The sequence below is a fragment of the Quercus lobata genome, chromosome 10 (genome assembly GCF_001633185.2).
Source record: "Quercus lobata isolate SW786 chromosome 10, ValleyOak3.0 Primary Assembly, whole genome shotgun sequence".
NCBI classification, from domain to species: domain Eukaryota; kingdom Viridiplantae; phylum Streptophyta; class Magnoliopsida; order Fagales; family Fagaceae; genus Quercus; species Quercus lobata.
This window is the reverse complement of record NC_044913.1, coordinates 14,496,902-14,566,647: the sequence shown is the minus strand read 5'-3', so window position 1 is coordinate 14,566,647 and position 69,746 is coordinate 14,496,902. Positions and strand designations below refer to the sequence as shown.

At 34.4% G+C, this 69,746-nt stretch overlaps 6 protein-coding genes and 1 non-coding gene across 8 annotated transcripts; 6 read left to right on the top strand and 1 right to left on the bottom strand.

Moving 5' to 3' along the window:
* The first annotated feature begins 85 nt into the window (after positions 1-85).
* LOC115965835 (germin-like protein subfamily T member 2) lies at positions 86-1,006 on the top strand. Its single transcript, XM_031085131.1, has one exon. The coding sequence runs from the start codon at positions 148-150 to the stop codon at positions 814-816; it is 669 nt and encodes a 222-aa protein (XP_030940991.1). The 5' UTR covers positions 86-147; the 3' UTR covers positions 817-1,006.
* A 14,145-nt stretch (positions 1,007-15,151) lies between these two features.
* On the top strand, positions 15,152-16,076 carry LOC115965737 (germin-like protein subfamily T member 2). The gene has a single exon (XM_031085033.1). It carries the CDS (start codon positions 15,238-15,240, stop codon positions 15,904-15,906), a length of 669 nt encoding a protein of 222 aa, XP_030940893.1. The 5' UTR covers positions 15,152-15,237; the 3' UTR covers positions 15,907-16,076.
* A 2,811-nt stretch (positions 16,077-18,887) lies between these two features.
* On the top strand, positions 18,888-25,131 carry LOC115965675 (germin-like protein subfamily T member 2). The gene is made up of 2 exons (XM_031084955.1): positions 18,888-19,269; positions 24,595-25,131. The coding sequence occupies exons 1-2, from the start codon at positions 18,977-18,979 to the stop codon at positions 24,968-24,970; spliced, it is 669 nt and encodes a 222-aa protein (XP_030940815.1). The 5' UTR covers positions 18,888-18,976; the 3' UTR covers positions 24,971-25,131.
* A 6,004-nt stretch (positions 25,132-31,135) lies between these two features.
* Positions 31,136-31,209, top strand: TRNAD-GUC. The gene has a single exon. It is a non-coding gene; the product is annotated as a tRNA-Asp (tRNA).
* A 2,763-nt stretch (positions 31,210-33,972) lies between these two features.
* LOC115965506 (germin-like protein subfamily T member 2) lies at positions 33,973-34,858 on the top strand. The gene has a single exon (XM_031084751.1). The coding sequence runs from the start codon at positions 34,034-34,036 to the stop codon at positions 34,700-34,702; it is 669 nt and encodes a 222-aa protein (XP_030940611.1). The 5' UTR covers positions 33,973-34,033; the 3' UTR covers positions 34,703-34,858.
* A 709-nt stretch (positions 34,859-35,567) lies between these two features.
* Positions 35,568-60,890, bottom strand: LOC115963610 (transcription factor bHLH79). Of its 2 annotated transcripts, none has more exons than XM_031082681.1 (6): positions 60,210-60,890; positions 59,347-59,550; positions 59,076-59,141; positions 58,357-58,425; positions 58,193-58,270; positions 35,568-35,809 (listed from the first exon to the last, which is right to left on the bottom strand). In XM_031082681.1, the coding sequence occupies exons 1-6, from the start codon at positions 60,516-60,518 to the stop codon at positions 35,684-35,686; spliced, it is 852 nt and encodes a 283-aa protein (XP_030938541.1). In that variant the 5' UTR covers positions 60,519-60,890; the 3' UTR covers positions 35,568-35,683. The 2 variants fall into 2 exon arrangements, with proteins under 2 accessions (XP_030938541.1, XP_030938540.1); XM_031082680.1 differs by lacking the exon at positions 35,568-35,809 and adding an exon at positions 55,049-55,557 and having other exon boundaries at positions 60,210-60,881.
* Positions 53,660-54,592, top strand: LOC115963611 (germin-like protein subfamily T member 2). The gene has a single exon (XM_031082682.1). It carries the CDS (start codon positions 53,768-53,770, stop codon positions 54,434-54,436), a length of 669 nt encoding a protein of 222 aa, XP_030938542.1. The 5' UTR covers positions 53,660-53,767; the 3' UTR covers positions 54,437-54,592.
* Positions 60,891-69,746: the final 8,856 nt, after the last annotated feature.

Sequence of the window (69,746 nt, the reverse complement as noted above, 5' to 3'; positions counted from 1 at the left end):
CAGCAAAACTAAGAAGACTATTGAGGTTTTCACATAGAAAGAGAGTTATATATAGAACCATGATCTTCATTCTTCAACCACAAAACCAACCAAAAACTTATCTTTTACAATCTTGTACTCTCTAAAAAACAGGAGTTTCTAGCAGCCATGATGAAATCATCAAACTCACCCCTCTACCTGCTATCTTGCCTTCTAATGTTACTGCTTCTCCCGGTGCCTTCCCTATCAGCTGACCCTGATTCGTTACAGGACTTTTGTGTTGCAGATTTGAATGCATCCATATCAATCAACGGATTTCCTTGCATACCTGCCTCAAAACTTAATGCAAGTGATTTTTTCTTTGATCTGAGCAAAGAGGGTGTCACTAACACATCAAACTTAAACTTCAGTGTCACTCCTGCAAACGTCCTTGCATTTCCTGCTGTTAACACTCTTGGGATTTCAATGAACCGTGTAGACTTTGGCCCTGGAGGACTTAATCCACCACACACTCACCCTCGTGCAGCTGAGATGGGTTTGGTTGTTGAAGGGAGCATACTTGTGGGGTTTGTGACAACTTCCAATGTGTATTACTCTAAGGTTTTGACTGCTGGAGAGGTCTTTGTCATTCCTACGGGACTTGTACACTTCCAAAAGAATGTTGGAAACGGGAAAGGTATTGTCTTCACTTCTTTCAATAGTCAAATGCCAGGGGTTGTGATTTCCTCAACAACTCTCTTTGGTTCACAACCCCCAATGCCTAATGAAGTGTTAACTCAGGCGTTCCAAGTAGACGATGCTGTTGTCAATAGCATAAAATCTAAATTTGGTTCTTAAGCCATGGCCTTCCTGATAAGGTCCCTCTGATTTGAAGATTGTGTAACAATACTTTTTGAGATTGCCTGCCTCCCTTTGTTGGGCTGTGTTATTCAGGTTATGTGTGTATGTTGTTTTGATTATTGATTGATTCTTTAAAATTAGTTGTTTTGATTATGCCTATGTTGTTATGTTTATTGACGAATTTTATGATAAAATTTTTCACCTAAGTTGAAGTATTGGCTTCTAAATAACACAATCGAATCTCCCTTACTGTAAAAAAATACCTTGAAGAATATACCTCTGCTCTGAATTCGGATACTATAATCTAAAAGTGTACTGTATCAAACCCCGCATACTGACAGCAAATTGTCATGGATTATTTATAACTCAAATTAATTTCCATTTGGTTTCATTTTAAGTGGAGAGTAATGATTCAAATTGGCTTTAATGGCTTCTCTCGAAAAAATAATAAATAAATAATCTCCTATGGCATTTGTCAATTGCTCATTTTGTAACATATAACATTAGTTCCATTTTAATGACTCCAAAATTTTTCCTTATTTGAATTTATTTCATTACCATTATTGAAACATGAATTTGTACTATTTAGTAACATACTTAACAACGAAAGAGAAACTTTGGAAAGCAAAATTCTCTCATTACACAGTTTGGCATGAAATTGTATCAATTAGTAACATATTGTAACAATGAATAAGAATTTGCAACTAAGTCCCTGAAAGCAGAGTCCTTTGCTTACACAGCTTAAGAATTAAATCAACCTAGGACTAGGAGATTCTTTCTGCCTACTAATACAATTAACTAAAGCATATCCAGTCAGATGATAAATAAAAAAATTAATGCATTTTCTACATATGATTTCATATTACAATTTTAGGACATTAGAAGAGACTAGGAAACACACTTCAGCATCAGACATGGAGAAACCTACAGCACAGTTGCCCTTTGATTATAAATGATTAAGTACTAATTCTTCTCTAATCTTCTAACGCACTCAAAATTATGTTGCTCTTTCAAAACTACCACCAACATGCATATGCAGTCATTCAGGTTGTGAGCTTTGAGCATACTCCCTCATTGCTTGTGATCCAAATATCATTCTAGAAGCATCAAATGACTGTGCACGAATCTGAAAGACCAAATCAATTCGTTACAAAAGTCATACAGCATATAATTCCAAAAGTCTTCTTTTTGGATCTTTGATACAATAATAATAAAAAGATATTCTCTTCACAAGAGGATAACATAATATTCAAAGCAAATTCTTAAGAGCCTATCCACCAAAAGACTAATGAGTAAGAAAAAACTGACAAGGATGATTTGGTCCTAGGGAATAAAATACAAGCCAACATTACAAATTGAAAGGGATAAATGAATTTTGGGTGGTAGAGTGCACCCATGTCGAAGGGTGGCACCAAATGGTGAGAGGAGTTGGCATAATCATGCATAACAAAAGCCAATGGTTGCACACAGAAGCTCACATACATGTTGGAAGCTCTTGAAAGAACTAGTAAAGCAGAAAAAGAAGAATAAAGTGAAGGGGGAAAAATTGAAAATAGGCCAAACAAACTATATTGGTCCTGAACCATGTGAGAACGTTCAATTTCATCGTTAAACTACTGATTGTGTCAATTTAGTTGCTAAAGTTCTAACGAAGTTCAAAGTTACCTTGTTCCCCACTGCTTGTCAACATTAACTGCAGGAAGTTGTACTAATTTCCCCCACTTCAAACTCTTTATTCTTTGTATTAATAAGGATCAAAGTAAATTCACTCAATTTGAAAAGAATTTCACAGAAATCAATCAATTTCTCTGAGGGAAGTGGGAGCAAGTGTAACATGCAACCATTTTCAAAATGTTGGAACGAAATTGGAACAATTAAAAGTTGATGGACGAAATTGAACTCTTAATATATCTAGGGATAAAAATGGTAGCTTGCCAAAAAAAAGGGGGGGGGGGGTTAAATCATAGAATGGCTTTATTGTAGATGTGAACGAATGCGTATGTGTGTAGTTCTTGTAGTCAAGCCAATTATTTAGAAATAGCCACACTTTAGATCCATATCAACATATCAGAAATCTAAAAAATTAATAACACAGTGAAGGGCAGCTTCAAGCTGCGCCGTGCAAAACTTTGGTTTAGAAAGTCAATTTATCACTTTTTATAAAACTTCTATGAATTTATTAGAAACACACACCTATTGAGGTTGCAAAGAAACGATGACAGGCATAAGAAAGTAAAACAGATTAAGGTGTGAGTGTAAATTATGATTCAACAAAATTAATAGGTTACTATAGCTTCTCTCATTCTTAAAATCATTTCTTCAACTTTTGGCAGACCAATAACTTTATCTTAGAATTATAAAAGCACAAGTCGTAGACCTATGCGATGTGCAGGAATAGATAATTATATTTTAGTTATGGTATAATATATATTTTGTTCTCTAAATTTTGTGGAAAATGATTTGTTCTCTCCAAAAATTAAACAATTTCTAAAATTATTTTTCATTTATCTATCTCAAAAAATATATTATCATTTTATTATTTGGATTTGTTTGATTGATATTATTCATTTTTTAGGCGGTCCATATTTTGATAAATTATGTTATTGTGCGTTATAGTTTCCTAATTTGTTTTTCTTGTACAACTAAACTGTTTGAGTTTCAAATATATTATTCAAAATTGTTAGGAATATATTTATGTAATTGGCTAATTCTTTGACAAAACACATTTTACTTGTAATTGAGTAGATCTAGGATGAGTTTAGTACTTCAAGAAACAAGTGTTCAAGTTTAGTATTTAAGCCATGCAAATCTGACCATGAAATAAGTGAAGAAAGTGTTGTTCATTAAAACTCGACAGAAGTCTTGACAGAATCCTTTATATCGAGAATTACTGCTGAAGCTCGACAGAAACTCGACACAAGCTGTATCTGTCGAGAATTAAGAAATTAGGTTTTCCAGATCTGATTACACGCATATCCTTGAGTATTTGTGTAGGGTTTCTTTTCTCACAACCCTAGACATATATAAGGATTATTTTAAGAGCCGTCACAAAGTGATGCAAGGTGTTGCAAAAGAATAATCCATACATATTGTGATCGGAGACAGAATTTGCTCTAGTTCATCATATTCTCTATAGAAGCTACTGCATCTTTACGTCAAGAGTTTTGTGACCAAGGAGCTTCCTGATCTTCATTGTTGATGAACTGAAGAACTTTTCAGCCAACATCTTCCTCAAGTTGGTGTATTAGTCACGTACTAGGATCCGTGCATCATTGGTTTGTGACATACTGGGATTCGTGTATTGAACGGAGAGATTGCCGCTACAACACAAGTCCAATTGGGTATTGGGGTAAGGGTTCAACTATAAGTTGGTATTGGGTACTGGGATTCCTTTTATTTGTAACCACTTGTGATTGATAATAGTGGATTCTTAGGAGTGGTGATCTAAAATTTAGCCAGTGGGGTTTTGCCTTTGTCGTTTTCTCCATTCGTAAACAAATCACTTTTGTCATATTTAATTTTCGCTGCATTTAGTTATTTGGTGATTTGTTTGTGCTACCACACTATTGCATATAATTTGACTAATTAGGTTTAATCTTTGCTATGTGATCCACTGACCCCTGTTTGTCATGGATAGAGGACAATCTCTTGTTATATCTCATTTATTTGATGGCACTAACTATGCATACTAGAAAGTACGCATGAGAGATTTCTTGCAGTCTTTAGATGAGAAGGTGTGGCAAGCTATGGAGATTGGCTAGACTAAGCCAAAGGAAGTACCGACTGATTAGGATGAGGCCAAGATTAAAGCGGCAAACTTCAACAGTAGAGCATTGAATGCCCTATTCAGTGTAGTGACCAATGAGGAGTTCAAGAAAATATCATCAACTGAAATTGCTAAAGAAGCGTGGACCATTATTCAAACTACCTATGAAGGAACTAAAGCCGTCAAGGATTCTAAGCTCCAAAGGCTTACTACAAGCTTTGAAGAGATTAAGATAGAGGAGGATGAGTCATTTGATGAGTTTTATGCCAAGCTGAAGGACATAGTCAACTCAACATTTAATCTTGGAGAATAGATTCTCGAACCCAAGATTGTGATAAAGGTGCTCAGATCTCTGCCTGAGAGATTCCATGCCAAGATCACTGCCATTGAAGAATCAAAGGATATTGTCAAAATTCCTTTGACAGAGTTGGTTGGAAACTTGCAAACCTATGAATTGGGTTTGACTAGAATTGGGAAAGGAAACAAAAGTAAGAGTATGGCACTAAAGGCCAAAAGTAACGAAACTGATGAGTCTTTAAATGATGAAGATTCCAAGATGAAGTTCTACATTACTAGGCAATTCAAGAAGTTCATGAAGAATTCCAATGCGAAAGGATTTGATAAGGAGTGCAAGCAATCAAATTCTTCTCAATTCAAAAGCCAAGACAGAGGAAAGAAGGATGCTAAGGATGGTGATCAATACACTATTCCCTCCGAACCAAAGTGCTTCGGATGTCAAGGTTTTGGACACATGAAACAAGAATGTCCAACATATTTCAAGTCAATTGGGAAAAGCAAGGCTTTTGCTGCTACCTTGAGTGACACTAAGCCTGAGATTGAGTCAGATGACAGTGATGACGAGGGAATCTTAACTGCCTTTACTGCCACAGTGGATCCTATTGAAGGGATCGTAGAAGCAGTAGATGATGAAGAGGACTTGGTGGAATCAAAATTTGAGGAAATTGACGATCAAGATGACATCCATACAGCCTATGCTAAGTTGTACAAGGTTTCCAAGAAGCATGAGAAATTGTATAGGCTAGCTACCAAGAAGCTGAGTGATGTGGAGCTAGATCAAAAGGAGCTCTCTATAAAGGTTGATGAAGCAAATCAAACCATTGGAGTTTTGTGGTTCGAGAACAACTTCCTTGCTGAAAGGACAAAGAAGCTTGAAGCGGAACTGTTTCAGGTTAGAGCTCAATTGGAGAGGACTTCCAGTGCAAAGCTCGATGAGATGCTAAGCTTTCAGAAAGCTGCTTCTGATAAAACCGGTTTGGGATATGATTTCTCTTCTCCTAATATTGCCTTATCTAGTACAACTGTGTTTATCTCACCTGCTAATAATGTTAATTCTAAGAATGATGAAGCTAAAACAGAAATAGCTAGTGAGAACTTAGATAAAGGCAAATCTATTTTAGGAGCACCCCTTAAGGTTGAAAAGAAAGAGGCTAGAAACCCTAGGACAAAAAGGGAAAACAACAAAAAGTCTTAACAAAAGAAGCCGTATTTCTGTCATCACTGTGGAGCTTTAGGGCATACTCGTCCAAATTACTACAAGTGGTTAGCTACTCAACAAAGCAATATTATGCTCTCATCTTGAAACCAGAATCAGTTTCCATCATCTTTTGCTCCTCTTGTAGATCTTTTCAAGGCCCTCATGTTCCTTTCGAACTTGAACGATTTCAATTCTTCCCCCTTACCTCTGGATCATAGGTTCATGCAAAGGAAATGTTCTTCCAAGGTTTGGAAAGAAAAAAGGCTCAAAGTGATTCAGTCACTTTTTCTCTCTCCCCTTATGGTTATGCATTACTTGTGTGTTTTGCTTTCTTGTCTTGAGTCAGTCTAGTTTTATGCTTTGTGTGCTTTTTCCTTCTTGTTTTGTTTTGGTTGTTTTCAGTTTTTGCTTTATTTATTTTTCATAAAAAAAATTGAAAAATTGAAAAAAAAATACAAAAACACTGTGTGTATGTGTATATTGGTACTTGTGTACCTTGAATGGCCATTGAAACAAAGTTTTCTAAACTTTGTATCTTTTGTAGCTTAGATGAGCATCTCAATGCGCAACTAAGCAAGTGAGCTTTGTGGCTTGTGTTTGTGATGAGTATAATTAAGTAATCTTCTATATTTAACACTTATATCACTCTTTTTGATAGGAATGATTAGAAAATCCTAAGAGAAAGGCATAAATAACCATCTCACCACTAAAGCCTGCCAATCATGTATAAAATCTGTGTGCTTCGGCATAGCAAAATTGTGATGATTTGGCTTACATAATTGGGTATTTCTTTTCTCTCTTATATGCCCATGCATGATTTGTTCAAAAAGAAAATATGCAAAGAAAAATAAAAGCAAAAAGAATCAAAATGCTTTTAAATATGGTTGCAAGCACATTTTTAGGAAATGTGGGAGTTATAGGATGTATCTCGAAGGTGATAGTCCCTATCAAGCAGTTATGATTGTGTATGAGTGTATTTGATTCTCTCTAGTCTCAAATCTTCATAATATGAGGCACTTATGCAGTCTTGCTATTTTTCACATATAACACGCAAACTCTTTGCTACTTTTGATACATGTGCAGGTATAATGTGATTTGGCCATCACAAGGAATACAAGCGTTAATATATGCTTACTAAACTGTCCTAACTTATTTTTGAAATATAAAATTGGTTAGACTTGTTTAGTGCGTGTGTGTGTTTTGGATCTATGAATGCTTTGCATATATGTTGAGAGATGTTTTGACAGCTTATTATATTGATTGGATCTTTGGTTGAGTTGTTGTTTGTTGCTTTCATCACTATGTGTTTTTCCCTTCTTTGAAAAACCTTCTTTCTTCAAGCTCAACAGCTTCTTGACAGATTCACTTCTATCGAGCCCTTCTTTCTCCTTTTCTTGATGGATCTTGACGAAATCTCGATCCATTGAGACTTTTGGGTTTCTCCTCGATAGATTCTTGACAACTTCTTCAATCCATCGAGCCAATTTTCTGAGCTCTTTGTCTAATCGATAACATCTCGACAGATTCTTAATCCATCGAGGTGATTTTGCCGTCGACAGATTCTCGATAGCACCTCGACAGATTTATTTCTGTCGAGATTTAATGCTCGACAAATCTCGATAGATATCTCGATCCATCAAGCTGTGTTTTATATTTAAAGCAGAGGTGCATATCAAATCTCATTTTTTCACTTCTCTCTCGACAGAATCTTTTCTCTCTCGCCCAAGACACTCTTTTCTCACTAAAATCTCTCTACCCATGTGATTTTCGGCCTTGTTCAAGCCTTAATCACTTGGTAAGTGTTCTTAAACACTCATTTTACATGCATTCATGCATTTTAGACCTAGGTTTTGGGTTTTTCACAAATTTTTAAGGTTTTTGAGATTTTCATGAAATTTTTAGGTTGGGTTGTGTTGTTTTAATGTTATATGTTCATGCATTGCATTCTCGTTGCATTATAACAATGTTTCATGCATTTTAGATATGTGTTTGATTATTGTTGATTATGTGTTGGTAGGTTTGGATTGGATTCTGCCCATGATGCTTTAAATTTTGCACATCACATGTTCATGCATATTTCATGCATACGTATCTTTTCTTTCCTTTCTTAGTTTCTGTTTGTGATTGTGCTTTGGTCTTTTTCTTCTCTCTCTATTTCTCTCTCTCTCTCTCTCTCTCTCTCTCTCTCTCTCTCTCGCGGATAGACTGCATCATGGCACCCAAAGCGTGTAAATCCACTCCGCCTCAGAATCCTCTTGGTTTCGGGTCTTCTTCTTCTGATCCTATCCCTCCTCTCCATGTTCGGTTCCATGATGAGAAGGCCTAAAAGGACTTCTTGGAGAACTTTCAAAAACGTGGCGTTCATCCGGAGCGCCATGTTATTTTGTCGGAATTTTTCGACACTCTTCTCCCCTCTGTCATTTGGACTCGGGGCTAGGAATCTCTACTTGAGAGACCCATGAGGTGTCCCATCGTGTTTATACAGGAATTTTACTCCAATATACACGGTATCGATACCTCTGTACCTCGTTTTGCCACGACATTTCGATGTACACGTATCGTTGCCACTAGATCTTATATTCAAGGTACTTCACGTTCCACAAGTAGCGCATCTTAACTACCCCGGTTGTGAGTGTCTTTGGATTGTATCCAGAGATGAGCTTCTGTCTCACGTTTGTGAGACACCTTCCATATGGGGTGGTAAGCAAAACACCTTATGCTTGGGTTTTGCCAAAGGCTCGAGGTTCCTTAACTTGGTGATGACATTTTCTCTTACTCCTTTGTCTCACTATAACTCTATCACTGAGCCTTGTGCTCGCTTTCTTTCTTCTCTTCTTAAGGACCTCTCTATTGACTTCCCTTCTTATTTCATCACATCTATCCTCGATGTGTATCAGGATATGGCTACACGTGATAAGCTCATCTTTCCTTCGACTATCACGCGTATCCTTCGACACTTCTCCATTCCTATTTCTGATTCTCCTTACTTCACCACCATGGGTATCATCAGCGTCAGTTATGTTCGGTGGAGCAAGGCCCAGCTTCGATTGAAGCGGCCACGAGTGGAAACAACCGATCCTGCAGCTTTTGTTGTTCCTCCCTCTTCTTCAGCTCCTTCCACCTCTGCTCCTTCTTCTTCGGCAGCTGGTGTGACCCTGGAAGCCATCATGGCACAAATTCAGCAGATGGAGGCTGACTTTGGTGGACATCTTGACTATCTCACAAATGAGATGTGTCAGATTAACACCCGAGTCAGTCGCATTGAGCGTCAACACGCTCGCCTTGGTGGTTTTGCTACTTCTCCATGTCCTTCTCCAGAGGCTTTAGCTGATGAGGATGACGATGTTGGTGATGATGTGGATGAGGATGCTAGCTTTTCCGGTAATGACTAGATGACGACCTCTCAGCGACTTACCCTTTGTCACTCGTGACAAAAAGGCGGAGTAGTTTTAGGTTTGAGAGTAGTCTTGTACTTAGGGGTAGAGTTAGTATAAGACTTTTTTTTTGTTAGGGGGAGTGTGTATATATTTTGAGGGATGTAGTTAGGTTTACATGTATTTTTTCTTTTCTTTCTTTACATTAGCCTCTTGTATATTGGTCTTGTGACCATTTATTTATGACATACATTATACTTCTCTTTTCATATATATGATGATGTATGTTTTTCTTCACTTATCTCTACATGTGTTGTTTTTTTTCTCTCTTTATACACATGTTTATTTATGTATGCAATTTGTATTTCTGTTTCACACATGATGCCTTGATGAGTTTTGTTTAAGCGTTTCAGAAAAACAAATTGTGAAAGTCTACCATGCCATGAACTCTCTTCTTGCAAAGTTTTTCAAGAGTTTATGTAAGGGTTAGATTTATTTTGTATTTCAACAAGTGATTATGAGTTTAGTGATTTAAGACTCCTCTCATGGTTCATTTGTTTGTTGTGGTTTTGTTACGGATTGCCAAAGGGGGAGATTGTTAGGGACATATTTTTGTAATTGGATAATCCTTTGACAAAACGCACTTTACTTGTAATTGGGTAGATTTAGGATGGGTTTAGTACTTCAAGAAACAAGTGTTTAAGTTTAGTATTGAAGTCATGCAAATCTGACCAAGAAATAAGTGAAGGAAGTGTTGTTCATTAAAGCTCGACAAAAGTCTCAACAGAATCCTTTCTATCGAGAATTACTTCTGAAGCTCGACAGAAGCTTGAGACAAGCTGTATCTGTCAAGAATTATGAAATCAGGATTTCCAGATCTGATTACACACATATCCTTGAGTATTTGTGTAGGGTTTTTTTTCTCATAACCCTAGACATATATAAAGATTATTTTAAAAGACGTCACAAAGTGATGCAAGGTGTTGCAAAAGAATAATCCATGCATATTGTGACTGGAGATAGAGTTTGCTTTAGTTCATCATATTCTCTGTAGAAGCTATTGCGTCTTTATGCTAAGGGTTTTGTGGCCTAAGAGCTTCCTAATCTTCATTGTTGATGAGCTGAAGAACTTTACAGCCAACATCTTCCTTAAGTTGGTGTGTTAGTCACATATTGGGATTCGTGCATCATTGGTTAGTCACGTACTGGGATTCGTGCATTGAATGAAGAGATTGCTGCAACAATATAAGTCCAATTGGGTATTAGGGTAAGGGTTCAACTATAGGTTGGTATTGGGTACTGAGATTCCTTTTACTTGTAACCGCTTGTGATTGATAATAGTGGATTCTCGGGAGTGGTGACTTTAAATTCACTCGGTGGGGTTTTGTTTCGGTAGTTTTCTCCATTCGTAAACAAATCACCTGTATCAAATTAAATTTCCGCTGCATTTAGTTATTTGGTAATTTGTTTGTGCTACCACACTATTGCATGTAATTTGACTAATTAATTAACTTGGGTAATTAATTAATTTGCCAAAGGGGTCAATTCATTTTAATTCAACAAAAAAATTTCATTCTCTTGAAAAGAGATTATTATATTTATAATTTCTCTTATCGTAGAAGTAGTTTCGAACTATTAATTGAATTTTGTTTACTAATATAGATACATGAGATTGAAATTACATATTTTTAAGACATTCCTAGGAGACTATATCATATTATAAATTTAATATTTAAAATAATATGTAGGAAAAAAGTAGAATTTATGTCTAAAATTGAACACTTCACCTATTGAATGAAAGAAAATAATTTGTCTAACAACATAAAGAGAATGTGATCAAACAATTATTTATTTATTTATTTTTACTATAGAACCTTTCATTTATTAAGATCTAATTGTCTTTAACTGGATCTTCATATCGCATTTTTGGTTCTACACTCATGTTGAGCATTCTCATTCGCTACATCATTATTCTTTTTATTATTTATTTTTTACTTTTAATTTTTTGATAATACTAAATATATAAATATATTAGCTTTACAAATTCATCTCAAGCAGTTTTAACTTTACATATTCATCTACTTTAGTTTTAATGTTATAACTAAATAATAAATTAATGAAAAATTAAAACAAAAATATTGTCTAAACATATTCATCTAGGGCGATTTTAATAGTTGATAGACACATTCAAATACATAGCCATAATTTTATTTTGATATAAAATCAAAATCTCACTTCCAAAATAACTAAGTATTATGTTAAAATAAAAAATTATAATGATCATATGTCTATAATGCATTGTATATCCCATAATAGGTCTCATTCTTCTACCCTTTCCCAAGAGTTGATGACTATTCATAACTATTACTTGACACCAAAGAAGCGTTCGACCCAATACTTTATTTCTCTCCTAGTTGATCCCGCTTTGACATTAGAAGTATATTGATTTTTACCCAATAATCGAATATTTTTGTTTTTAAATATTGCATATTTGATTCCATTTATAAATCTATTTTCTTTTCTATGAGAATTAGTCTCAATAAGAATGCTAGTTCTTTATATATGTGTGTGTGTATATATATATATATATATATATATAGAGAGAGAGAGAGAGAGAGAGAGAGAGAGAGAGAGAGAGAGAGAGAAGCGTCAAAATAAAAAAATATAGTCATAAGTCAAACACCAAATTATCCAAGTCATGCTATATAATAGAATAACATTATATTCTTGTAAACTATCTTTATATGTAATACAATAACATTTAACAATCACAAAAAAGAGAGAAGATAATAACTTAAAAACACAAAAACCAAATTGCATCAACCCAAAGTAAAATTCTAAAGAACACATAAATTCTTAAATCAAAAGTAGAGATATAAAAAAAAAAATTCACACAAAAATAAAACATGAGAGAGAGAGAGAGAGTATTAACCTTTTTCGTGTGGGAAAATATGTATAGAAATGGAGAGAGGATGACATACTTATAATAATAGAATGGGGATAAGAAGAGCCAAGCGAAAATAAAAGGAAGATGAATGGATAAATGAAGAGTGACATTAATGTTGAGAGTAGTGGAGAGATGAAAAGGTAAAAGAGAAATAATTGTTGGAAGTAGTGAAGAGAAATGAGAAATAAGTAGATGATGTGGCCACTAATATGGTTCAACAGGAGCATAGCAATAATAAATGATACGCTTTAGCTTTTAGAGAGAGAGATATATATATATATATATATATAAATTACAAGAGATTTTCTCTTATTGAGTTGAATATTGACTAGAGCAAAGACAAATGAGATTCTTTTCACCTAATGCTTTCAAGAATTCACCTGCATAATTCATCACCATTATCGCAACATGCACTTTACCATCTAACAAGAAGCATCAACATTTGCTTTCCAACAAGAGTAAGGTGCTCTTTCCCACTAGACTTGTCTAGAAATTTGCATGCAAAGTTGGGGATTAGGGGTCTTGGCTTCGAATCTCTGATAGTCCAAATGAATTTATTGAATCAAACCATCAAGATTGAGAGGCTCACTTGTTAGCATCAATTTATTTCTGAAGTTCCAAATCGTGTTCATGGTCACAGACTCACAGCCACTATAAGAAGAGTTTGATTTTTGGAAAGCCCTCCTTGTGATAACACACTATCTGGGATACAGAAGCCTTAATCAGACCAAGACTTGAGTCTACACCAACCTTGTTTATCTTTGGCCCAAAACTGATCTAAACCACACTAATCTTACCACATCATTTTTTCATTTTTTTTTTTTTGGGAGAATAACATCACAACTTAAAAACAAATGAACCTCAATTCTGCCTTTCTACCACATGAATACCACGTGCTGATGTGTCTTCTTCCCTCCCGATCTTTTCACTAATCCTGCTTTTAGGGGTAACAAGAAGCATCAACATTTTTAACCTTTTATGGAATATGCTTTGCCATAAGGATTTCCAAACGATGGTATGACAATTATTGAATCTGTGTTGTTTATCAGCCCAATATATGGACTTGACAAAAAAGAGTGGAGATCTCTCTCCGACCAAATCACATTTTCTTGTGTAAGGGAAGTTGGAAGAGGATTCTTGTAGGCACAGGATCCAAGGATCATTCCAAACTTTTATACTATGGCCTTGCCCTACAAGAAAACATCTAGGCCTAATAGAATTTCTTGTAGTAACCGATATCAGGAAAATGACATATTCAATGCTTGAGGTTCTCACTTTTCTGAGGCCTAAGAGAGGTGATTGGTAGAGAGCCGCATCCTCAATTTTAGAGAAACTGATTCTCATGCTCGAACCGACAACATTTTAGTTGGGCAAATAGCACTTGCCATTGCACCAAAATCTAGCCCCTTTTATTACTAATTCACAGGGAAACAAGAAATTCTTTTTAGAGAGTAAAAACTAAAATGAATGAGCAAAGTATATTTTGATAATAATTTACTTTATAGTGTGATGGGAAAATGTATTGCATACATTATAGAGATTCTTTTTAACAAAATATTGTTTTCAGTCTAAAAATTGACATGAAGTTCAGTTTTCATTCTTAAACTATCCAAAGTTGTTTCCCCCTAAACTATATTGATAACATTATACTTTATGTCATTAGTAGATTCCGTTAATTTTTTTATCCTATGTATCTAACTAAATGCTTGGGTGAAATTACTTAATTTGATGTGTAGCACTAATAAATAAATAGTTATTTCTCAAAAATAAATAAATAAAAAGTTATTTTAGAATCACAACTTTTGTTTCATAACTTTTTGTCACAACTTTGATGTTATCAATTGTAAATGATTGTCTATCACTTTCGCATAGATGCCCTGTTTTTTATCTATCACTTACAATCAACCACATTTGTGGCACAAACATTGTCCACAAATTTTCTCATAAACAAAACATTATTCAATGTGATCCATAGTCTGAAAGTAAATATGGCATGTGTTGAAATTGGATTACACATGATTGAAGAATCAACTGCCTTCTGGCATGAATTTTCACGCAATGGACGCTGCTACCAAACCTTGAAATATTTGGACCTTCGCAAGTCAAAATAAACAACGGATAATCGCATTGATTTGTTCAACTGAGCTACGCAGCTCCAAGGGGTATGGTTTAAGCCTAATAAATGGAAAACCGTAGTTGTTTAGGGAAAGTTGGTAACTTTCACAGATGACAAACCATGATGTATCTGCATAGTACTTCTTAGGAAACACACAATCGTGTAGTTACTGCTCACTGAAAAGAGGCTCAAGGTTGAAGGAGTCAATGAAATGAGACTGCAAAAGAACTAGGGCCCCATTCACATTCATGTCATAATAAAACCCTTTCCATTAAGTTATTGAATTGTTCCTTTACAGCCATCTACTTTAAGATTAGTTTAAAAGACTCTATTTTAAATTATTGTGATATTCATCTGACACTGTCAAAAATAGACAAATGTTCTAGACCATGAAAAAGATTTAGAAAATAACAAAGATTTTCCATTTTGCTATCTCTATCAAAGCTAATTGGTCCTTAACAGTGTCCAAGAGGGACACGATTTGCTAATAAATTTAAAAGATATTTTGACGACAGCCCGCCATCTTCAGTGGACTTTGTTGCTGCTTGTGTCACTTCCTATGTCTCTGCATCAGCAAAACTAAGAAGGCTATGGAGGTTTTCACATAGAAAGAGAGCTATATATAGAACCATGATCTTCATTCTTCAACCACAAAACCAACCTAAAAACTTATCTTTTGCAAATCTTGTACTGTCTAAAAAACAGGCGTTTCTAGCAGCCATGATGAAATCATCAAACTCACCCCTCTACCTGCTATCTTGCCTTCTAATGTTACTGCTTCTCCCGGTGCCTTCCCTATCAGCTGACCCTGATTCGTTACAGGACTTTTGTGTTGCAGATTTGAATGCATCCATATCAATCAACGGATTTCCTTGCATACCTGCCTCAAAAGTTAATGCAAGTGATTTTTTCTTTGATCTGAGCAAAGAGGGTGTCACTAACACATCAAACTTAAACTTCAGTGTCACTCCTGCAAACGTCCTTGCATTTCCTGCTGTTAACACTCTTGGGATTTCAATGAACCGTGTAGACTTTGGCCCTGGAGGACTTAATCCACCACACACTCACCCTCGTGCAGCTGAGATGGGTTTGGTTGTTGAAGGGAGCATACTTGTGGGGTTTGTGACAACTTCCAATGTGTATTACTCTAAGGTTTTGACTGCTGGAGAGGTCTTTGTCATTCCTACGGGACTTGTACACTTCCAAAAGAATGTTGGAAACGGGAAAGGTATTGTCTTCACTTCTTTCAATAGTCAAATGCCAGGGGTTGTGATTTCCTCAATAACTCTCTTTGGTTCACAACCCCCAATGCCTAATGAAGTGTTAACTCAGGCGTTCCAAGTAGACGATGCTGTTGTCAATAGCATTAAATCCAAATTTGGTTCTTAAGCCATGGCCTTCCTGATAAGGTCCCTTTGATTTGAAGATTGTGTAATAATACTTTTGAGATTACCTGCCTCCCTTTGTTGGGCTGTATTATTCAGGTTATCAGTGTATGTTGTTTTGATTATTGATTGATTTTATAAAAAATTGTATCGTTATTGATTGATTTTGTGATACCTATGTTGTAATGTTTATTGATGAATTTTATCATAAATGTTTCACTTGTGAGTTGAAGTACTGAGTTCTAAATAACACAATTGAATCTCCCTTACTGTAAAAAAATACCTTGAAGAATATACCTCTAAATTTGGATACAATAATCGAAAAGTGTCCTGTATCAAACCCCACGAACAATGACAGCAAATTGTCACGGAATATTTGTAGCTCAAGTTAATTTCCATTTAGTTTCATTTTAAGTGGAAAGTAATGATTCAAATTGGCTTTAATGGGTTCTCTCAAAAAAATAAAAATAAAAATAAATTGTCTCCTAAGGCATTTGTTAATTGCTCATTCAGTACTTCAACATTAGTTCTATTTTAACCAGTATGTAATTAGTAGTGGTGCTAATGATGTTAGTTTGAATTATTATATATAAAATATAGTTCGGCTAGGACATTGGAGATACTAAAATAGTTTTTCTTTGCAATTTTCATGATATTGGTTATGCCAAGTTTCTCATCATATTGCTATAACATATATAATTTTGAAAATCAGTATTGGATACTATATAGATAATATCAATTCACAATTATTGTTTGTGAACTTCTACTAAATATAACACAAAATAAAATAATACATTGGTCAAATAGAATCTCCTAAATTGAATGGGGATAGGTGCACGGGATCGTTCGGCTTAATTACAGTTTGTTACGTTCAATATTTTCGCATAGAAAATATTTGAATAGAAACAATATAAAAAATATGCTCATTAGTTCAGAGAAAAAATAACAATAAAAATCTAAACAATTTAATTTGTATGGAAAGCTAACAAAAGAAAAATCTAATTTTGATTCTAATTGAATTTTCTCTAAACTTTGGTTTAAAAAAGCAATATATATATATATATTACCTAATTAATGATGGACCGTACATAGTCATGGTATATTATATAAATGACTTATAAATTTGAATTGTTTTTAGTTATACAAAAAAAAAAAGGCTCATAAATATAAAATCATTCAAAATCTCTCTTCCTCTAATTTTATATATAGAGTTTGATATATGAATATGTTTTTTATGATTTATTTATATTGGACTCCTCATTTTCTATACTAAATTAACTTATTTGACACACAACTTAAAAAAACTTAGATAAGAAGGGAAATGTGGTGCAAAATTAAACTCTAATTGAAATTCAATGTTTACACTAAATCAACTCACTTAATATAATAATTTAAAAACTTAAATTAGATGGGACACATAGCGCAAAATTAGATTCTAATTGAATTCTAATTTGAAATCTAATTTAATTTTCTCTCAGCTTTGCCTATATATATGTAAGGACACGATTCCTGCGCGGCCCAGTGACATTTTCGGGTTCACGCGGGAGAGATCCCTCACAATACGATTTGTAGAGAGTGGGCTTGAAAAGCTTGGGCTTGGTCACGGGGGGATGGTCCGGTCTGGATTTCAGAAAGATCCCTGTGGAAAATGGACTGGGCCTAAACGTTTAAAGCCCCGCCATACTGCCACCTCTGAGAATGGGATCCTCGGACTTGATCTGAGGACCCTTGTGGTCCTTTCCGGCTGTCCAACGGAGGACTTTCTCTGTTCTGTGCATGGATCGTTCCGGCGATCTTCCTCATGAAGTCTCCTTTTTTCCTCCTCCTTGCTAGATTCACTTACTTCTCTTTTTATACTAGTGTGCGTTCGATGTCCTTCGTCCACGTGTAGGGTCAGTCTTTACAAATACTGACATTGGTCCCATCAGTCTAATCCCGGAATTGTTGGGGATGACTTGATAAAGCTGTAGAGTACGGTTCTGCCAGGCATTGGGCCTTATCCAGAAGGGTATTTAGGGTAATCGCCCCAAGGTATTTTGGATTTCCTTACGAATTTATCCCTTTATTCTGGGCGGATTATGGGCCTGCCGAGGACTAGACTGTCCTCGGCTGCCTCCCAAAAATTGGTCCGTGCTCGGCGTCATGGAGCTTGGGCCACAGTTCTCCTCGGATTGGGCCCTCGGACTTTCTAAGGGCAAATGGGCCTGGTCCACGAATTGCTGGGCCCCACAATATTTTTAAGGGGACAAAAGAGTAATTTTATAAAACAAAATTACTAAAATGAGTACCCATATATATAATAATATTTTAAAAAAATATATTTGGGGGGCCATTGCCCCCAAGTCCAACCATGGCTCCATCCATGCATGTAGTTACTGCTCATTAAAATAATCAATAATATTTTTAAGAGGACAAAAGTGTAATTTTATAAAACAAAATTATTAAAATTAATACTCATATATATATAATAATATATTTTTTTTTAAATATTTGGGGCACAAGTTCAACAATGGCTCCGTCCATGCATGTAGTTACTGCTCATTAAAAAGAAGCTCAAGGTTGAAGGAGTCAATGAATTGAAACTGCAAAAGAACCAGGGCCCCATTCACATTCATGTCAAAATAAAACCCTTTCCATTAAGTTATTGAATTGTTCCTATACAGCCATCTACTTCAAGATTAGTTCAGAAGACTATTTTAAATTATTGTTTTATTCATCTGACACTGTCAAAAATAGACATTTATTAAAAAGCTTTAGAAAATAACTAAGACATTCCATTTTGCTCTCTATCAAAGCTAATTGATCCTTTGACAGTTTCAAAGAGGGACACGATTTGCTAATACAAAATTTAAAAGATAATTTGACCAAAACACGCCATCTTCAGTGGACTCTGTTGCTGCTTGTGTCACTACCTATGTCTCAGCATCAGCAAAACTAAGAAGTCATTGGGGTTTTCACATAGAAAGAGATTTATATATAGAACCACGATATTCATTCTTCAACCACAAAACCAGCCAAAAACTCATCTTTTTTACAATCTTGTACTCTCTAAAAAACAGGAGTCTCTAGCAGCCATGATGAAATCATCAAACTCACCCCTCTACCTGCTATCTTGCCTTCTAATGTTACTGCTTCTCCCGGTGCCTTCCCTATCGGCTGACCCCAATTCGTTACAGGACTTTTGTGTTGCAGATTTGAATGCATCCATATCAATCAATGGATTTCCTTGCATACCTGCCTCAAAAGTTGGTGCAAGTGATTTTTTCTTTGATCTGAGCAAAGAGGGTATCACTAACACATCAAACTTAAACTTCAGTCTCACTCCTGCAAATGTCCTTTCATTTCCTGCTGTCAACACTCTTGGGATATAACGAAATGAAGAATTGAAAAACTGTATTTTCATTAATGAATTGAATGGATTACATAAACTATATATACTGATCTGTACAGGTGTGAACACACCAGCTAACAAACTAATAGAAATAACAAACTAACACACGTGCAAGCTACAGGACTAACTAACATTCTCACGTACCAACACTTAAGTAAATACCCATACACATTAAGCTACAAGTCGTATGTGCATTATACTTCTCTTGCATTGACCTGCCGTTTATGCTCTGCTTCAGAATCAACATCTTTATGTTCAGTGTTTTGATCCTCTGTATCCTTGACTTCTCTTCTGCTCTTGCTACTGATCTTGACTCTGTCACTTGAACTCTGATACTCCCCCTCAAGAGCAGCAGGGGTATGTATATTAAGCATTCCCATTCTACAAGTAAGAGTTGAAAATTGATTGTAATTCAGAGCTTTAGTAAGCAGGTCAGCTAACTGGCAGTTTGATCTAACATGATTCAACTTAATCACCTTTTCTAACACCTTATCCCTAACCACATGACAATCTATTTCTATGTGTTTTGTCCTCTCATGGAAGATTGGATTGGAGCCAATATGCAACGCAGCTTGACTGTCACAAAACAGCAGAGCCTCCTTTTCATGATTCACTCCAATGTCCTTGAGAAAGTATAAAATCCATACTATCTCACATGTTGTTACTGCCATGGATCTATACTCAGCTTCAGCTGAGGATCTTGATACTGTGGATTGTTTCTTGGACTTCCAAGATACTAGAGAATCACCAATGAAGATACTATAGCCAGTCACTGATCTTCGAGTGTCAGGACATGCAGCCCAATCTGCATCAGCAAATCCTTTCAGGTGCAGGTCTGTGCTAGAAGAGAACATGAGTCCTTTGCCTGGTTCACCTTTCAAATACTGCAACACTCTTTGTGCTGCACTCAGATGTGGTCTTCTTGGCTTGGACATAAACTGACTGAGTTTATGGACAGCAAAAGTGATGTCAGGTCTTGTGATTGTTAAGTACAAGAGCCTGCCCACAAGCCTTCTATAATGACTAGGATCCTTAAGTTCTTCTCCTTCAAACTTGCTCAGCTTTAAGTTGTGCTCCATGGGAGTCTTAGCACACTTACAGCCAAGCAATCTAGCATCACTGATTAGTTCAAGGGTGTACTTCCTTTGACAGAGAGCAATTCCTTTGTCTGATCTTGCAACCTCCAAACCAAGGAAATATTTCAAATCACCCAAATCCTTAAGCTTGAACTTATCATCCAGCATGACTTTAAATTTGTCCACTTCAGCCTTGTTATTGCAAGCTATTAAAACATCATCTACATAGACCAAAAGGATCATGAAAATGTCATCATGTCTTCTGGTAAACAAGGAGTAATCAGCTTTGGATTGGATGAAACCAAGCTGAATCAAGGTGCTTGAGAATTTGGCAAACCATTGCCTAGAAGCTTGCTTGAGGCCATAGATGGACTTATTGAGCTTACAAACAACCTCCCCCTGGCTGTGAAACCCCTGTGGAAGAGCCATATACACTTCTTCATCCAAGTCACCATGAAGAAATGCATTATTTACATCCAATTGGCTAAGAAACCAACCCTTAATGGCAGCAACAACAAGAACAATCTTGACAGATACCATTTTAGCCACGGGAGAAAAGGTTTCAAAGTAATCAATGCCCTCTTTCTGTGTGAAACCCTTAGCCACTAATCTGGCTTTATATCTCTCAATAGAGCCATCAGCCTTATACTTGATTTTGTAGACCCATTTGTAGCCAATGGAGCTCTTACCAGCAGGCAAGGGTGCCAAGGTCCAGGTGTTATTAGCTTCAAGAGCTGCTATTTCAGCAGCCATGGCAGCTTGCCATTGGGGATCAGACACGGCTTGATGGTAAAATTGAGGCTCAACAAGAGATGAAATGGCACAGCAATAGGCTTTATATGAGGGAGAAAGATGGTGATATGAGACATGAGAAGAAAGGGGATGTGCAGTACCTAATTGGGAAGAAGATAAAGGCTGGACAGAAGTAGCATAATTGCAATGAAAGTCCTGTAAATAAGAAGGTCTTGTAACAGATCTAGTGGACCTTCTAAGAGGGACAGGAGCTGCAATAGGATCAAAGGATGTTTCTGGAACTTCATCAAGTAGATCATCATCAATAGTATGATGCACTTGAATAATAGAATGAGGAGTGAGGGCAAGAGTTTTGGACAAAAGAGGATCATCATGTAAGTGAGAAACAGGAGAGACACATGGTAAAGGTAATGAAGTGAAAGGAATAGAGTGATTGGAAGAATGAACATAAGGGAAAATAGACTCATGGAAAACAACATCCCTAGAGACAAAAACAGCATGATTAGCAAGATCATAGAGCTTATAACCTTTGACATTACATGGGTAGCCAAGGAAAATACATTTTCTTGCCCTTGGTGAGAATTTGCTTCTATGATGAGCAATAGTAGAGGCAAAACACAGGCAGCCAAAGAATTTGAGGTGAGCATACTCAGGAGGCTTATGAAATAGAAGTTCAAAGGGTGTTTTGTCATTCAACAAGGGAGAAGGAAGTCTATTGATTAGATAGGCAGCAGTTAAGACACAATCACCCCAAAATTGCAAAGGAACTTGAGATTGAATTTGTAAAGCCCTAGCAATGGAAAGTAAGTGCTGGTGTTTTCTCTCCACAACAGAGTTTTGTTGTGGAGTATAAACACAGCTAGTTTGATGGATAATCCCATGGGAATTAAGAAAATTAGACATGGCAAATTCTTTGGCATTGTCAGTCCTAATGGATTTAATTTGTTGACCAAATTGTGTAGCAACCATAGTATAAAAGGATTGAAAAAGGGGCCTAACATCAGATTTGGATTTCATTAGGAAAAGCCAAGTGGCTCGGGTAGCATCATCCACAATGGTCAAAAAATATTTATAGCCATCCAAAGTAGGGATAGAATAAGGTCTCCAAACATCCATATGAACTAAATCAAAAGGACAAGCACAAATGTTATTATTGAAAGGAAAAGGTAATCTTTTAAGCTTGGCCATAGGACAAACTTGACAAGTCTTATTACAAAAGGATTGCAAAGATGGAATTTTGGAACCTAAAACTTTAAGTTTCATATCTGAAGGATGTCCTAGTCTTGCATGCCAAAGAAAAGAAGATGCAGAACTTGCAGTGGTGGTTGCAGAGAAAGGGAGGAAAGAAGCATTGAACTTGTGATTGCTTAAGTAATTAGCAAGTGAAGAGTGAGGAATGTGTTGTAGACTATCACACTGCAGCAAGTACAGCCCATCAACAGCCTTGCCCATCCCAATCGTTTTCCAAGGTAAAAGGTCCTGGATAAAACAATAATTTGAAAGGAAAACAAGGCAATAAGGCTGGGATAATGTGAGTGTACTGACAGAGAGCAGATTGAAGCTAAATGAGGGAACACAAAGAACATTAGTGAGGGTGAGTGAAGGGGAAAGGACAACAGTGCCTATATGAGTGACTTGAGCTGATTCCCCATTAGGCAAGTGAACCAAAGACTGTATTGTAGCAGTAATTGAAGTTAATAGATCAACTGAACAAACAAAATGGTCTGTAGCTCTAGTATCCAAAACCCATGTCCACTTATCATAAACTCTTCTATTTACTACTTGTGCAGAGAAAACACTGTGAGAGAAGTCAATACCTGACATTGGAGCACTAGCAGGTGTAGAAGATGATGCTATATTGACCATTGAAGCTTCTTTGACTGGAGCAGGGGGTGTAATGGATGAACCAGAAGCTCCAAATAGTGCAAAAAGCTGTTGGTACTGTTCTGGTGTAAAGGCAGTCTGATGGTGCATTGGTGAAGCAGCAATGGGTAATGCATCTGAAGACACTTGATGAGCCATAAATGGCTTATTCTTGAACTTAAAGCCTAGTGGAAAACCATGCTTTTTATAGCACTTCTCCACTGTGTGACCAGTTTTGCCACAATGTGTGCAAGTTGGTCTTTCCTTCCCTTTACCAGCATTACCAAGAAATGAACCAAGATGTTCATTGGACGACTTAGCAGCCAAAGCAGTAGAATCAACCTTAGCAAAGGATGTGTTAGGTACTGATCTTTGTGTCTCTTCTTGAATTAGCAATGAGTAAACTTTGCTAAGAGATGGAATAGGATCCATAAGCAAGACTTGAGATCGGACTTGGGAGAAAGAATCATTCAATCCCATTAAAAATTTCATGACAGATTCTCTTACTTGCAGATCAGTAAGCCTCTTGTTAATATTGCAAATACATTTACCACAGGTGCAAGAGGGAAATGGACTAAGGTTTTGTAATTGATCCCAAAATACCTTCAACTGAGTGAAGAAGTCAGTGATAGACATTTCTCCTTGATGAAGCTCTGCTATGTCCTTTTGAAGATTGAAAACTCTAGGTCCATTTGTTTGGGCAAAACGATTCTTCAAGTCATTCCAGATTTCTAAGGCAGTATCTTCATAAATGATGCTTGCTTCGAGCTTTGGTGAGACTGAATTGGTTAACCATGTCCCAACCATGTTGTCACATCTTATCCAGGCCTGCACATTCGAAGGAGTTGATACCAATGGTGATGAGAGAGTCAAAGTTCCATCAATGAACCCTAGCTTATTCTTGGTGAGTAAGGCTTTTCTTACTGCACGAGCCCAGGTTGAGTAGTTTTCACCACCTATCAATGGCTGTGTGACAAGAACTAAGCTTGGATTCTCTGCGTGATGTAAGAACAGAGGGTCATCCATTGGAGATTCTTGTGAAAATGAAGAAGATGGATTCACAGATGTGGAAGCATCTGTTGAACCATTTGCATTCGTAGCAGAAGCCATAGATGACGACAATGAAGAATAAGATTTCCTAAGAACTAAATTTCTCAAGAACAGAGAGATTTTCTTAGGAAAATTTGAGAAAGAAAGAAAATGCAAAAACCCTACAGGAATTTGGGAATTTGCTCTGATACCATATAACGAAATGAAGAATTGAAAAACTATATTTTCATTAATGAATTGAATGGATTACATAAACTATATATACTGATCTGTACAGGTGTGAACACACCAGATAACAAACTAACAGAAATAACAAACTAACACACGTGCAAGCTACAGGACTAACTAACATTCTCACGTACCAACACTTAAGTAAATACCCATACACATTAAGCTACAAGTCGTATGTGCATTATACTTCTCTTGCATTGACCTGCCGTTTATGCTCTGCTTCAGAATCAACATCTTTATGTTCAGTGTTTTGATCCTCTGTATCCTTGACTTCTCTTCTGCTCTTGCTACTGATCTTGACTCTGTCACTTGAACTCTGATATGGGATTGCAATGAACCGCCTAGACTATGGCCCTGGAGGACTTAATCCACCACACTCTCACCCTCGTGCAACTGAGATGGGTTTGGTCATTAAAGGGAGGATACCTGTGGGGTTTGTGACAACTTCCAATGTGTATTACTCTAAGGTTTTAACTCCTGGAGAGATCTTTGTCATTCCTAGGGGACTTGTACACTTCCAAAAGAATGTTGGAAAAGGGAAAGGTATTGTCTTCACTTCTTTCAATAGTCACATGCCAGGGGCTGTGATTCTCTCAACAACTCTCTTTGGTTCACAACCCCCAATGCCTAATGAAGTGTTAACTCAGGCCTTCCGAGTAGACAATTCTGTTATCAATACCATAAAATCTAAATTTGGTTCTTAAGCCAAGGCCTTCCTGTTAAGGTCCCCATGATTTGAAGATTGTGTGATAAGATGTTTGAGATTGCCTGCCCCCCATTTGTTGGGCTGTGTAATTCAGGTTATCAGTGTATGTTGTATTGATTATTGATTGATTTATAGAACTTTGTTATTTTTATTGATTGATTTTATGATACCTATGTTGTTATCTTTATAGATGAATTTTATGATAAATGTTTTCACCTGTGAGTTGAAGTATTGAGTTCTAAATAACACAACTGAATCTCCCTCGCTGTAAAAAAAATACCTTGAAGAATATACCTCTGCTCTGAATTCAAATACAATAATCTAAAAGTGTCCTGTATCAAACCCCACAAACAATAACGGCAAATTTCCATTTGGTTTCATTTTAAGTTGAGTAATTATTCAAATTGGCTTTAATGGCTTCTCTCAAAAAAATAAAAAATAAAAATAAATCGTCTCTTATGGCATTTGTCTATTGCTCATTCTGTACTTCAACATTAGTTCTATTTTAATGACTCCAAAATTTTGCATTATTTGAATTTATTTCATTACCATTATTGAAACATGTATTTGTACCAATTAGTAACATATTTAACAATGAAAAAGAAACTTTGGAAAGCAAAATTCTCTCATTACATAGTTTGGCATGAAATTGTATCAATTAGTAACTGTAACAATGAATTAGAATTTGTAACTAAGTTCCAGAAAGCAGAGTCCTTTGCTTACACGGCTTAAGAACTAATTCAACCTAGGAGATTCTATCTATGTACTAATACAATTAACTAAAATGTATCCATTAAGATGATACATAAAAGGATTAATGCATTTTCTACATATGATTTCATATTAAAATTTTAGGACATTAAAAGAGACTAGGAAACACACTTCAGCATCAAACGTGGAGAACCTAACAGCACAGCTGCCCTTTGATTATAAATGATTAAGTACCAATTCTTCTCTAATCTTCTTGCGCACTCAAGATTATGTTGCTCTTTCAAAACTACCACCAACCTGCATATGCATCCATTTAGGTTGTGCGCTTTGAGCGTATTCCCTCATTGCTTGTGATCCAAACATCATTCCAGAAGCATCAAATGACAGTGCACCAAGCTGAAACAGCAGATCAATTAGTTAGAAAAGTCCTACAGCATATAATTCCAAAATTCTTCTTTTTGGATCTGTGATACAATTAAAAAAGTGATATTCTGTTCACAAGAGGATAACTTAATATTCAAAGAAGATTCCCAAGAGTCTATCCACAGAAAAACTAATGAGCAAGAAAAAACGGACAAGCGTGATTTGGCCCTTGGGAATAAAATACAAGCCGACATGACAAATTGAACCTAAAGATATAGAAGCGTGATTTGTCCATGTACTTAGAGTATTTGATTTAAAGCACTGAAAGGGATTAATGAATTTGGGGTGGAAGAGTGCACCGATGTCCAAGAGTGGCACCAAATGGTGAGATGAGTTGGCATAATCATGCACACAGAAGCTCACATACATTTTGGAAGCTCTTGAAAGAACAAGTAAAGCAGAAAAAGAAGAATAATGTGAAGGGGAAAAATATATATTAAATAGGCCAAACAAACTATATTGGTCCTGAACCATGTGAGAACATTCAATTTCATCGTTAAACTACTGATTGTGTCAATTTAGTTGCTAAAGTTCTAACGAAGTTCAATGTTCCCACTTCTTGTCAACATTAACTACAGGAAGTTGTACTAATTTTTCCCCCTTCAAACTCTTTGTTCTTTGTATTAACAAGGATCAAAGCAAATTCACTCAATGTGAAAAGAATTTCACAGAAATCAATCAATTGCAAAATGTTGGAACTAAATTGAAACAATTAAAAGTTGATGGATGAAATTGAACTCTTAATATATCTAGGGACAAAAAAAGTAGCTTGCCAAAAAGAGAAAGGGGGGGGTGGGGGGGTTAAATCAGGGATGGCTTTATTGTAGATGTGAACGAATGTGTGGGTGCGGTTCTTTTAATCAACCCAGTTATTTAGAAATAGCCACACTTTAGATCAATATCAACATATCAGAAATTCATATATTCATTTTTCCTGTAACAAAGTATGAAGTAGTTAAGGTGCCACTATATGTTATTCAGAGAGCCAAACTAAGGCCGACTTACACAGCAACAAAAAAAAAAATTCTGAAGGCATTAACAGTCCAATGGAATATATAAGGAAATAGGATATGAGAGTGGTGGCATAAATCTAAAAATTTAATAACACATTGAAGGGCAGCTTCAAGCTGCGCCATAAAAAACTTTGGTTAGAAATTCAATTTTTCACTTTTTATAAAAATTTTGTGAAATAGAAACACCTATTGAAGTTGCAAAGAAACAATGACTGGCATAAGAAAGTAAAACAGACATATGACTATTTAGCAGTCAGATTAAGGTGTGAGTGTAAATTATGATTCAACAAAATTAATAGGTTACTATAGTTTCTCTCATTCTTAAAATCATATCTTTAACTTTTGGCAGAACAATAACTTTATCTTAGAATTATAGAAGCATTAAAAGAGATTTTCTGTTATTGAGTTGAAAATTGACTGGAGCAGAGACAAATGAGATTCTTTTCACCCAATGCTTTCAAGAATTCACCTGCGTAATTCATCGCCATTATCGCAACATGCACTTTACCCATCTAACAAGAGGCATCAACATTTGCTTTCCACCAATAGCAAGGTAATCTTTCCCACTAGACTTGTATCGAAATTTGCATGCAAAGTTGGGGTTTAGGGGTCTTGGCTTCGAATCTCTGATAGTCCAAATGAATTTATTGATTCAAACCATCAAGATTGAGAGGCTTACTTGTTAGAATCACTTTATTTCTTAATTTCCAAATCATGTACATGGTCACAGCTACAATAAGAAGAGTTTGATCTTTGGAAAGCCCTCCTTGCAATGACTCACTATCTAGGATTCAAAAGCCTTAATCAGAACAAGACTTAAGTCTACACTAGCCTTGTTTGTCTCTCAAAACTGATATAAACCACACTAATCTTACCACATCACTTTTTTCTTTTTCTTTTTTTGGAGAAGAACATCACAACTTAAAAACAAGTGAACGTCAATTCTGCCTTTCTACCACATAGATACCATGTGCTGATGTGTATTCTTCCCTCCCAATCTTTTCACTAATCTTGCTTTTAGGGGTAAAAAGAAGCATCAACATTTTTAACCATTCATGGAATATGCTTTACCATAAAGATTTCCAAAAGGAGGTATGAGAATTATTGAATCTGTGCTCTTTATCAGCCCAATATTATGCGGACCTGACCAAAAAGAGTGGAGATCTCTCTCCGACCAAATCACGTTGTCTTGTGTAAGGGAAGTAGGAATAGGATTCCTGTAGCCACAGGATCCAAGGATCATCCCAAACGTTTATACTGAGGCCTTGCCCCAGAAGAAAGCATCTACCCCTAATAGAATTTCATGTAGTAACCAACGCCACGAAAATGACATATTCAATACTCGAGGTTCTCACTTTTATGAGACTCAAGAAAGGTGATTGGCAGACAGCCGTATCCTAAATTTTAGAAAAATCAATTCTCGTGCTAGAACCCACAACATATCAATTAGGCTAATAACACTTGCCATTGCACCAAAATCTGGCTCCTTTTATTACTAACACACTGGAAATAAGAAATTCTATTTAGAAATTAAAATGTAAAAATGAATGAGCAAAGTATATTTTGATAATAATTTTACTTTATAGTGTGAAGGAAAAATGTATTGCATATTTGCATACATTGTAGAGATTATTTTTAACAAAATATTGTTTTCAGCTTTAAAATTGACATGAAGTTCAATTTTCTTCCTTAGACTATCATTAGATTTTCCACCCTAAACTATTAAAAACATTATCATTTATGTCATTAGCACATTCCGTTAATTTTTTTATCCTATGTATCTAACAAAATGCTTGGGTGAAATTACTTAATTTGACATGCAACACTATTAAATAAAGAATTTCTCTAGGATCACAAATTTTGTGCCCTAATTTTTTGTCACAACTCTCATCAACTGTAAATAATTGTCTATCATTTTCACGTGGACCTCCCACATTTATCTATCACTAGTCGCATACCCACGCATTGCGCAAAATAATTTTTTTAGGATAGTCTCATTAAATATTTTATTAATACTATAATTTTAGTTATTAACCATTAGTTTATAAGTTAATAAAAACCTTAAATATACCTTTTTTTACCTTTATACACACATATATATAGTGAATCTTTACACATACCTTTAAGAAAACTTTATATATTCCATTTTTTTGGGTGCGTAAAATTATAGACTATTACTCTATAATGATAGTGACTAATTAAAATTTTTTTTTTAGTGATCTCATTTGTAGCACTTCTTACCATTATTATATATTTACTAACTGATGATTTGCATAACAAAGACAATAAATAAGAGGTAGCATTTTTCATTAGATTTTCGAAAGTAATAGTTTATGAAAATTATATATATATATATATAATAAATAAGGTTAAATGAAATGTCAAAAAATGGATTTTTAAATTTTCTATCTTTATTTCTTATGTAATTTCTACTACTATCAGAGAACATCTCTTTTTTAGTTATGATTAATATGGTTTCCATAGTTAGAGTTTGATTAGTTTTAAATTTAAATTTGGTACTATGATTGTATTTAATTGTTGATTGTTGATTTAATTTTTTAAGTGAATTTAATGGTTTATGTTACTACACTGTAAAGTTTTTAATGTTTTCCACATGGTAATCTCTATTTTATTTTTTTACTTCTCCATACAACCTCTTTGTTTTCCAATCAACGATTACTAATTGACGTTTGGTTTTTTTTCTTTATCTACTCTTTATTACTTTGTATTGGTTTTTTTCTATACCAACTCTCTCTCTCTCTCTCTATCTCTCTCTCCATTGGCAACCTATCATTTTCCAAAATTTGATGATGATTCTATAACATTAAATATGAATTATTAGTTTTTTTTTTTTAATTTAGTGATTCTAACTTGATTTTTTTTTTTTCCTTCCTTTGATGCATTGGCTGTGAGAATAAGTGTTTCCCTAGCATTACTCCACTTAATGTGGACAATTTTATTTATTTAATTTAAGCAAAATATTTTTTTTTTAATTTTTTTTTTTAAAAATGAGTGGAAATATAAATAATTTAATGATATATATGGGGGATGTGGCTGAATTTAAATGTTAAATAAAATTATATGAGAAAAAAATAAAAATAAAATACATAAAAATAAACATTAACTTATCCAAATAATTCTATGTAATATAATAATAGTACATTCTTATATACTATTTTTAATTATTTATAATGCAATATGATAATATTTAACAATCAAAGTCATAAAAAAATAAAATAAAAACTTAAAACACAAAACTAAATCCCATCAACCAAAATAGAGTTCTAAAGAATACAAAACTTTATCAAGCAAAAATAGAGATGCAAGAAAAATAAAAATAAAAATCCACCAAAAAATTGAGGGAGAAAGAGTGGAAAATAACCACCTTTTTGTGAGAGAAAATTATGTAAAGAATGGAAGAGTGAATGACAAATTTATACTAAGAGGATGATAATAAAAAGAAGAAAGAAATAAAGGAAGATAAAAGGAAAGAGGAAGAGTGATATCAAGGTAGAATGTTTGGAGAGATGAAAAGATAAAGAGAAGGAGAAAGGTTGGAGAAAGTGTAAATGTTAAAAAAAAAATAGTACAATTTGATGAGCACAATTTTCTTTTATTTGAATTTAAGTAAAATATTACAGTTTTTATTTTTTAAAACAAAAAGAGAGAGAAAATATAAATAATTTAATGATAAAGAGGATGTGGTTGAATTTCAATATTGACTGGGCACCCCCCCCCCCTTTTTTCTTTTGATATCCCCGAGCGGCTTAAAGGCATTTTTCCAAATCCAATTTGGAAAAAAAAAAAATTAGAATTTCGGATTATACAGAGGAAAATAAAAAGGAAAGTGAGAAAACAGAGGAGGACAAAAGAGAAAAATACAACAGAGATGAGAAAACTCGTATAGAAATATATCATGCGGATTTATGTTACAATACGACTATTCTAATCTAAATAAAATAGAAAGGGTTTGAATGAAATCATAAGAATATGTATGATGTATACTTTATTTGCTTGGGATTGTAGTTCAATTGGTCAGAGCACCGCCCTGTCAAGGCGGAAGCTGCGGGTTCGAGCCCCGTCAGTCCCGACGGATCCAAATACAATAAAAAAAATACATCAATTGAGTAAAATAGAAGAGAAGAAACAAATAAGAAAAATTAAAAGATATAACAATAAACACTAAATTATCCAAATTATGCTATGTAATGGAATGCTATTTAGTTTTATCCACTATCTTTAATTTTTTATTATGTAATCGGATAAAATTTAACAATCAAAGAGAAAAATAATAATAATAATAATAATAATAACATAAAATACAAAACTAAATCGTATCAACCTAAATTAGAATTCTTAAAAACACAAAAATTTATCAAACTAAAGCGGAGATGCAATAAAAAAAAAATCCACCAAAACATTGAGGGGAAAAAGAAAAAAAAAACCCTTTTTGTGAGAGAAAACTATACAAAGAATGAAAAAGAGTGACAAATTTATAGTAGGAGGGAAGGGATAAGAAGAGACAAATAAAGGAAGATGAAGAGAAAGATGAATAGAAATATTAAAGTAGAAGGTAGTGGGGAGATGAAAAGGTGAGGGAAGAAGAAAAGTTGAAGAAAGTGTAAATATTTAAAAAAATAAGTGAATGTAAAAAAAATTATAGGAAAATTGGAAATAAAAAAGAAATATATATAGATGTTAAAACCGACAAAGATGAATATGTAAAGTCAATAATCTATTTATATTTTTTTTTGTAAAAAAAAAGGAATAAATAATAATTATTTGGCAAATGACGTGACGATGAGGTGGCGCAGCAGGAGTTTAGCAGCAATAAATACCACATTTCAGCTTTTAGTAATATATAGATTTACAATCAATCACATTAAAGATATGACAAAAGTAAGTTGTGGCACAAAAATTGTCCACAAATTTTCTAATAAATAAATAAAACATTCATCACTGCGATCTATAGTCTGAAAGTAAATATGGCGTGTGATGAAATTGGATTACACATGATTGAATTCATGACTCAGTCTTTTTGCTGATTTTTCTGCCATGAATTTTGCTGGAAGCTGATACCGAATCTTGAATAATTTGGACCTTTACAAGTCAAAATAAACAATTGATAATTGCATTGATTTGTTCAAATGAGCTATGCAGCTCCATGGGGTATGGATTAAGATTAATAATTGGAAAACCGTAATTGTTCAAGGAAAGCTGGTAACTTTCACAGATGACAGACCATGATGTATCTGCAGTCATGTATCATCATAGAACTTCTTTGAAAACACAGTCATGTAGTGATAGTGTGATACTGCTCATTGAAGAGAGGTTCCCGGGACCACCATATGGAAATTTTGTTAACTTTTAAATTATGTAGCTAATCAGCCTCTTTTTTTTAATTATCTAGTAAAATCCTACTCTTTTGAAACTCAACATTGTTGATGTTTAGTTTTAATTGGAACTTAAGTTCTATATATATTTTTAAGTGGAACTATTGAGTTTTGCGCAAAACTTTCAAAGAAAATAATTTAGTAACAAAATATGCAGAGAACACGATATTCGAGTTAAAAAAACAAAAAAAAAAAAAAAAAAAAAGAGGTATTTTACTGTATAATTTGAAAAATTGGTTGTTTGACTACATTAATTAAAAATTAAGTATATTTGGCCATTTTTGCCTAAATATAGATATGGACTAGGTCTCTTCCCACATACCCGACCACTATAACGAGTAAAGACTCCTAAAAAAAAAAAAAAAGACTACAGTTCTCCATAAAGAGCCAAAATTTCCAAGGTTGAAGGAGTCAATGAATTGAAATTGCAATAAGTACCAGACCCAGTCAAATTCATGTCATAAAATGACAAAACCCTTTCCATTTAGTCATTGAATTATTAATTTACAGCCATTTACTCCAAGATTAGTCAAAAATCGCCTCTCTTTTAAATTATTGAATTGTCCATCTGACAAAGTGTCAAAAAAAAACTAATGATCTAGAAAATAATTAAGGGTCCGTTTGGTTGGAGGGGTGAAAAAGTGAGAGAATAGAAAAAAATTTATTTTCTCTCATTTTTGTTTGGTTGAGAGTAGAAAAGTGAAAGAATAAAAAAAAAAATGAGTTTGAATAAATTTACTCATATAGCCCTGTTAAAAAATGATGTCAAATTATTATTAAAAAAAAAAAAAAGTGATAAATAACCACACAAAAAAGAGCAATCACCCAAAATTTTTTATAAAAATAAAAACATGTTAAAAAAAATCACATCCAGTAAAAATATAAACTATCACGCCCAAGACCTGAAAAAAAAAAAAAAAAAATGATGCAACTGGCAAAGTGATTGCCAAAAAAAGATAAAAAATTAAAGTGAGGATATTTGTGTAAATTATATCATTCATCATTTTTTTCCTCGCAATTTTCCTTTTAAATTAGGAGGATAAAAAAATGTGGGCTCAGAGGGATTATTTTCCTTTCTATTTTCTTTCTTATTTTCTCTCATAAACCAAACAGTAAAAAATTGTCATTTTTCACCTTATTTTTCTCTACCTATTTTTCATCCACTTTGTTTTCACATAAACCAAACATACTCTCAGATTTTTCCATCTTGCTATCTTTATCAAAGACAACTGATCCTTCAACAGTTTCCAAGCTGAACACCATTTGCGAATACAAAATTAAATGATATTTTGACGACTGGTCACCTTTTTCAGTTGACTTTGTTAATTGCTACTTGTGTGACTTCCTATGTCTGCATCAGCAAAACTAGCAAGGAAGACTATTGGGATTGTTTTCACATAGAAAGAGTGTTATATATAGAACCATTATCATCATTCTTCAACCACAAAACCAACCCAAGACTTTTATCTTTTACAATTTTGTATACTCTCTAATAAACAGGAGCTTGTAGCACTAGCAGCCATGATAAAATCATCAAACTCAGCCCTCTACTTGCTATCTTGCCTTACAGTGTTGCTGCTTCTCCCGGTGCCTTCCCTATCGGCTGACCCTGATCAATTACAGGACTTTTGTGTTGCAGATTTGAAAGCATCCATGTCGATCAATGGCTTCCCATGCAAACCAGCCTCAAAAGTCAGTGCAAGTGATTTTTTCTTTGATCTGAGCAAAGAGGGTGTCACTAACACATCAAATTTAAACTTCAGTATCACTTCTGCAAATGTCCTTACATTCCCTGCTGTCAACACTCTTGGGATCGCAATGAACCGTGTAGACTACGGCCCAGGAGGACTCAATCCACCACACTCTCACCCTCGTGCATCTGAGTCTGGTGTGATCATTAAAGGGAGAGTACTTGTGGGGTTTGTGACAACTCAGAATGTGTATTACTCCAAGGTTTTGAAACCTGGTGAGATTTTTGTCATTCCTAGGGGACTTGTACACTTCCAAAAGAATGTTGGAAAAGGGAAAGCTCTTGCATACACCTCTTTCAACAGTCACTTGCCAGGGGCTGTGACTCTCGCAACAACTCTCTTTGGTTCACAACCATCAATGCCTAATGAAGTGTTAACTCAGGCCTTCCGAGTAGAAGATTCTGTTATCAATACCATAAAATCTAAATTTGGTTCTTAAGCCAAGGCCTTCCTGTTAAGGTCCCTTCGATTTGAAGATTTTGTAATTAGATGTTTGAGATTGCCTGCCTCCCATTTGTTGGGCTGTGTAATTCAGGTTATCAGTGTATGTTGTTTTAATTATTGATTGATTCTATAAAATTTGTTGCTTTGATTATGCCTTGTTATGTTTATTGATGAATTTTATGATAAATGTTTTCACCTGTGAGTACAAGTATTGAGTTCTAAATAAAACAACCGAATCTCCCTCGCTGTTAAATAAGATACCTTGAAGAATATACCTCTGAATTCTGATACAATAATCCAAGTGTCCTCTGTCAAACCCCCACATACAATGCCAGCAAATTGTCACAAAGTACTTACAACTCAAATTAATTTTCATCTGGCTTCATTTTTAAGTAGAAAGTAATGATTTAAATTGTCTTTAATGGCTTCTCTTAAAAATAATAAATAAATAAAAATCTTCCATGGCATTTGTCAATTGTTCATTCTGCACTTCAACATTAGTTGCAGTTTAATGACTCCAAAATTTTGCATTTTATTTGAATTTATTTCATTACCATTATTGAAACATGAATTTGTACCAATTAGTAACATATTTAACAATGAAAATGAAACTTTGGAAAGCGCAATTCTCTCATTACACAGTTTGGCATGAATTGTATCAATTAGTAACATACTGTAACAATGAATAAGAATTTGTAACTAGTTCCAGAAAGCAGAGTGTAAGCACTTAAGAACTAAATCAACCTAAGAGATTCTGTCTGCGTACTAATACAATTGACGAAAGTGTATCCAGTAAGATGATACATAAAAAGATTAATGCATTTCTACATATGATTTCATATTACGATTTTAGGACAATAAAAGAGACTAGGAAACACACTTCAGCATTAGACATGGAGAAACCTACAACACAGCTGCCCTTTGATTAGAAATGATTAAGTACTAATTCTTCTCTAATCTGCTTACATGCACGAGACTATGTCGCTCTTTCAAAACTACCACCAACCTGCATGTGCAGCCATTCAGGTTGTGAGCTTTGAGCATATTCCCCCATTTGTGATCCAAATATCATTCCAGAAGCATCAAATGGCTGTGCACCAAGCTGAAACACCACATTAATTCGTTAGAAAAGTCCTACAGCATCTAATTCCAAAAGTCTTCTTTTTGGATCTGTGATACAATTAAAAAAATGATATTCTCTTCACAAGAGGATAACTTAATATTCAAAGCAAATTCCTAAGAGCCTATCCACCAAAAAACTAGTGAGTAAGAAAAAACTGAAAAGTATGATTTGGCCCTTGGGAATAAAGTACAAGCCAGCATTACAAATTGAACCTAAAGATATAGATATTATAGATGTCCATGTACTAAGGGTATTTGATTTAAAGTACTGAAAGGGATAAATGAATTTAGGTGGAAGAGTGGACCGATGTCCAAGGGTGACACCAAATGGAGAGAGGAGTTGGCATAATCGTGCTCAACAAAAGCCAATGATTGCACACAGAAGCTCACATATATGTTGGAAGCTATTGAAAGAACAAGTAGAGCAGAAAAAGAAGAATAAAGTGAAGGAAAAAAAAAAAAGAAAAAAAAAGCCAAACAACTATATTGGTCCTGAACCACGTGAGAACGTTCAATTTCATTGTTAAACTACTGGTTGTGTCAATTTAGTTGCTTAAGTTCTAATGATAGTTCAATGTTTACCTTGTTCCCACTGAATATTAACCACAGGAAGTAGTACAAATTTTGCCTCTTTCAAAATCTTTGTTCCTCGTAATAGTAAGGATCAAAGTAAACTCACTCAATTTGAAAAGAAATTCACAAAAATGAATCAATTTCTAAAAGGGAAGTGGGTGCAAGTGTAACATACAACCATTTCCATAGTATTGGAATTAAATTGACACAATTAAAAGTTAATGGACGAAATTGAACTCTAACATACCAATATAATCTAGGGACAAAAATAGCAGCTTGCCCAAATAAAATAGGTAAATCAGAGGATGGCTTCATCGTAGATGTGAGCTAATATATATAGAGTTCTTGTAGTCAGCCCAATTATTTGGTAATAGCCATACTTGAGATCCACATCAATTATCAACATCATATCAGAAATATTCACATATTCACTCTTTCTTTGACAAAGTTTGAAGCAGTTAAGGTGTTGGCCAATGGTCCATAAATTCATAGCTTAAACACAACAGTTTCCATTGCCACTAAATGTTCTTCAGAGCACCCAATAAGGCCATGACTTCTAGAGCAAAAAAAAAAAATCTGAAGGCATTAACAGACCAATGGAATGTAAAAAGAAATAGGATATGGGAGTGGTGGCATAAATCTAAGAAGGTAATGACACAGTGAAGGGCGGCTTCAAGCTGAGCCGTACAAAACTTTGGTTAGAAAGTCAATTTTTCACTTTTAATGAAAATTTTGCAAATGTATTAGAAACACCTACTGAATTTGCAATGAAACAATTACAGGCATAACGCATAAGAAAGTAAAACATACATGGCTATTTAGCGGGCAAATTAAGTTGTGTGTAAATTATGATTCATCAAAATATAATAGGTTACTATAGCTTTTCTCATTCTTAAAATCATTACTTCGACTTTTGGCAGACCAAGAACTTCATCTTAGAATTAGAGAAGCATTGCAAGAGATTTCTGTTATTCAGTTGAATGTTGATATATAGTAATGTTCTCTTGACTCCTTGAATTGTTGATACATTGCAATATACACAAAAAACAAAAAACAAAAATAAAATAAAATTGTACCAGACTTCAGAGATGATTTCAGCATAAGACCTCAAACAGAAAATAATCAAGATTAAAAGCCAATTACTTGAGATTTTGTCTTATCTTATCCTAGACTTTACAACCGAAGAAAAAAAAAAGAGAAAGAAAGAAGAAGAATGATGAAATGAAATGCCTTTTTTAACTTTAAAACATTGTAAATTCACTCATGCTGGTGTTAAGTCTAGAGACAATAAGTATGTATATCTGGTAATACAACAACAGGCCACTTAAACCATTTCTAAACCCTGATTATCATTGTCTTCTCACTCCCTTGAAGAAAAATCTTGACAAATTACTGATTGGAATATCCGTAGGAGCCAGTTATATATCTGATGAACTAATTGACAAATCTTTCCAAACAAGCCAGGTACTGCATTGAATACTAAAAATAGCCGTGTAGCAAAGAAGTTGATAAATTTGTTTGCACAAACACAGAACCCCTACGATCAGGATTAACCATAAATTTACGATGAATAGCCAACGGGGAGGAATGATTGTTGAGACAAGTAGCTCAATAGCAATGATTCCAAAACTAGACAGATGAACCTGAATGTATGGCACGGTACTCAGAGTCTGGAGGATGTAGTGTTATCAACACATATGCTGACATGCAATGCTGTAGACGATTGTAGCCACAATGAAAACCAAGATGGTACCAAAATGTGTTTCAAGTGGAGAGATGTGAAAGGGTTGAAAACGTAAAGTAATTAAGCCACCCAGAACTGGGAAGAGGAAGACAAGAACTGTCTGAAATGCTTCGAAGAAACCGAGAGCTGCATCACTGGCACATACACAAACAAGAAATCCTTCAGCTTTAATATTACTTTTTCTTGCAAACATAAGAAAATCAAAATGCCACAAAATCCACTTAAATTTAAAAATAAAAAAATAAAAAATAAATTAAAGGAAATCACCTCAGCTTTATTAGGTTTCTCTTTCAAACCTACCAAAATGATTGCAATACAACTTGAAGAGATGAACAAACCACTAACAATAGTATTTCATTCACCCTTACTCCAAGAAATAATATCTGAAAATTTATCTTATCAAGAATTCTAAAAATTCACTCTTTATATGTGCGTGACTGCAATGCTGAGTTTGTAATAATTAAAGTCATTCAATAAGCTACAGGTTTGATATAAGACTTATTGTTCCTCAGTCATGCAGAAGTATTGATCATGCATCCAACTTGAGGAGCTACAGGAGGTAGTACTCTCAAGATGGGAGTAATAAGTTTCTCTGGTGCTACAGGAACACGCTTCCTAGAGCTCAGTAGAAGTCATGTCCCTTCTTTTGGAAGGAGTTGTGTGTTCGTGTCCCTTCTTTTGGAAGGAGTTGTGTGTTTCCTTGGAATAACAAGTTTTTCCAAGGCAAGTGGGTTTTGTTTTTTCTGGGGTTTGGGAAACAGATATCAATTAGAGCTTCGCCTTTTGTTCCTTCAAGAAAAGCAGTGCTTTCCGTTCAAAGTTTTTACAAGACGAAGTTGGGAGTATCTTCGAAGTCAGGTGTTCATGAAGTTGGGAGTATCTTCGAAGTCAGGTGTTCATGAAGATGGGAGTAGGACTGAATCGGTGAAGGTGAACCACAAAGCACAGGTAACGGCGCACGGTCCAGCGGCAGCGCTCAACACTGTGAATCCGAAGGACACTATGAGTGAGCAATTAATGGATGAAGCCGTTAATTTGGATGCTCCAGAAGTAATGCATACAGTAGGGAAACGTACAAAGGGTGTAATCAATGTCTTATTATCAACCCCACAATTTTCGGGTAATCATAATATTGAGAATCAAGGGGCAGTTTTTTCAGCCAAAGAATTTGATGCCAGAATAAATGAGATTGATTCAGAGATGGGAAAATTTGATCACATTAACTGCGTGACCCAACCAAGCAATATTTCCCAAGATATCTTAAGTGAGGCACGTGAGAAGCATGTGTTAGCCAAACCACAATCCCAACGGCAAGTGTTTAATATGGTCAATATTCCGGACAAGGAAAAAAGCGCAACAACAACAATGAAGGGTAATGAGCCAGATCAGTCCAATCAACCTCCACATCGTGCCATTTGGAAACCACCTCCATGGCCGATCCTAAAGGTGAACTCTGATGATGCAATTTTCTGGGAACAAAATTATGTGGATGTTGTTTTGGATATAGGAGGTGGATTAGTGTTGCTTTGGAGATCGACTATTGATGTAATTGTGGAGGGTTTGGGCACAAATTATATCGATACAATGTTTCAAGAAAAAGATAGGGCGGGGATTGGAGTAATCATCCGAGAATGACAAGGAAAAGGCTTGGCACACATGGTTGGAATCATCCCTCTCCCCCTAACTGTCATAGAGCTTGAAACATTAGCTATATTGAAGACTTTACAGTTTGATGCGCTGATCTGAGTTTGGAAGATGTCACCCCAGAGGGAGTTTCAGAGATTGCAATGAATGCTTTGAATGCAAATTCCCAGTCTTTAGAATCCTTTGGTTTACTTAGTCGTGATGTTAAATGTTTTGCAAGTTTATTTCAATGTATTAGGTTTTCACATGTTCGTAGAGAAGGATTGTTGTATTCTCACATTAAGAAAAATGACAATGGGGTTATTCATAGTCTAGCTAAAAATGCATTATGCATACCAGATTTTCAAGTATGGATGGAAGATGCCCCATCTCATATTAGTTCGATTTTACAATTAGATGTAGTTGTTTTTTATTAATAAAATCCATCAGTTTCTTTCTCAAAAAAAAAAAAAAAAAAAAAAAGTATTGATGTTGAAATGTAAACAACTACAACAATCAAGCCTTAGTCCCAGAACTTATGAAGTGGCTTGGGATCCTCAATAGACTAATGAAAGTTGGCCACATATTTTATTTTCCGCATTCTGTCATATCCGAAATCATGCTCTTTGGTCAATTCTATCTCAGAGTCATCTTGGGAGTTTAATGTAGCCAATGAAGGACTAAGCTCAAGCATAGTATTCATTACAGTTTTGCCTTTGAATACAAAATTGACCATAACATGTGAATTAAAACCCATATTGAAACCATTTTAACCTAAGGACACATATAACTAAACTTTCAAAAACAAAATTTTTTTTTATTGAATTTCACACACAGATCCTTAGAAGAATTTTGAAGTGGTAACAAATTAATCTTCAATGGTTGCATCAAACCCTTAAAAAATAAATAAATAAATAAAAACAATTATGCAGCCATGAATCTTGAGTCCTTCACAAAATATTTTACTAATAATGGTAGCAATTGCTTGATCTTGAATGAATTGTTGAATTGTTTGATTTTATTATATATATATATAATGCCCAATTTATATGTGCCCCAAAATTACTTGGGCCAGCCTCAGCCCTGATTATACGGTGATGCAAATTAATTAAGGTTAGAAATTTAGACAGTAATCTTACCTCAAAACGACAAACTTTGTTTGTGGGGCTGACATTGGGTAATGGCATTATATAAGTTGATTTATACTCCTTCATTATGAACGTGAATAGAAGTAATTTTTTCTTTGCAAATATTAGATAAATTTTTGATAATCTAAAGAAATACTGTAATTTCAAATTCGCAAAAAGAAAAACTGCAAAAAGGCATACTCAATGGATATTCCAAAATAAACTAGCCAAACACAATATCAAAGATTAATAGAAAATTATGTAAAAAACTGCAACCAAGAATGCCAAATTTGTGCTTGAAGGATTCCAAAACATTGTGCTTGAAGGTGATGCTTTGGGCTTGATTCAGGCGTTGAAGTTACAAGAACAGAATCTACCTCCGTGGGGTCTGCTGATAGAAGACGTGAAAGTGTATGGAACTAAGTTTAGAAGATTATTGTATTCTCACGTCAAGAGAAATGGCAATAGTGTAGCACATAATTTGGCAAAACATGCTATACGCATACCAGATTTTCAAATATGGATGGAGGATGTTCCATCTCTTATTGTTCTGTTTTTACATTTGGATGTAAGTCATTTACGTTAATAAAATTACATGAGTTCATTCTCAAAAAAAAAAAAAAAAAAAAACCAAATTTTTATTCAACAAAAAAGGGGAAAAAAAAAAAGAATTTTTACATAGAAACCCTTCAAGAACACCATTCTTGGTTCGATTTCAACCATAGCAATAATCATCATAACAAACAGGGTCCTATTATATTACAGGCACTGATTTTCACTAAATTTCATTATATGCCATACTCCCACCTTTGCAATGATTAAGAGTCTATTTGGAATCCGTTTATTTTGCTGAAATTAAAAACTTTTTACTGAAAGTACTATAGATAAAGGTAAGAGTTAGCTGAAATAATACAGTTGACTCATAAATAGTACCAAAAAATGCAGTAACACCCATAAATAACAGTAAATAAAAAATAAAAAAATAAACTGAAAAGTAAAATAAGTTGACTTTTTAATTTTTTCCAAATACATGCTAAATAGATTATTAATTAGTAAATGTCAATGATGGGGACCCATTTGGAATTCTTTATATACACGATCTCTTTGAAGATGTTGATGGTTAAAAAGCTCTGGAAAAGACATTACTTTACCCATTGCTTTCTTCATTTAATATTCGTTTCAATCAAGAAAAAAAAAAATATAGACTAGGTCTTCCCATATGTGCACAAAAACACTATATATATATATATATATCTCTCTAAAAGCTAAAATGTAGTATTTATTGTTGTTACGCTTCAATTAAGCCACATCAGTGTCTACATCATTATCATTTATTTTTTTTCAATTTTCCTATAATTTGGTTTTTTTTACATTTACTTTTTTTTTTTAATATTTAAACTTTCTCCAACTTTTCTCTATCCCTTACCTTTTTATCTCCCCACTACCCTCTACCTTAATATCATTTTTCATTTTTCTCTTCATTTTCCTTTTTCGTTTTTCTTTTTGTCCTTTTTTTATTCATAACCTCTTACTATAAATTTGTCATTCTCTCTTCCATTTTTTACGTTCTTTTTCCTCACAAAAAAAGGTTCTCTCTCTCAATTTTTTGGTGGATTATTTTTATTTTTCTTTTATCTTTGCTTTAGGTTGATAAATTTTTGTATTCTTTAGAACTTTATATTGAGCTGATGCAATTTAGTTTTGTGATTTAAGTTTTTTTTTCTTTCTTTAATTGTTAATTTTATTACATGTGTTTTTCATTAAATTTTTAGTTTGGGTTGCTTTGAATTCACCTATTTAGTTGTTCTATATATGTTATTTTTGTACAACATGACATTTGTTCTATGAAATTCCTTTTAGACTTGATATGTTATCTTTTCATTTGATTTTTTTTTTCTCTCCTCATGTGCAGTGATTGACTTCTAACAAAAATGATTCTATTTATATATTTAGAAATCTATTTCTTCTTAATTCCAATAGTTTAAATTTTGTATGAGACATAAGGAACAAAGGGGTCCATAATGCATTTGTGTTCTCCTTATATCATGATAAATCTGAGTAGTTGAATAGTGTGATTTAATTTACTACTATTACATATTTTTTCCTAAAAGCAATATACCATCGATCGTAAGACCAAATGGATATTTCAAAATTCATTTGCATGATTACTTTGCTGTGTGGTGAGTTGAAACATTGTTGGGTAATGATGTACATTAGATTGTTTGTGTAGCCTCTTGACTTGCAAAGGGTAAGTATTGATTTATGCTAAATTTTTAATTTTTGTTTTTGGTATTCTTTAGAGCTATAATGGTCGATAGGTCTAATGAGGCTCCATTAATTTATGCAAGGCTTCAATATCACCCAAATGACAAGCAATAAAACAAGACAATTCATGTTCAGCTTTTAGGTTTATTCTTTCAAAAAAAAAAAAATGCTTAGCTTTCTAGTAATCACCAATTCATTTTGTTAACTCAACATCATAAAGCAACTTTAATTTAGTTGTATGGATAGGGTTTATCATTTTTCATGTTGCAAAAATTTATATATATTCAAGCTAAAATCAATAGCACTATAACAATTGACCATTTAAATTCAGTCATATCCTCCATATCATTAAATTATTAATATTTTCTCTCTTTTATTTTTTAATTTTTAAAAATTAAACATATAATGTTTTAATTAAAAACAAATAAATAAAAAAATTCCTTATAAAATCGTACTCTTTTTTTTTTTTTTTTTTTTTTACATTTACACTTTCTCTAACATTTCACATTCCTTTCACATTTTCATCTCCCCACTACCCTCTACCTTAATATCACACTTTATCTTTCCCTTTATCTTCATTTATTTTGTTTCTTCTTATTCTTATCATCTTATTATATATTTTTCATTATCTTTTCTATTATATATCTCTATGCATAATTTTCCCTCACAAAAAAGGTTATTTCTCTCTCTCAATTTTTTGGTGGATTTTTTTATTATTTTTCTTGCATCTTTGCTTTAGGTAATTAATTTTTTGTATTTTTAATAACTCTACTTTGAGTTGATGCAATTTTGTTTTGTGTTTTGTGTTTTAAGCTTTTTTCTTTTTTCTTTTTTGTTCTCTCTGATTGTTAAATGTTATCCTATTGCATTATAAAGAATATAGTGTTATTTTATTACGTAGCATGATTTGCATAATTTTATCATATAATAATTTTACATAAGTTACATAGACAATAGAAAAACAATAATAATAATAATAAAATATATATATTTATTAGATAACTCAAAAAAATTATCACGCACAACATGCGGTTCTGTGACTAGTCTATATTTATATATTACTAAAAACTGAAATGTGGCATTTATTGCTACTGAGCTCCTGTTACGTCACCTCATTGCCACGTCATTTGCCACACAATTATTATTTATTATTTATTCCTTTTTTTTACCCAAAAAAAAAAAAATATATATATATATATAGATTATTGACTTTACATATTCATCTTTGTCGATTTTACCATCTATATATATATATTTCTTTTTTATTTCCAATTTTTTCCTATAATTTTTTTTACATTCACTTATTTTTTAAATATTTACACTTTCTTCAACTTTTCCTCTTTCATTACCTCTTTATCTCCCCACTACCCTCTACTTTAATATTGCTATTCATCTTCCTTTATTTGTCTCTTCTTATCCCTTCCCTCTTACTATAATTTGTCACTATTTTCCATTCTTTGCATAATTTTCTCTCACAAAAAGGTTCTCTCTCTCTCTCTCTCTCTCTCTCTCTCAATGTTTTGGTGGAATTTTATTTTTTATTGCATCTCTGCTTTAGGTTGATAAATTTTTGTGTTTTTAAGAACTCTAATTTAGGTTGATACGATTTAGTTTTGTGTTTTAAGTTATTATTATTATTTTTCTCTTTGATTGTTAAATTTTATCTGATTACATTATAAAAAATTAAATATAGTAGATAAAAATGAAATTGTATTTCATTACATAACATAATTTGGATAATTTAGTGTTTATTGTTATATCTTTTAATTTTTCTTATTTTTTTTCTTCTCTTCTATTTTACTCAATATTGAAATTCAACCACATCCTCCTTATCATTAAATTATTTATATTTTCTCTCTCTTTTTGTTTTAAAAAATAAAAAATGTAATATTTTACTTAAATTCAAATAAAAGAAAATTGTGCTCATCAAATTATACTCATTTTTTTTAACATTTACTGATGAGAATCAACAAGCATTCAAGGATCCATTACATGTTCCAGTTGGGCCTATTACTAAAGCAAGATCCAAGAAGATCAAAGAAGCACTTAATGGGCTGATTCAAGAGATTTGGGCTAATTCAAATGCAGGACATTCCAAGCTGGGCCCAAAGGAAGATGAAGGCATAATAAATTTAATTCAAGCTATTGAGGGCTGATTTGGCTTAATTGGGCTTGATTTATGGCGTGGATTAATGGCTAATTGATTTTCCAGCTCCATATCAGTTAATAGATATTTTTCCTATTCTGAAGCTTCTAATTTCAGACCAAATCTACCTTAATTTTAGGCTTTTATTATTTAGAACGTTTTTTAACTATTTTCCTATTTTGGATTTGCTAATTTCAGACCAAATCAACTTTTAATTAGGGTTTTATTATTTAGTACGTTTTTAGATTTTCTATTTTCAGTCATGTCTTATAAATAGCATGCACTCATTGTAATAGAGGGGAATTATTGAATAAAAATCAGAAAAAATGTGAGGCTTTACTCTTCTTTTGGTTCTTCAAGAGCTGTGAACTTATCAAGGATTATTCCTTGTGGCATTCAAACTTTATACCTTTGCTTTGTGATTCAATTATAATCATTGGGTCAAGGTGTTACACTTATACATTTGGTTCGCATATCGATTATAAACGTCGGGTTAAGGTTTCTATCAAAAATCTGAATTTTAGTTTTCTTGGGCAAATATTCCAATATTTTTGTTGGGTCTCAAAGCGTGTTGATTGAGGTTCGCATCATTTACACTTTCTACAACCTTTCTCCTTCTCTTTAGCTTTTCATCTCCCCAAATATTCTACCTTGATATCACTCTTTGTCTTTCTTTTTATCTTCCTTTATTTTGTTTCTTTTTATTATCATCATCTTAGTATAAATTTTTCATTCACTCTTCCATTCTTTACATAATTTTCTCTCCCAAAAAAGTGGTTATTTCCCACCCTTTCTCCCTCAATTTTTTGGAGGATTTTTATTTCTATTTTTCTTGCATCTCTATTTTAGCTTGATAAAGTTTTGTATTCTTTAGAACTCTATTTTGGTTGATGGGATTTAGTTTTGTGTTTTAAGGTTTTATTTTATTTTATTTTTTTTTATGACTTTGATTGTTAAATATTATCATATTGCATTATAAATAATTAAAAATAGTATATAAGAATGTACTATTATTATATTACATAGAATTGTTTGGATAAGTTAGCATTTATTGTTATGTATTTTTTTTTCTCATATCATTTTATTTAACATTTAAATTCAGCCACATCCCCCACATATATCATTAAATTATTTATATTTCCACTCCTTTTTTATTTTAAAATTTTTAAAATATAATTTTTTGCCTAAATTAAATAAATAAAATTGTCCACATTAAGTGGAATAATGCTAGGGAAACACTCATTCTCACACCCAATGCATCAAAGGAAGAATGAAATACAAAACAAATCAAGTTAGAAACACTAAATAAATAAATAAAAACTAATAATGCATATTTAATGTCATAGAATCATCATCAAATTTTGGAAAACAATAGGTTGCCAATGGAGAGAGAGAGAGAGAGAGAGAGAGAGAGAGAGAGATGGGGTATAGAAAAAAAACCAATACAAAGTAATAAAGAGCAGATAAAGAAAAAAAAAACCCAAACGTCAATTAGTAATCGTTGATTGGAAAACAAAGAGGTTGTAAGGAGAAGTAAAAATTAAAATAGAGATTACCGTATGAAGAACATTAAAAACTTTACAGTGTAATAACATAAACCGTTAAATTCACTTAAAAAATTAAATCAACAATCAACAATTAAATATAATCATAGTACTAAATTTGAATTTAAAACTAATCAAACTCTAACTATGGAAACCATATTAATCATAACTAAAAAAGAGATGTTCTCTGATAGTAGTAGAAATTACATAAGAAATAAAGTTAGAAAATTTAAAAATCCACTTTTTGACATTTCATTTAACCTTATTTATAATATATATATATAATTTTCATACACTATTACTTTTGAAAATCTAATGATCAATGCTACCTCTCATTTATCGTCTTGTTATGCAAATCATTAGTTAGTAAATATATGATAATGGTAAGAAGCGTTACAAATGAGATCACTAAAAATATATATATATATAATTAATTAGCTACTATCATTATGGAGTAGTAGTTTATAATTTTACGCATCCAAAAAAGTGAAATATATAAAGTTTTCTTAAAGGTATGTGTAAAGATTCACTATATATATATATGTAAGGACTCAATTTGTAACGATCCCCAAGGAGTATTGGGTTCGAACGTTAAAGGCCCAAACAATAAAATTTGTAGAGAGTGGGCTAAAAGGCTAGGCCTTGGTGAACGGACAACCGTTAGTCATAGTGTTCAGGATGATCATACAGAGGTGAACTGTGCTTACCCAAGAAGACTTTCTCCTCGACATAGCCTGGGTGGCTCTGGTTCTTGGCCCCTTCTCCCAGCCCCCTCTTCTGGATTGCTTCCTTCTCCTTTTATACTAGCCTTTCTCCTCCCTCCAACGTCCACGTGTAGGTTTAGCTTTCTAGTGTTGATACTTGTCCTATCAACCCATACCCAAAGTGGTTGGGGGTGGTTGTAAAATCTGAAAAGCATTGCTCTGCTAGGTGCAGAGTACTTAATTGCAATAATGGCAGCCTTTCCCTTATCCTTTGCCACCACACTGTTCAGGGGTCCTTTCCCCATCAATGCGGAGGTGTTTAGCTTTTCCTTGAACCGCTCCTATATTGTACTCACGCTTTCTTCTAGGAGCACTTTGGGATGCCGAGGACAAAATCGTCCTCGGTTATATCTCTAGGCCATTTGAATTTCCGTTGCATGTCCTCGGCAACGCCTCTCCTAGGCGCGGGCCTTGGGCCCTAATGTAAAATGGGTCGGGATCACAAATTCTCTGGCCCCACAATAGCCCCTCAAAATCCTACTATCCGGCCCCTTGGATGGAGAGGAGGGTTTTGGTGACGTCGGGCCTATGTCACGACTTGCCAAGTCTTGTCCTTCATCAATGCCGGAGCTTCTTCATTTGCCTGGGACACGCTCTTGATTATGAGACATTCTTTTAGTTTTACCCATGCCGCATTCCTGCCATTTCGGTGCACGAGGCGCGTCTTTAATAAGGTCTCTTTACAAGGCGACGCAAATCCAACGGTTGAAGACGGCTTTAGGAATTGAGCGGGACTTATCTCGTTTGTAGTTTTTCTTGGAGATTTGTACAGATTAAATGTCGTCAGGCTTGCCCTCCATATAAGAAGCACGATGGGAGGTCATTTCCTTTATGTACAGACCCTTTAAGCTATTCAAATTCCTAACACCCCAGTTATGCTCAAAGTCTCCACTACCAGTGTGACTGAGCCCTAAGGAGTGATATGGTCAAGGCTAGGATGAGGGTGAAGGGACTACACCCTCTACAGAAGCCTTGGGTTTCTTCGAGATTCAAGATGGCCCGGTCAGGGTAAGGGAGACAAAGACTCAAGACACTTCTTCCCCTTGATAAGGCAAGAAAGGAGCCTCTTCTTTCTTCAGCCAAAATCTGAAGCAGGTGGAGGTCGCATCAGAGTTTTGGTGCGACAGCACTGAGATTTCTCATCGCCAGTACCATCCGTTCTCGCTCGATTGTTGCTAACATGATACTTGCTCGATTGCAGTCAAAGCTGGTACGGGGATAAGGCATCCCTGCTTCTTCCTCTCTTCTATCACTGGTGCCACCTAAGTGCCTCCACTTCTTCTTCTCTTCCATCGCTGGTGCCACCCAGGTGCCTCTGCTTCTTCTTCTCTTCCATCACTGGTGCCATCCGGACGTGCTTAGTCGTTGCTAGAGCAAAATTGAAGGATTTATCATTCCCATGTATCTTCTCTTTTTTTCTTTTTCTTTTTTCTTTTTGCTTCTGTAGTTAGCTTCTGGTATAGGCTTGTTTAAGCCCCTTATTGTACACTGTACTATTTCTTTGTCTAATAAAAGATGACTTTATCCCATTTTGCGTGTTCTTTTTTTTCTGTAATAGTTATTTTGTGGATGGATGTGCTAATGTCCTTTTCTTTTGAACAATACTTAGGGCCGAAACCCTTGTTAACGAAGAGCTATCACTTTGAACTTATTAAAACTGACAGGCACAATAATGTCGACTTGAAGTAGGTTAACCATATGAGACTAATCAGGATAATAGCTGAATGCTCTGTATTGCATATGGGGTGATCACCCGAGGATGGATAACCTAAAATGAACTATCTGAGAAGGTCGCCGGGCACTAGGGTGCTTTGCCACGTTCCTGACAACATTCATAACCTTAACTTGTTTTTAGCATCCGGTCTGAGGACCGAGGTATGACTGTACCGGGTTTGAACACTCGGTTGTGTTAGTTTCCTTAGACCCAGGGGTCTGAGGACCGCGCGGGATTTCCATTTTGTCTAGGACTTAAGCCATTTTCTAGTGACTAGTTTCCCCATAGGTTTGAGTCCGAGGACCATGCAAGACCTTGGTTCTGTCCGAAATTTATATTTTCTTAAAGTAGTTAGTTTCCCCATAGGTTTGAGTCCGAGGACTATGCAAGATCTTGGTTCTGTCCGAAACTTATATTTTCTTAAAGTAGTTGGTTTCCCCATAGGTTTGAGTCCGAGGACCATGAAAGACCTTAGTTCTGTCCAAAACTTATATTTTCTTAAAGTACTTGGTTTCCCCACAAGTTTGAGTCCGAGGACAATGCAAGACCTTGATTCTGTCCAAAACTTATATTTTCTTAAAGTAGTTGGTTTCCTTATAGGTTTGAGTCCGAGGACCATACAAGACCTTGGTTCTATCCAAAACTTATATTTTCTTAAAGTAGTTGGTTTCCCCATAGGTTTGAGTCCGAGGACCATGCAAGACCTTGGTTCTGTCCAAAATTTATATTTTCTTAAAATAGTTGGTTTCCCTACAGGTTTGAGTTCGAGAACCATGCAAGATCTTAGTTCTGTCTAAAACTTATATTTTCTTAAAGTAGTTGGTTTCCCCATAAGTTTGAGTCCGAGGACCATGTAAGACCTTGATTCTGTCCAAAACTTATATTTTCTGGTCCCTTGGGGATTAGCCCCTTGGCATATGTGTGGGGCATAAACTTTATGTTAGAAGCCCCTAGAACTGCCATGCCACTGACACTTCGAAGTGTAGCCCCGAGTGGAAGCTGTGTTAGGGCAACAACCGCGTGCTGCTAGAAATGATAGAGGGGCTTTCGCATAGCTTGCACCACTGCCAAAGTTATTTCTCTCGAGGGGCCCTCGTTGACAGGGGCTTGATCCTTCCATGACTAACCGCCGCATGCGCCAACGCACAAGCCTTCCCACAAATGGCACCAATTGTAAGGACTCAATTTGTAATGATCCCCAAGGAGTATTGGGTTCGAACGTTAAAGGTCCAAACAATAAAATTTGTAGAGAGTGGGCTAAAAGGCTAGGCCTTGGTGAACGGACAGTCGTTAGTCATAGTGTTCAGGATGATTGTACAGAGGTGAACTATGCTTGCCCAAGAAGACTTTCTCCTCGACATGGCCTGGGTGGCTCTGGTTCTTGGCCCTTTCTCCCAGCCCCCTCTTCTGGATTACTTCCTTCTCCTTTTATACTAGCATTTCCCCTCCCTCCAACGTCCACGTGTAGGTTCAGTTTTCTAGGGCTGATACTTGTCCTATCAGCCCATACCCAAAGTGGTTGGGGGTGGTTGTAAAAGCTGAAAAGTATTGTTCTGTCAGGCGCAGAGTACTTAATTGCAGTAATGGCAGCCTTTCCCTTGTCCTTTGTCACCACACTGTTCAGGGGTCCTTTCCCCATCAATGCGGAGGTGTTTAGCTTTTCCTTGAACCGCTCCTATACTGTACTCGCCCTTTCTTCTAGGAGCGCTTTAGGATGTCGAGAACAAAATCGTCCCCGGTTATATCTCTAGGCCATTTGAACTTCTGTTGCATGTCCTCGGCAATGCCTCTTCTTGGTGCAGGCCTTGGGCCCTAATGTAAAGTGGGCCGGGATCACAAATTCTCTGGCCCCACAATATGTATGTGTGTTTGTGTGTGTATATGAAAATTATTAGATATTCACGAAGTATCATAAATGCGTACTCCCCCCTCTCACATTAATTATGGGTCCCAACATGAATTTAATTAGTGGGACCCACCATTCATGTGAAAAGAGGAAGTACGTATTTATGGTACTCCGGGAATACATAATAATTTCTCGTGTGTATAAAGGTAAAAAAAAATATATATCTAAGGTTCTTATTAACTTAAAAACTAATGAAAAACCAATGGTTAATAACTAAAATTATAGTATTAATAAAATATTTAATGAGACCATTTTAAAAATTTATCACGTGCAACGCGCTAGTATGCGACTAGTTCCATTTAAAAATTAAGTCTATTTGGCCAAGTCAATCAATATATATATATATATATATATATATATATAAGCAGAAACCTCATGCAAGAGAGAATGGGGTTTTGCCATGTGGCACACTCTATGAAGAAAATTGAAATACCCTTAAGCCATATTAGAAATAAGAACAAATTTAAAAGTGGAGACCCTTTATTTTCTTTCGATCAATGTTTCAAGACTAATTTTTGTTACATTTTTTATTCAATGTTTTAAGACTACTATTTATTTCATTTGATTCAATGTTTCAAGACTTTTCATCTCTCATACATACAAAAAACTCTTTGCATTTCCATTCATCCTTTTCACTTTTACTCCTTCATATACACATGTCCATAGCCTTTCATACCATCCCATCTCAAATACACTTAGACAAAAAATGATGTCATTTACCTTCAATCTTTCAATGACTCCTACATAACTCCAACGTTGCAGTATTATTTTATTGCAACATGTATAAGTAGGCCATGACTAACGAAGGGGGCTTGCATTTTTTATTCAATGACGGTAGCTTATGGTTTTGATGTTGAAGTTAGACATTGTAGATTTTGTGAAGGTTATGATTTGCTTGAAGTCTTTGGGTGTTTGAGATTTTAGTTTGGGAAAGTTATATATGTATTTTATTGCAACATGTATAAGTAGGCCATGACTAACGAAGGGGGCTTGCATTTTTTATTCAATGACGGTAGCTTATGGTTTTGATGTTGAAGTTAGACATTGTAGATTTTGTGAAGGTTATGATTTGCTTGAAGTCTTTGGGTGTTTGAGATTTTAGTTTGGGAAAGTTATATATGTATTTTATTTTAGAACTAAAGAAAAAGAAAAAGAAACATTCTAATTGATCATTTATGAAGTTAACTTTTTTTTCTTTTTTTTCTTTTTTGTTAGAATTCATAATTTGTAGGTTTCTTTGTAAGTACTTTTACTATTATTTTGTGCGATATAAGCCATAGTGATAAAAACAAAAATCGATGGTGACTTAGAAGTAATTTTCGCTTTTTTTTTTTTAAAGGATACGGAAGCCCAACTAAAGACAATTGAATTTTGATAAATGAATGTGTTTTTAGCAAATTTCTCTTTGTTTAATCACGTTCTATTTAAGTTGATACTTACAAATGATTTTCCTTAATTTCATTAAGATAATTAGTTGGGTGTTTGTGATCAATGTCTCCATATTTTGTCGTAAGAATAGAGTGATTGAGAAAGTGTTTGGTAGGTTGCTTAAATTTATGTAACTTTAGGATATAAAAGTATTTTATATTTTAAATTCTTATTTGTAGATTTCAAAATCATTTATTCAATTTGAAAAGTAAAATCTACTATTAACGGTAAATATTATAATATATTATAATCTTACAATGTTATACAATTTTTTAAAATAAATTATGAATTAAAAAAAATCAAGTTTTAAAGTATTTAACAATATTGTGGGCAAACATAAATATTATACAATAAAATAAGTATTAAGTATTATATGTAGATTTTAATATACATAAAAATGATTTCAAATGAAATTGTAAAGTAGTTTGCGCATTGTGCGCAAGATATCATCTAGGTAAGCCTAAATATAGATACAGACTAGTTCTTCCCACTTATCCAACCACTATAACGAGTAAAGACTAAAGTTCTCTCCTTAAAAAAAGAGACTAAAGTTCTCCATAAAGAGCCAAAATGTCCAAGGTTGAAGGAGTCAATGAATTGAAATTGCAAGTACCAGACCCCATTCACATTCATGTCATAAAATGATAAAACCCTTTCCATTAAGTCATTGAATTATTAATTTACAGCCATTTACTCCAAGATCAGTTAAAATCCTCTCTCTTTTAAATTATTTAATTTACAGCCACCTACTCCAAGACAAACGTTCTAGAAAATAACTAAGATTTTTCATCTTGCTATCTTTATAAAATACAACTAATCCTTCAACAGTTTCCAAGCTGGAGTGCTGGACACCAATTGCGAATCCAAAATTAAAAGATATTTTGACAACTGCCCTCCTTCTTCAGTTGATTTTGTTGCTACTTGCGTGACTTGTCTGCATCAGCAAAACTAGCAAGGAAAGACTATTGGGGTTGTTTTCACATAGAAAGAGTGTTATATATAGAACCATTATCTTCATTCTTCAACCACAAAACCAGCCCAAAACTTTTTCTTTTACAATCTTGTATACTCTCTAATAAACAGGAGCTTGTAGCACTAGCAGCCATGATAAAATCATCAAACTCAGCCCTCTACTTGCTATCTTGCCTTACAGTGTTGCTGCTTCTCCCGGTGCCTTCCCTATCGGCTGACCCCGATCAATTACAGGACTTTTGTGTTGCAGATTTGAAAGCATCCATGTCGATCAATGGCTTCCCTTGCAAACCAGCCTCAAAAGTTAGTGCAAGTGATTTTTTCTTTGATCTGAGCAAAGAGGGTGTCACTAACACATCAAACTTAAACTTCAGTATCACTTCTGCAAATGTCCTTACATTCCCTGCTGTCAACACTCTTGGGATCGCAATGAACCGTGTAGACTACGGCCCTGGAGGACTCAATCCACCACACTCTCACCCTCGTGCATCTGAGTCTGGTGTGATCATTAAAGGGAGAGTACTTGTGGGGTTTGTGACAACTCAGAATGTGTATTACTCCAAGGTTTTGAAACCTGGTGAGATTTTTGTTATTCCTAGGGGACTTGTACACTTCCAAAAGAATGTTGGAAAAGGGAAAGCTCTTGCATACACCTCTTTCAACAGTCACTTGCCAGGGGCTGTGATTCTCGCAACAACTCTCTTTGGTTCACAACCATCAATGCCTAATGAAGTGTTAACTCAGGCCTTCCGAGTAGAAGATTCTGTTATCAATACCATGAAATCTAAATTTGGTTCTTAAGACAAGGCCTTCCTGTTAAGGTCCCTTTGATTTGAAGATTTTGTAATACGATGTTTGAGATTGCCTGCCTCCCATTTGTTGGGCTGTGTAATTCAGGTTATCAGTGTATGTTGTTTTAATTATTGATTGATTCTATAAAATTTGTTGCTTTGATTATGCCTATGTTGTTATGTTTATTGATGAACTTTATGATAAATGTTTTCACCTGTGAGTTCAAGTATTGAGTTCTAAATAAAACAACCGAATCTCCCTCGCTGTTAAATAAGATACCTTGAAGAATATAACTCTGAATTCTGATACAATAATCCAAGCGTCCTCTGTCAAACCCCCCACATACAATGACAGCAAATTGTCACGAAGTACTTATAACTCAAATTAATTTTCATCTGGCTTGATTTTTAAGTAGAAAGCAATGATTTAAATTGTCCTTAATGGCTTCTCTCAAAACTAATAAAAATAAAAAATCTTCCATGGCACTTGTCAATTGTTCACTCTGCACTTCAACATTAGTTGCAGTTTTAATGACTCCAAAATTTTGCATTTTATTTGAATTTATTTCATTACCATTATTGAAACATGAATTTGTACCAATTAGTAACATATTTAACAATGAAAATGAAACTTTGGAAAGCGCAATTCTCTCATTACACAGTTTGGCATGAAATTGTATCAATTAGTAACATACTGTAACAATGAATAAGAATTTGTAACTAGTTCCAGAAAGCAAAGTCCTTTGCTTACACGGCTTAAGAACTAAATCAACCTAGGAGATTTTGTCTGCGTACTAATACAATTGACTAAAGTTTATCTAGTAAGATGATACATAAAAAGATTAATGCATTTCTACATATGATTTCATATTACGATTTTAGGACATTAAAAGAGACTAGGAAACACACTTCAGCATTAGACGTGGAGAAACCTACAACACAGCTGCCCTTTGATTGGAAATGATTAAGTACTAATTCTTCTCTAATCTGCTTACATGCACGAGACTATGTCGCTCTTTCAAAACTACCACCAACCTGCATGTGCAGCCATTCAGGTTGTGAGCTTTGAGCATATTCCCTCATTTGTGATCCAAATATCATTCCAGAAGCATCAAATGACTGTGCACCAAGCTGAAACACCACATTAATTCGTTAGAAAAGTCCTACAGCATCTAATTCCAAAAGTCTTCTTTTTGGATCTGTGATACAATTAAAAAAATGATATTCTCTTCACAAGAGGATAACTTAATATTCAAAGCAAATTCCTAAGAGCCTATCCACCAAAAAACTAGTGAGTAAGAAAAAACTGAAAAGTATGATTTGGCCCTTGGGAATAAAGTACAAGCCAGCATTACAAATTGAACCTAAAGATATAGATATTATAGATGTCCATGTACTAAGGTTATTTGATTTAAAGTACTGAAAGGGATAAATGAATTAAGGTGGAAGAGTGGACCGATGTCCAAGGGTGACACCAAATGGAGACAGGAGTTGGCATAATCGTGCACAACAAAAGCCAACGATTGCACACAGAAGCTCACATATATGTTGGAAGCTATTGAAAGAACAAGTAGATCAGAAAAAGAAGAATAAAGTGAAGGAAAAAAAAAAAAAAAGCCAAACAACTATATTGGTCCTGAACCACGTGAGCACATTCAATTTCATCGTTAAACTACTGGTTGTGTCAATTTAGTTGCTTAAGTTCTAATGATAGTTCAATGTTTACCTTGTTCCCACTGAATATTAACCAGAGGAAGTAGTACAAATTTTGCCTCTTTCAAAATCTTTGATCCTCGTAATAGTAAGGATCAAAGTAAACTCACTCAATTTGAAAAGAATTTCACAGAAACGAATCAATTTCTAAAAGGGAAGTGGGAGCAAGTGTAACATACAACCATTTCCATAATATTGGAACTAAATTGACACAATTAAAAGTTAATGGACGAAATTGAACTCTTAACATACCAATATAATCTAGGGACAAAAATAGTAGCTTGCCCAAATAAAATAGGTAAATTAGAGGATGGCTTCCTTGTAGATGTGAACTAATATATATAGAGTTCTTGTAGTCAGCCCAATTATTTGGTAATAGCCATACTTGAGATCCACATCAAGTATCAACATATCAGAAATATTCACATATTCGCTCTTTATCTGACAAAGTTTGAAGCAGTTAAGGTGTTGTCCAATGGTCCATGAATTCATAGCTTAAACACAACAGTTTCCATTGCCACTAAATGTTCTTCAGAGCACCCAATAAGGCCATGACTTACAGAGCAAAAAAAAAAAAATCTGAAGGCATTAACAGACCAATGGAATGTATAAAGAAATAGGATATGGGAGTGGTGGCATAAATCTAAGGTAATGACACAGTGAAGGGCAGCTTCAAGCTGAGCCGTACAAAACTTTGGTTAGAAAGTCAATTTGTCACTTTTAATGAAAATTTCGCGAATGTATTAGAATCACCTATTGAATTTGCAATGAAACAATTACAGGCATAACGCTTAAGAAAGTAAAACATACATGGCTATTTAGCAGGCAAATTAAGTTGTGTGTAAATTATGATTCAACAAAATATAATAGTTTACTATAGCTTTTCTCATTCTTAAAATCATTACTTCGACTTTTGGCAGACCGAGAACTTCATCTTAGAATTAGAGAAGCATTACAATAGATTTTCTGTTATTCAGTTGAATGTTGATATATAGTAATGTTCTTTTGACTCCTTGAATTGTCGATACATTGAAATATACACTAAATAAATAAATAATAAAAATAAAAATTTGTACCAGAATCCAGAGATGATTTCAGCATAAGACCTCAAACAGAAAATAATCAAGATTAAAAGTCAATAACATGAGATTTTGTCTTATCTCATCCTTATACTTTACAACTGAAGAAAAAAAAAGAGAAAGAAAGAAGAAGAATGATGAAATGAAATGCCTTTTTTAACTTTAAAACATTGTAAATTCACTCATGCTGGTGTTGAGAGTATAGAGACAATAAGTATGTATATATCAATTTCACGCAACTGTGAAAAACTAAACCACTTTAGCATGAAGCATCTGGTCGTAATTATCCATTTTCCTTCGAAGTTCCTTCAAGTTAATACAGGGTGATCAGATGATCATCTACGTGTACTTTTAATTGAATGAAACATTTGGTCCTAATTTTCCATTATAAAAACAAGGACAGAGTTTTCCTCCAAACACATTTAGAGAAAGGTTCCTCCAATCCAATACATGGCAATGAGAGGATCATCAACATTTGTTTGACTCATATTATTAAGCATGTGTGCAAAAGGTCATCTGATTACCATGTAATGGGTTGGAAGAGGTTCCTCAAAACCTATTTGGAGAAAAACATTGTGCCAAAAACACATATGGCACAACTTTTTTTTATGCCTAGAAACAGAACTGTGCTCTCTAATGGAACAGATTAGAGCTAAAAGTTGTCCATAAATTTTTTTTTTTAAACTGCACTCTGGATTTGACTTCAGGTGCTACCCAAGTTTGATAAGAATCTAGTATTCAGGTGACTAAAAACTCTGTTTCAGCAAGACTGATGATGATCATGTCAAAATTATTGTTGCTCAATAAGCAGCGCACTGTAAATTAACAGATCATAAATGTATTCCTAAGATGATTTTTTTTTTTTTTTTTATAAGTGTATTCCTAAGATGATGTATCAGGAAAAATAATTATTTGGGACAATCCCTTTGTGATGACAGATATGTCAGGCAATCAATCAATGTATTTAAGCTTACATCTTTTGGAGGAAAGCCGTCCATGACAGGGTTCATGCCCATCCTTGAATTAACTGCTTCAAGCTTCATTGACAGGAACTGTGAAATTGAGTACATATTGTAAAAGTTCAGGTTCAGCAGTCTAAAGGAAATTAAAGTCATACAGTGGCAAAGGAGATATGTACCTCAACCTGGCGTTGCAGTGACTGGATGTAATTAATTATCTCATCAAGTACAAGTGCTTTTCCAATGACCTGTTCCAAGGGAAGTACACTAAGTCAAAGCTGACTTTGGACTCAAACCTTCGGATTTTCACAAAGATCAAAATAGGATTAAGCTACTCATGAGGTAAGAAAACATGAAACATAACATTAAAAAGACACAAAATCAGCGGGAACCCCGCCTTCTTCCAACAAATGCTTGCCACTCAGCTGGGCAACTTCTTTATTTCAACCAGGGGGCAAATCCTTATTACTACTTTCAACAGGCTCCATCATTAATTTTTTATATGCTAAATTATATAGCACTTAGCCAGCACAATCTATAGTAATAGACTAATAGTACCATAGGAACCACAGACACTTCAAAACCCCTGGCGTGTCCATGTCCTAGTCAGACTCGCCAAGGGACACCTCTGGATGTGTCCTCATAATGTTGGGAGAAAAAAATTTTAATTTTAGATATGTTTTTAAAGATTTTGATAGTTGTTATTTATTTTAAAAACTTATAAATAAACCTAAAATATGCCTATAAATAAATAAAATTACCTAAAATATAATAATTAATTAGTTGTAGTATCTCACTATCTCTACTGTGTTGTGTCCTAATTTTTCAAGAATTTTCATGTCTCGTGTCCATGCTTCATAGACCCATATTAAGCAACCAACTAGAGAACAAAATATACCTTGTTACATCCAGGGACCAAATCTTGGAGAATCTTCATCCTCTCACTGATCTTCTCTCTCCTTGCCTGCCAGTATGGGCATGGTAAGTAACACATTTCCAGAGTAATATATTACCATACATATCTAATCCAACAGCAACAAGTGTACTGTACTAAAGATTGAAAAAATTCCATATCAGGAACTAGAGCTCCCATGAAATTTTAGTTCATTATTTTCAGAAATTATCCAATGATTGGAAATGGCAAGTTCACGGAGACTGAAGGGAATTACTCTCTCTGCTAGACTATGGCTATCAGTAGCTTGGCCCCTTCTTGCTCTCACATGGATATAGTCTTGCTTAGGTGGCTCAGAAGGTTGAGTGCTTTCTTCGGCTGGTTTGTTATCAGCTGCTGAACTAGCTTCCACTTCTGCCTTTGAACCATCATTGTCATCACAGGATCCAGCTACTTTCATCCGTTTACCATTTGACTCACTCTGCTCCAAATGAATAAAAACTGTCACACTAAAGCCTTAAAAATCAGCATAAAAATTAAGCACATTCACAAACTAAATTAGTTTCCCAAATCATATCCCATTTCATCCTAATCACATAGTTCTTAAATCCACAATTCAAAATTCCAATCCATCCCCTAGTTGGATATTCACATCTAAATTTTCAGCTTAAAGGAGAATAATACAACAAGAAATCATAGATATATTAACCAAAAGCAAAAAGTCCTAACCACTTACAAATTACACAAAAACAAAAAAAAAAAAAAAAAAAAAAAAAAAAAAACAGTTAAACACCAAGAAAATGTTGTAAAAGAAACCACTCAAGTCCAAACATTTCCATTCTGCTTCATCCTTAGTTTAACACTAAAACCATTCATCATAACTTTATTTTCTCTCCATTTCCTTCAATACCCAGATACCAAACACAGAAAAACATGAACCAAAAACTTCAAAAACTTGTTGCATTACTGTAGACCCAGTACTCAATTAAGCTTAAACCTACCCAAAAAGACTCAAAAATCTTTCCTTTTTTCTCATATCATTGCTTTCACTTTCCTCCCTTTTCTCAGCAACCAAACAAAGATAACCTAACACAACATAACAAAACAAAAAAGCAAGAAAAACGAATGCGAGAGACGAACCAACAAGTCATTGGCGCTACTAGTGGAAACCATTTTCGAAGACTCATCCTCGGAGCTCACTTCTTTTCTCTTCTTCCTACCACCGCCACCACCGCCACTCTGCTCCGTCACCGTCGATTCCTCGGCCGACCCATCCCGGTTCCCGGAGCTCTCAGCAAACCCATTTGGGTTCGGACCCAAGTTACCCATCCCGAGCCCCAGTGACCCGGTTCCAGGCTCCGAACCACAAAATGGCCATAGCTCAGCCAAGCTGTAAGCTGCAGGGTTGGCTGCTGAAAATGAGGACTCGCTTACAAGTGGAGGATCCATTTCCAGTGACCCGAACTCATTCAGCGTAGTGTGACCCAAAAGAGTTCAGAGTTTGAGCTGAGCTTGAACTTTCAGCTCCCAATAATTTAAAAAAAAAAAGACTCAAACTTTGAATATATATGTATCAGACAAAAGCTTCAAACTTTTTGTGAGTTTTGAACAATATTGTAACTCTGAGAGAGAAACAGAAGGCTTTTATAGAATGGGTTTTGTGTTATTAATATATAACAAGAAGTGGTTTAGCAATGATAGAGAGAGAAAGTGTATCTGTGTTTTTATGAGTGAGAGTGAGAGTGAGAGAGAGAGAGAGAGAGAGGCAAAGCAAGATGTGATCCTTTTGCGAGCGAGAGAGAGCTTTCTTTATTTTTTAGGGGTGGGTGCGTAATGCGCACACTGTGCTTTTTAGGTTCTGAACTGTGTGAACAGTGAGACTCTGTGTGAGAGAGAGAAACAGAGATCTGCTAAGGGCAATAGTACGAGATTACTGTTTGGTGTCCAATGTGTGGGGCTTAAATCAAAGGAAAGGTTTCTGTCTATCTTTCAAATTATTTGGAATTTTTTTTTTGAGGTAATTTTTGAAAATTTTGTTGCCGATGTAATTTTTTATTCTATTAAAAAAATTTGTTTTTTATGAAAAATTTTAGATCATAAAAATATGATTAATGACATAACATGCATATCATGCAATTGTTAGGTTGCATGTTTAATATGTTCATTACCTGTCAAATTTAGTTCAAATTCGAGTATTGTTTACTATTTGATCAAAAAACTTATTTTTTTTGTAAAATCTTAGATTATAAAAATTTGAAATTTAAAAATTGAATTGATGACATAGCAATTTATTTTTTATGTTCTTGAAATTTTGCAAATGTAAAGATAAATAAAAAGATTTAATCAAACGATTAGATTTTTAAAATTTACACCTAGATTAACCATCCATTTTGAAAAAGTTTTAATGGAGAATTGAAAAAACTGTTAAAACAATTAATCACTTTTTCTTTTTTTAATAAAAAATTTTCTAAAATAGTTTACTAATATACATCCTAAGACCTAAGAATATATAACATGGAAACCCTAATAAAATAGGATTCAATTAATGTGTGCCCTCAAATCATTCATTTTTAAAAATATTTTCTCAATATTTGAAAAAGTTAACAATACTTTTTCAATTTTCAAAAAAAATTCAAAAATAAAAATTATTGTGTGGTCCACGTTAACAAAATCCAATAAAATATACGAATTTCTCTCCAAAGTAACTTTTTCTCGATCGAAAGTAGTAAGTGCATAATATGTGGTAAATACTATACTGTGGTCTGTGGAGCTGTTCTGTTATAGTAAATATTTGAGGGTATCATGCTACTGTGTTTGGCCTCTGGGTCTAGGGGGCTCTTATCAACACTACTGTTACTTTGATTTCTGGAATTTCGTGCTGAAGTTGACAATTCGCCTTTGCTCTGTTATAACTCCAAGATATTTATTAGTTACTACTTTACTCTCAAGTCTTGGCTGATAGTAAATACTATTTTAGTTTTTTCCTATCAAAACAGAAATTTGTCTTGGCTGAAACAAATATAGATTGTGAGACAGTGAGAGAGACTTATGAGTTTTTGGGTTCAGGTAATTAATTTTTTTTGTAAAAAGTGAGATAAAGAAATTTATTTATTTTAAAAAAATTAGTTTATTTGGTAAAAAGTAACATAAAAGTGGATTTAAGTAAAATGTTGGATGCAATTTTTGTTTAAAATTTATTTATTTATTAAAAGTTAGTTAAAATATAATTATGTTTCAAAAATAAGGTTTTAAAAAAATTATATATAAATAAATAAATAAATAAAATTATTAACAAAAATTATTAGTTATTTCTTCTTGTACTTTATAAATAAGGTGCGTTTGAATTAGGTATTTTATAAATAAGGTGCGTTTGGATTGCTTTTCGTGCATTTGCATTTTCAATTTTTTTTTAGCCGATTTTGTTGACTTTTCAGCATAAATAGTGCACGAGTATACTGTTTACAGGACCCACAAACATTACTTTTTAACAATTTTTTCATTAAAAATGGGTCCCATGGTACTATTTACACATTTAAAAATTATTTTACTACAGTGTTTTCAGTTTTCAGTTGTATCCAAACGGACCTAAGTTACTCTTTTTTAAATGATCACATAATTTAAATTAAGAGCTATTGGAGCCTGGGAGTGTCCTATTTCTTTTTGAATTCAGATCAGTGGATACAAGACTTATAGTGTATCTTTTACTATCGTTTTTTCTTATGCTACAACAAAATGATTTTGATTATTGTATCAAGTGAATGTTATATATTTAATACTTTTACTCTTTCTAAGTAGTTTTATATCTAAAAAAAACAAAGATAAATACACCAACAAAAAATGAAATATATACTATAAGGACCCAAAAAGAAAAGCTCAAGCCTACCTAGAACAGTGGTTCCCAGTCCTTCAATCGAAGCCTAATACAATGAATTTTTAGAGAAAATAAGCTTCTGAGTCAATTGCAATGTAAAGAAAGTTACAAGCCTAAGACTGATAGAATAAAAATAGCTAAAAAGCATGAAGAGAGTGACAATTCAATGTAAATTCTTCCTCGGGCAGCTCCGAGGATAGATCTCTTATTAATAACAAGGTTGATCTCTTTCTTACAAGTAAGGGCGGAACCAAGGGGGGAGGGGGGGCAAATGCACCCCTGTCTTTCCCCCAAACTCCTTTAATATAACAGTCTAACGCTTATTCCCCCCCCCCCCCTCTCCTGGCTAGATTCTTTGGATTAGTTTACTCTTCTTAACAAAGAGTCAAGAGATAAGTATTACAATTTATTTTGCTAAAAAAATATAAGTTTTACATATTATTTGAAAAAAAAAAAAAAAAAAAAAAAAAAAAGCAAACTGATAACTTAATTATGGACTCACAATAGTTTTTTTTTTTTTTTTTTCCTAATAATTATTAGAAGTCTTATGACACTTTTGGTGTTTTACAATAATTGAAAATCAATATTTTTTAGGGAATCTCAATTAACTAATCCATGGGTTTTATGGGTCAACAAGTTGCTATTGCTACAAAGTTTCAAAATTTGGGAAATACAATGGATTTGGTTCTTTAGTTCTCCTCAGGTAGGTGTAATCCTCAATGTCTGATTGCGTTTATTTGCTTGGGTGGGGTACCCTGGTCCTTGGCCCTCTCACATATACTCATGTATATTTTGTTTCTGTTTTTGGTCTTCCCATTAAGTATTGTTTAATCAAATCCTAAGCCTCCTTGAATAGTTAATATAACATATAGAGATACACTTAATATTTCTAAATTCAATGAGTATGAGCTCAGCTATGTTATATTAAACACTCATTATTCTTCTCATTATTCAATGTAGAACTTCACGCACACATGTATACTCAATAGGTGGTGGTATAAAGAGGAAAATGGTAGTGATATAAGAATTTTAGTTCTAGTACCATTTATATTATGATATATTCTCTCTGGGGAACTTGATTTACGGTTTGGATGCTTAAAAATTATAAGATAAAAAATGCCACAAAAAATTTTTAACAAATTTTTTGTTAACCAAAGAGGAGAAATAAAAAATAAAAATTCCAAAATTATAACCTTAAATAAAATTCTATTATAAAAACCTTCATCTAACAAACATTTGAATGGTGGCAACAGATGAGTATGGTGCTGATGTAGCACCTCAGCCAATCACTACAAGGAACCCACTCGACCAATCTAAGCATGCCTCAACAAGAAAGCAACATGGCTCCCTAATCTCTAAATAAAGGAATGCATTTAACCTCAGTTGATTACCAAAATTCTTGAGATACAATTTCAACCTCGAACTAAAATCACAAAGGAAATCTCTCCCATAAATGGAATAAATGAAAGACACTTGACAAAGAAAGTGTATGAAAAACACAAACCTCAACGTATGAATGTTTTCAATAAGAATTATGTGATAAATCATTGCTAACTTAGGCATCCAAGAGTCCTTGAGGGCTCACCTAATGTTTTTCTTCCTTTTTTAGGTTTTCATTGACCAAGGTCACCCTTGTGATCCAATCAACCCAAAAAAAAAAAAAAAAGGTCACCCTTGTGATGAACTGCATCATCAGCAACTAGTCTACTTTTCTTCACATGGCTACACAATTTAAATTACGATGTTCAATTTTAAGGATGATTACACTTAGCCCTACCCTAGATAAGAATGAGTTGTTTCTCTTGCCTTGCGATTAAGATTCTTCGTAATAGCTTATATAGTCAAGTCCAAAATAACTAGTCAAATTACAATTAGAACTCTTTGTAATTGCTTATATATACAAGATTTATTTTGTAAACACTTGATGTAAGACTCAACTTACACTCACATAACACATTTATACAATTTAATCCAACCAAATCCACATACTATGGGGTATCACAATTTTCTCCACTAAAAACCCTTACATCTTTGTCAGGGAACATTTATGTCTAATTAAATCAAGACTTATACTTAAGAGTTTGTTCACAAATACTATAAGTCTATTTGGATACCGCTTATTTTGCTGAAAACTAAAAACTTATTACTGAAAACATGTTAGCAAAATAATTTTTAAAGGTATGAATAATGCTGTGGGACCTAGAAATGCATAGTTATGTGTGTTTTTGCCTTTTTGACTAGGTCGTAAACAGTGCCATAGGACCCAGCCAAAACGCAAAATAATTTGCATGCAAATGCACGCCATGTTTTATTTTTCTCACTTTGTAGAATTTTTTGTTTGGTTGCCAATAAAGTTAAGGGTATATGTTGGAAAAAGAAAATATTTGGACATCATAAATGAGTTTTGAACATCATTATAATATGAGAATTTTTTTTTTTTTTTTTTTTTTTTTTTTTTTGGGGAATGAGGAGGACAATACAAGAGCAAGAGTTCCGAAATCACCAGGGGCAAGGATAAGAACCATAACGTGAAGAATTATCGTTAAAGACAAGGAGCAATGTAGGGTTCTTTGAGCAAGGAGAGGTTGGAATATAAAGTTAAAATGGAAAAAAAGGTATCGTTCCATCCTTATTTCAATTGGGGTGCTTTTTATTTTTATTTTTAATGAAATTTAATATAATGATTATATTTCAGCGTATAATTAACTATCGAATTATCAAGTGACACCTTTTAATGTTTTTAATAGAGGATAAAATTCGTCGTCTCCATTATAAGTGTAACTATTGAACTATCGAAGAAAAGAGAAAACTATCACATGTTGTTATATTATTATACATAAGTTTGAAATTAAGATGATGTGAGTGATTATATATATGTCGAATGCTTTTACTTCATCTAACTAGTTTTATATGATTTAAAAAAAAAAAAAAGTTTTATATGAGTGTAGATAAAGAAAATTACTAATTTCAAAATAAAAAAGGAAAACAAGGAGGCTCATAAATGAACTCATTGGAAGTGGCTTTGGTACATTCAAGCCAACACTATGTTTGGCAAAAAAAAGTGACAAGGGGAGAAGAAAAAAAGAGAGAAGTAAAGAGGAAAGGGAAGAATTTTTCTTTTTAGTTGTTTGGTTTACAAAGAGAAAAGAGAAAGAAAATAACCTACTAGTTGTAGTGGGTCTCACCTTTAAATTTTTACCTCTGGCTTTTTCTCCCAACTTGGTAGAAAAGAAAATGGTCAATTAAGATAGGAAAATAAATTTCTCTTTTTCTCATTTCCTTTATATAAATATCTCTCAACCAAACGAGGAAAATCCCTTCTTTTCCTTCGCTTTTCACTAATCTTTTTTCCTTTTTCTTTTCTCTTGTCCCAAACCAAACACAGTGTGTGTTCATAATTTGACAAAGAGAAAGGGAAAGAAAGTGACCAATCGAAAAGGGGACCATACATATTCTTGAATGTGTAGGCTATGCCCTAGCCTTTAGTCTTTAATTTACTTGCAAGTTCCCAAGTGGATAGAGACATGAGCTGGCGCAAAGTGAGGCTCAGAGGGCTTTCACTCCCCCCCCCCCCCCCCCCCCCAAAAAAACAAAAGAGATTGAAAGGGCTTCTTCCATGCACTTATTTAATGGAAAAAGTTAATAGATACCCTAAATGCATTAATTTAGAAAATATTTTTTTAAATTCGTTATGAGAAAATGAAAAAAATAATTAATTTTTTTTAATTTTTTATATTTTTAATAAAATTGATATCAAAACTTCCTTAAAATGGTTTATTAACAAACACTTTAATTTTCTCCCAAAAAAAAAAAACCACTTTAAAGGAACTCATTAATCGAACACTATTTAATTTAAATCATGAACATATTTGTGGGCATATTATCTTAATATTTAATAGGGACTCGCATGACATGTACCTTAATAATCTTGATTTTGCTCTTTTTTTTTTTTTTTTTTTTTTGTTTCTTTTTGTTTGTAAGCTCACATAAAATAACATCCAATTCGGACTAAATTGGCAAAGTTTGAAATCATCATTTCCAATCTATTATAATATGACAAATTATAAAATTATTTAGGTGAATTATCTAAACAAATTTTACATGAGTTATTAAAAACATTTTCCTTCATCAAATTACATTCAATTCAGACCGAAATCATCACATGGCATAGGGGAGAGTATATATAATTATATATGTTTTACCACACTCTTGTATGTTCTAAAAAGAGTTTTGCTATGGGATCATGCGCCTCGCAAAAGTTCATTGTACAAAGAACCAAAATATGGGGTCAATGACTCAAACATGCACCAATATTCTCTGCACCAGCCAGAAGTTTTTAAAAAATAAATAAATAAATAAAACCTACAAAGACTGATTTTTGAGGTAAAAAAAAATCCATAGATACATGCACTCTGGGATCAGGGTTTATTTTTATTTATTTATTGTGGGGCCCAATAATTTATGGGCCAGGCCCATTTACCTGTGGGGAATCCATAGGCCCAAGCCGAGGAGAGTTATGGTCCAAGCCCGATAATATAAAACACAAAGATAGCCTTGGGATACAGCCGAGGACAGTTTAATCCTTGGCAGACCCAAAGTCCCACCAGAAAGAGGGGCAAAAACGGTATAGGATTAAGCTTGAAAGAAAATCTAAAATATCCAGGGAAAGCTGCCCTTACTGCCATTCAATAATCTGTACCCGACAAAGCCGTATTCTTCGGCTTTTACAACCACCCCCAACGACTTTGGGTATGGGCTGATGGGACAAGTATCAGTCTTGGAAAGTTTGACCCTACACGTGGACGAAGGACAGTGAACGCAGGCTGGTATAAAAGGAAAAGTAAGTAATCTAGAGAAGGGGCTGGGAAAAATGGCCAAAAACCAGAGCCTCCCAGCCCACCTCCAGGAAAAAGACTCCAAGGGTGAAGACAACTTAACCACGAAAAACCCACCGCCTGGTGACCAAGGCTTAGTCTTTCAAACCCACGCTCTACAAATGATATTGTTTGGGCCTTTTTACATGCGACCCCAGCACCGCTACGGTTCGTTACGAATCGTGCCCTTACAATTGGCGCCGTCTGTGGGAAAAGCTTGTGTGTTGGTATGGGCGGTAGGTTGAGAGAGTTCCTTCGTCATTTCTAACAACTGGTTATAGAGTTTTAGTGTAAAGTTCCACTATGGGCTACGCTTCTTGACTAGGGGCTAAGCTAGGCAGCGTTAGTCGCATGGATAACTCTAAGGGCTTGGTCGAGGAGCTAACTCCCCTAAAGCCAAGGTCCTACACAATGAGAAAACTGAGTTTTGGACAGAACCAAGGCATTGCATGGTCCTCGGACTCAAGCCTATGGAAAAACCAACTACTTGGATGAGAAAACTGAATTTTGGACAGAATCAAGGCATTGCATGGTCCTCGGACTCAAGCCTATGGGGAAACCAACTACTTGGATGAGAAAACTGAGTTTTGGACAGAACCAAGGCATTGCATGGTTCTCGGACTCAAGCCTTTGGGGAAACCAACTACTTGGATGAGAAAACTGAGTTTTGGACAGAATCAAGGCATTGCATGGTCCTCGGACTCAAGCCTATGGGGAAACCAACTACTTGGATGAGAAAACTGAGTTTTGGACAGAACCAAGGCATTGCATGGTCCTCGGACTCAAGCCTTGGGGAAACCAACTACTTGGATGAGGAAACTCAAGGCATTGCATGGTCCTCAGGATGGGGAAACCAACTACTTGGATGAGAAAACTGAGTTTTGGACAGAACCAAGGCATTGCATGGTCCTCGGACTCAAACCTATGGGGAAACCAACTACTTGGATGAGAAAACTGAGTTTTGGACAGAACCAAGGCATTGCATGGTCCTCGGACTCAAGCCTATGGGGAAACCAACTACTTGGATGAGGAAAACTAGGTTTTGGACAGAACCAAGGCATTGCATGGTCCTCGGACTCAAGCCTATGGGGAAACCAACTACTTGGATGAGAAAACTAAGTTTTGGACAGAACCAAGGCATTGCATGGTCCTCGGACTCAAGCCTTTGGGGAAACCAACTACTTGGATGAGGAAAACTAGGTTTTGGACAGAACCAAGGCATTGCATGGTCCTCGGACTCAAGCCTATGGGGAAACCAACTACTTGGATGAGAAAACTGAGTTTTGGACAGAATCAAGGCATTGCATGGTCCTCGGACTCAAGCCTATGGGGAAACCAACTACTTGGATGAGGAAAACTGAGTTTTGGACAGAACTAAGGCATTGCATGGTCCTCGGACTCAAGCCTATGGGGAAACCAACTACTTGGATGAGGAAAACTAGGTTTTGGATAGAACCAAGGCATTGCATGGTCCTCGAACTCAAGCCTATGGGGAAACCAACTACTTGGATGAGAAAACTGGGTTTTGGACAGAACCAAGGCATTGCGTGGTCCTCGAACTCAAGCCTATGGGGAAACCAACTACTTGGATGAGAAAAAGATTGAGTTTTGTAAGGTTGGCTACTTAAATAACAATTCTAAGTTACTCAATCTTCGGCTCAAAAACTGTAAAAGGTTAATGCCAATAGGAGTGTTAAGAAGATGTTGAAACGCGTCACTATTCAGTAGCCTAGGGGGGGCTGTTCTTTTTGCGGGTGATATGTCCTCGGATGGTTACTTCCTACATCGCATCGAGCATTGAGCTATCATCTCGGCTAGTTTTGGGGTAAGTATCGTTTTTCACAGGTCGGCATTGTTGTGCCAAACAACTCTATTAAGGTTATGGTGATATCTTTTTCTTAGCAAGCATTTTGGCCCTAAGTGTCATTGATT

Coding starts and splice junctions, on each gene's coding strand:
- LOC115965737 (XM_031085033.1), top strand. CDS start 15,238: ATGATGAAATCATCAAACTCACCCCTCTACCTGCTATCTTGCCTTCTA.
- LOC115963611 (XM_031082682.1), top strand. CDS start 53,768: ATGATAAAATCATCAAACTCAGCCCTCTACTTGCTATCTTGCCTTACA.
- LOC115963610 (XM_031082681.1), bottom strand. CDS start 60,518: ATGGATCCTCCACTTGTAAGCGAGTCCTCATTTTCAGCAGCCAACCCT. Junction 59,551..60,209: donor GTAGCGCCAATGACTTGTTG/GTTCGTCTCTCG, acceptor CATTTGGAGCAG/AGTGAGTCAAATGGTAAACG. Junction 35,810..58,192: donor ACGGCTTTCCTCCAAAAGAT/GTAAGCTTAAAT, acceptor GTGGTGTTTCAG/CTTGGTGCACAGCCATTTGA.
- LOC115965835 (XM_031085131.1), top strand. CDS start 148: ATGATGAAATCATCAAACTCACCCCTCTACCTGCTATCTTGCCTTCTA.
- LOC115965506 (XM_031084751.1), top strand. CDS start 34,034: ATGATAAAATCATCAAACTCAGCCCTCTACTTGCTATCTTGCCTTACA.
- LOC115965675 (XM_031084955.1), top strand. CDS start 18,977: ATGATGAAATCATCAAACTCACCCCTCTACCTGCTATCTTGCCTTCTA. Junction 19,270..24,594: donor GCTGTCAACACTCTTGGGAT/ATAACGAAATGA, acceptor CTGATATGGGAT/TGCAATGAACCGCCTAGACT.